A 72,089-nucleotide genomic window follows, 5' to 3' on the forward strand; every position below is an offset into this window, starting at 1 on the left:
TGTATTTAGGTCAAGTTGTTGTGTATAATCCTTTTAGTATTGCTGATTGACAGTGTGTTTTTCTTTCTATAAAATTGTTCATGGAATAAGCAAATGAGGAGAAAATTGTGAGAAAGCTTTGATTGAGAAGAATGGAGATATACACGGCAACAGTGGACAGGAAACAAACTGTGAGCAGAATGAAAGGGAATGGGCTTGAATAGAGAATTACACAGTGCTGAAATAAAAGAGACCTGTTATTGTGCTCAGAGAACATCAGTGTTGGACAGCTACGGCTGGGATAAACTCTTGGATATAACTGTGGGATAAACTCTGATTCAGTGTTGCGTTTCATAAAACATCAAACTTATTGAAAGTGAGAACCGGTCTTGATTTTGGACGCGTGAAAAGTCTTTCAGCTTTAGGATGCTGACACACAGTGAATGCCAGTGGAAGGACATACTTTGTGTTAACGAAGTACCTTCATGCAGTAAGCTATGCCACTGGGAGCAGATAAATGTGACCTATTTATTTTAGATCTTGATCAAACCCATGTGTTACTTAGAAACAAAAGTAGGGGAGGAGACTCTAATGGGAAATACAAGCAGCTGGAACATGTCCTACACAGTCCCTAAACCCATTTGAGGTTTAGGGCTAGCCTTCCGGTCTGAACTGATGCTTTCAAATGTAGGGTGGTCCTGAAAACTCATTTCCCCCGAGGACACCCCAGGACTGGGACTAATTAAATGCACATTTCACATGGAGAGTGTTTACATTCTCCATGTGAAAAAAAGGAGTTTTACGCTTGCAGCCAAAAAACCAAGGTAGAAACCTGTTTGGTCAGTCATATGAATGGATGCTGTGTGGTGGGATGCACTTGTAAAAAGAAAAATGATTCTTTTATTGAACACTTACCACAGGACTGTTTAATAATACTTTATAGTCTGTTGGACGTCGTATGTGACATGCAGCAAAGTTTCTATGAGTCAATGACCTTAAACTATCACACTTAACATTGGCGTGTGTAACAAAGTCGGTGAGCACTTATAACAATTTTATACTCACCATGTTTCTGCATGTGCTTGTTTGTACCTTACAGAGAGTTAGACAGATAGACTATGTGCACGTTAACATATGCTACTTCCGGTGCGGAAACTCCTGTTGGGAGCTTGGTTTCCGGTGTCCTATTCGCTCCTTGTTTACGGTCCAAAACAAGTTAAGCAAATGAATGAATCAAGCGGCAATTTACATTTCTATAGATGTCTTGGGCATTTACCCAATATATCTGTAAATGATGTTCATTGACTTGTCGATATTTTTCCCCGCGCCTCAGAGCAAAAAGAGAAAAGGGATTCAAATGTTATATTTCTCAGCTGTCCCTCGTTTATCGCGGGTGTTATGTTCTAAAAATAACTAGCGATAGGTGAAATCAAGTAATCAATTTTAGTTTTTGACGGTGCAAAACGTTTCGTGGACATCGTGGACATACAGCACTGCACTTCAGAGTCACACTGCTAGCGATCGAAGCAGCGATTCTGTACTGTACAGGAGAGACGTCACGGAGGAGATCGTCTGCAGCGAACAGGACGCAGGATACAATGTGATGTAAAAAAAATAAGCATGCAAACTTGCACTAAAAAATGTGAAACAGCGAGGTGAAAGGTGAACCGCGTTATAGCGAGGGACCACTGTAATTTTTAAGGTAAGTCACAACATACCCTTCGTAAATACTAATGTATAGAAACCCTCACCAGCAATCATTCATTTTTTGTGTGGCTTTTTTTCATGGTTTGTTAACATGCTGTGTAGGTGTGTACTTGACTAGCTGATCTTGACATAACGGGGAAACATCTGGTTTGACTATTCTTCACCTGTAGTTTGAATGCTGAACATTTGCCTGTTTAAATCATAAGACCAGTCACTATACAGAGATACTTCTGAATGTGGACGATGTGTCTGCTTGTGTTGAGTGATGTAAACAACTGATCGATCTAAACTCTTTAAACGTCAAAATTGATCATTAGATTTTTTTTATGACACAACAGTGGTGAGTGTTCCCACCTCCTCCTCTTTGTAACTTAACGCGATCTTTCCGTTTTGAGTTTTGGACATGATTTTGGAGTATATCTTCGCAGTACCAACTGACGGCAAAGTAAAGCTACCGGAAATGTACAACCCCACATCCGGTCTCAAACCAGGAAGTTAGCATTTTCTCGTGCACAGGGTCTATTGTGCAACAAATGCAAGCATGTCATATGCATATAAATTACTACAAAATCAGCCAGGAGAGAAGTATGTTTTCTTAGAGAAAATCATTGATTTTGAAACTTTTTTTCATTACAGTCATTACTTTTCTGTCATTCATTCTTTTTTTGTTGTTGTTGCAGTTTCAGTTTTATATTTCTGTCTTGGCTGTCTTGTTTGGGTAAGCACAAAGACATTAAATGCTTTTTGTGAGGGGCATGTGTTGCTTTGCATGGGAATATAAAGTAGCATGTGGCTGAGGGTGAGAAATGTGCTGATGATGACACCAGCAATGCCGAGAGTAAAATGGGCTTTAGTATCATTCAATCCGAGGATTATTTCCTGTCAAACAGGAGCCTGTTCTGCAGAACTGAGAAGAGAAGAGGAACAAATTTGTTCCTCTCCCTTTTCTTCGCTTTTTCACACTGCTTCCCCTCACACAAAGGATCCTCTGTGTGAGGAGATTGTGTGCAGCAGCGAGTGAGGGTGGTGTGCAGAAAGTTGGATCTGGATGGATGGGAGGGTCTGCTTTTTATGACATTGCACTGTTGGCTGAAGATGTAATTATCAATAACTAGATGGGCACTTGAAGAGCGCAGTCATCAAGCAATGCAAAAAAAGAGTAATATAGTGAATTTGATTTGCACTAAAATGTAATAAAGATTTCTTTTTGCTCATGCTCTTTCTCCCCACCAACTTTAATGGAATTCAAAAAAAGGAGTCTTAATGACAGACAGGCAAACAGTTTGCAGTAAAGGCATCTGAACAAGCAGAATTAAACCACCTACTCAGCTTTTACCTTGGATAGAGGAATAACTCAAAAGCACAAGCAAAGACATCTTGTTTCAATAGTGAATCAAAGAAACAGTCGGGGACTGTGTGCATATTGATTGCCTGTAATACAGCCCAAAAATCACCTTGGAGAAACTGCAGTTCATGATGAGTTTAAAGGCAGACATCCTCCCACATATTACATCCCACTGTATGTGGCATTAATTTACGCATAAATGATGGATGCAGCACTTTTAATTATATAAGATAAGAAACTTACAACTAAACAGCTGGAATCACTTATGTGTGTTGCAAAGCGAAAATGGTGACCAGTCGAAATATTTAGATTTAGGGCTTTCAAGAGGAAATTGTTATAATGTATTCAGCATATGTACACTGATTTAAATAAATGAATCCATACAGATTTTTAGAGTGTTTGCAACACTGACAGAGTTTTCTAAACAGCTGCAGAGTTAGTGTTCATCAGAGAAACAGAGATGTGCACTCATCGGGTTTTCCCCCGTGTTAGGCTCCCTTAATAGGTTTTATGTCTAATCGATTTTAAATGAAGGAACTGCTCTGGAATGATTCCAGGTCTTTGTTACACGCAAGCCAAGAACCAATCATACAGTTTAACTTGTGGGTATTTTTTATTTTGTTCCTTCAGCTTTTCACTTGGGGAAATTTGTGAACAGTGCCATTTGCTTTCCACACATTCTCACCCATAGGGTACCTACAACATTACTGCACCGCAGGCTTAATTTACATTACTTCACTACAACTCTCACTTGCTTCTCCGTCTTAGCTGTAAAGATTCTATTGGTAAATACGTAAAATAATTACGTTAATAAATAAGCAATTTTTGGCCTTACTAATATTCATTTTTCTGTAAGTTTTCTGAGCTGCACTTTGAGTGACACTGTGTGTTTCCAATCTGCAAATGGACGATAAAAAAACCCTTTTCCCCCCAAACTGGAAACAGATTTTGCTGTACAAAGCTAAATGCTGTCCTAGTTTATTCACCTTCACAAAGACACACAATGAGCCTGTTTTTTAAGGCACTAAAAAAAAGCCGAAATTTGTTTTTTGTCTTTTATTCACAAGGCTTATTTCACACAGGTGCCTCCCCACCCTTTTTCTTGGCTACAGTTTGGGTTGAGTCCTTGAAGTCTAGGTGGATTGTGTGACTTTTTATTGCACCTTAAATCAGTTGTGAATAAAAAAACATATGGGGCTCAAGTGCTGGCTTCTTTGCTATTCAGTAAATCACTGTGGGCGCAGTAATTTGCCCTGAATCCACCCAAACTGTTTCCCGATACTCCAAACTTTAATAATGTTTTATGCTGATTTTCCTCTCTGTTAAAGACTTTTTGACCATATTCTGGCATCCCATCTCCTTATGGCTCAACAAGGTTTTTCAAAATGTATTTTCTCTTTTGTTTCAACTCCAAATAAAAATCCATATAAATTCAATAAACTGTGTAAAAACATTTGCATTTTAATGCAAACTAAAATATTTTTAAAGAAGGTTTTTAAAATTCTTTTCAGCTTTTAATTGCATGTGAGTTTTGTACTTTTTTAAAACACATTTCAAGTGGAATAGCACATAGTTCAAGAAGTTTCAGAAATAAATATGAGTAATCAGAGGTGTGGACTCGAGTCACATGACTTGGACTCGAGTCACACTCGAGTCATTAATTTTATGACTTTAGACTTGACTTGAAAAATGTTCTAAGACTTGTGACTTGACTTGGACTTTTACACCAATGACCTGGGACTTGAATTGGACTTGAACCGGTTTACTTGAAAAGACTTGATATTTCACCCCAAATATAAAATTTAACATACATATTATATAGAGATTGAAAATGTGACGTCATTCAGGGGTAAAACCGCAAAGGATTCTGGGAACTTGTGGCAAGAGGTACTAGCGCACGCAGGCTTTCAATTAAAATCAGTTATACAGCGATAAAAAGAAACACAAGAAGCCGTTGTATTATTAACTGCAATAGCCGGTCGCATAACAGCCACGGGAAGCCGACGGGTAAAGAGATCGGTTGTTATCGGATTACGTCGCTGAAGAGAAATTGTTCGAGCCATGTTTCCGAAGTAACAAAGACGCGACGGATGGCCTGGATTGCAGCCATTCAAAGATCAAATATAACATCCCAGAACACTCCAGCTCACAGGTTAGTCTGCTCCAAGCATTTACACGAAGGTCAGTGTTTTTTAGTAGTTAATACGTCATTTTCATAACATAATTGGTGATATAGGTTACAAGCAAGTCTGGCGCTGAACAGAAATTGTCGCGCTATGCTCCTTTATTTATTGTGCATAAATAGTGAATTGTCCTGACACAATATTGTGTTTCGCTTCTGTTATTATGGTACATTGACAAAAACATATACTTTTATTCACAGGGTAAAACAGTTGTTTTGTATCACTAATTGCCCAGTACGATTACAGCATACAATATTGTTGTCACTGCTACATTTCTGTAACGCGTACCAGAAATTATTTCCACTGCTAATTAATTACCCTTGAGCTCAAAGGTCCTATTAATAAACGGTTAACGAATGTGTATTTATGAAGACGATTTGTGAGACTGGTAAACTTATGATACGTACGATGGTCTTTCGTTCTACACGGTGCATTTCAAGGTCCTGTACCCATCCGTCGGTAAACTGTACCTGGGCTTGTTGCAGTGACCTGAAGTTACTAAACTTCATGAGTGTATGCACTCACTCCAAGAACCGTATGATTATAAATATACATATAAATATGCTACGATGAGATAGCTGACTTCATCTAACTAGCAAATGTTGTCCAGGCTATGTTGGTGATGCAGTTTTTTTTTAATATGTATGATATTTTTGTCATGCGATTTTAAAGCCGGTCCTACAAGCGCATCCAAGAATAACATGCAGCTTATCTCAGAACTGTCGGTGAAAATTATTCTTGGAGCTAAGTTTAATTGAGCTGCATTTTAAAGAGGTGCAATTTCACAATTTGTGTATATTTTCTAAGTTCACTATTTTGTCATGTGTTGAGAAAAACACAGATTTAAAAATTACATGGTCTAATATTTACATTTAGCATAACTGCAACATTATTTTTTCGTTTGTTTTTTATAAAGACTCGAAAGGACTTGAAATTCAAAATTTCAGACTTGTGACTTTACTCGGACTTTTACACCAGTGACTTGAGACTCGACTCTGACTTGCCTGACATTACATGAGACTTGACTTGAGACTTGAGGATAAAGACTTGAGATTTACTTGAGACTTGCAAAATAATGACTTGGTCCCACCTCTGTGAGTAATAATAAAAAAATTAACCTCCAGCAGCAATTAAAGAAGGGTGAAGTGGCAGTAGCTACTTAAATGATGACACATGTGACTTGTGGTTTTGCTATTTGCCCAAAAGAATCATTTGAATTTACTCATTTCCCAGTCCAACTGTAAAGTCGTTCACTGTGCCAGTGTGGTCTGTAGACGCATCCCAGAAAACATAAAGAGGAATGTGTGGGCTGTGGCAACATACAGCAATTACATGTGGGTTTCAATGGCTCCCTCTTCTTTATCTTTAGGTAGCTCTTGTGTTGAATTTACAGCTTTCCATTTAAAATGCTTAAATGAGTATTGTGCCTTATACTGCATTTTAACACCGATCATGCAACTGGTGGCGTTTTATCAGAAACACTGTGTTCTCTGACATCCCTTGAATGAATAAATTTGATTACAACACAGTGTTTGACTATTATAGTTCAAACAAACTATAGTTGGGTACACATATCTAAATTATTATTAAGAGGGAAAACAATCCAACCTACATGGCCTTGTGTGAAAAATCATGAATTCTTTACAAGGTTGAGGTCACACCAAAGCCTGAAAACTGCCAGACCTGCTGAATGAAGAAATCAATTAACTAGAAACTGTCTGAAAATCTGAAGCAGACTAAGAGACCTCAAAAAGCAACACAACATGAAATGGTGATGAACTTTCCCAGGAGTGGCCAGCCTATCAAAATTACTCTAAGAGCGCATCAACGACTCATCAAGAAGGTCACAGAAGAAGCCAGAACAACATCTAAAGAACTGCAGGCCTCACTTGTCTCAGGTAAGGTCAGAGTTCATGACTCCACCATAAGAAAGAGACTGGGCAAAAATGGCATCCATGAAGTGCCAAGTTCCAAGACTAAAACCAGTGCTTGGCAAAAGGAACATAAAAGCTCGTCTCAGTCTTGCCAGAAAACATCTTGATGGTCTTCAAGACTTTTGGCAATAACACAGCATTTCAGAAAAGGATCATACCAACAGTAAATTATGGTGGTGTAGTGTGATGGTCTGGGCCTGTTTTGCTGGCTTAGGATCAGGATGGCTTGCTGTGATAAATGGAACCATGAATTCTGCCATCTACCAAAACATTCTGAAGGAGAATGTCCGGCCATCTGTTTTTAACCTCAAGCTGAAGCGCTCTTCAGTTCTGCAGCAGGACAATGATCCAAAATACACCAGCAAGTCCACCTCTGAATGCCATAGTCAAAGTCCTGACCTCAGCCCAACTGAGATGCTGTGGCATGAACTTAAAAAGGTGGTTAATGCTCAAAAACTATCTAATGTGGTCGAATTTCAACAATTCGGCAAAGATGAGTGGATCAGAATTCTTCCACAGCGCTGTAAAAGACTCATTGCCAGTTATTGCAAACATTTCATTGCAATTATTGCTGCTATGGGTGTTTAAGAGGCCAATTTTGTGTTTACTTGTGTTATCTTTGTCTAGCATATAAATTTGTTTGATGTTCTGAAATATTTAAGTGTGACAACATACAAAGAAATAGGAATCAGTAAGGGGGCAAACATCGCTGTATATACTGTTGTCAGTTTGAGTTACTGGGGAAGGGCAGAAACAGCATGAGATAACGATTTAAATGACACGCTGTTCAACTGAAATCTTCTAAGTCTCAGTGTGTGTTGCTCACTGTGTTATGGTTACCCACATTCATTAGCTTTTCTCAAATGCAGATCAAATGAATCCTGTAAAAGTTTCCAATTATGCCTCTGTGTGTATTCAGACGATGCAATTTCTTTTGCGAGGAATGACTCGCGCTTGTTGTTCTGAGTCATGTCCTGCTAACATACCTTTGGTGTTTATTCTGCATAAGTTGCAGTGTGTGTCAAAACCTTGTGCTACAAACGCCCTTTCACACATTTTTCTTGTGAATTTTTTACAACTGATGATGTCTTTAGGAAAAGACTATTTGTTTCCATTACAAATCTTGAACAGGCTGGCATTTTAATTGATACTTTTTCAGGGTTGCTGACAAAGTGCTCTCAGAATACAGGCAACATATGTAAACAGGCTCATACTCAAAGTGATACATGATTGGAAATTTAGGGTTCGCTATCTTGCTCAGGGACAAAAGAACCAGGAATTTAACCACCAACCTTTTGAGCCCCAACCACACTAAACCAACGATCCAGCTTCACCATCTCATTGAAAAAAAAACCCTAGGATTTGACAAATGTTTGTAATAGAGCTCCAAATTTCCAGTAAATCTTTTATTAATAGAAGTCATCACATGTGCTTTCCATAGCTATCCATATTGACACAATGATTTAATTCCATCAGCTCAATTAAAAGTTTTAAATGTTGTTGCCGACAGCCAAAATTCAGCGATGACCAACCACGCTCGACTTTATGATTTACACTTGTGAGCTGACATAAGTGCTGCGTTTCCACAAGTGTTGTTACTGTTGTGACTCTCCCACAGGCCTTTGCCCTCCAACCACATGGACCCCCCCTCCCCCCCCCCCCCCCCCCCCCACACACACACACACACATAGCCCCAAACGCTAACAGTGAGATCTTGGCAGCCAAGTACAAGGACAAGGCCAGCCTCCAGATGGAGACATGAGAAAAAAGAGAACACAAAGCAAAACAGAAACAAATGTTGGTTTGTGATAGTGATAACAAACTATATCCTCATTAGACAGAGAAATCTTAGGTGTGTGATTCTGTACATAATGATGGAGATTTATGTTATGTAGCGGTGAATATGAAAATTTGGTGGGATCTCAAGACAGACGGATCTCAAAGAGAACAGATTCATTGAATTAGGACTGCTTCAAAGACAATTTGAAGGGCTCATTTCAGTGTTTCTTTTGATAAAGTATAATACATTTTAGGTAACAAAAAAAGAAGAAATTTACAATATGACATTACAGCATCTACCCAGACACCAGTCACAGACATCAATAACAGGCTAGGTGATATAAATGTCAAGTTATGTTTCAGTGGCTTTTGAGTTCTTGATCTTCACTGAGATTTGAAGAATCATTCAAACCTTATGAGTTTCTTAACTGCTGCATTGTGGTTTGTGTGTGTCAGGTCCAAAACAGCAAATGGATGACATGTCCCAACACACAGCCAGAGTTCTGTTATGCTTCTGCCTAAGTCACCCTGGCTGTCTTTCAGTCATAGTGCACAGATGGCGCACAGAAGAGCCAGAAGAGCCAAGTGATGGTGTGGATCCATCCCATCTCAGGATTTGTTGACTGAGAATATCCATGACAAAACATGAAGAGAAAAAGGCTCTTTTTGTTTCTCGCTGATCTGATATGGAGAGGATGACTGTGAAACACCAGATGTGTGGCGTCAAAGCTCCTCTGTTCACGTCTGTATCTACATATTAGCTTTCCCGTCCCACCCAAACCTTTTAAAGTCCAAGTTTTTGGCTTCTTTGTTCCATTACCAAGATTGAGCAGCCTGTTATTCTCGTGTAAACTTCTTCTATTGTCTAATCGTGTAGATAATGAGGAACATGTGTTTGGCGATGGCTAATGTGAAAATGTCAAACCCATGCTGTTCAGCTTTGACCTTTTCCTGTCTAGTGTCATGAGGAGGATTACATAAGAAAGTCCCAGGGGGTCCTGACAGACACTCTTCCGATGCCTTATCCTATCCTGCCTGTCGATGCCTTATTTTGGCCAGGACCCAAAAAACTGCTATCTGTTGCCATGACTTCTTGTTAATAAATAGCAGACTATGAATCTGGATTAGGAAAGGAAGGAAGGAAGGAAGGAAGGAAGGAAGGAAGGAAGGAAGGAAGGAAGGAAGGAGATTTTCCAACCTGGCTAAAGGTTGGGAGTCCACAAATGGCCAGCTGTGAATGTGCTCATGGCCCAGAGACCTGGCTCTGACACAACAGACCCAGAGAAACAGACAATCTGCACAGGACACCTAAGCCTGTAAATTATACAGGTGCATCTGTATTTGCGTAATCTTAAGCAAAAAATGTTTTATGCTTTTCTCTATAATCTATTGCTACTGTGAGATCACATCAACCTTTATCTGTTGATAAACTGTTGATAAAAATACATTTTTTTGGCACTGAATATAAGTTTGGAATTCTGATCTGCTTTCTGCATCTTCTTTAGGACAAGCAGGGGAAAACATGCATCTTGAAAACAAATTTACCATCTTTACAAGATTGAAGAAGGACCCTGTAGATGAGCAGAGCTTCCACATGTTGACTGCTGTGCTTCAGCATCTGGCAAAAAATGTAGAAAACAAACAAACAAAAAGGATTTATGAAAGATCAATATATCTCACATTTAGCAGGCATGTGCATGTCTGATAATTACAAAAACAGAAAAGGTTTATACTGAAAGCCTACAATCCTTGCAAGCATATTCAAATAAAATTATGTTGGGTTTCCAGATGCTTGAAGCTTTTTAATCCATGCACATTTTAAATATATTTGAATACATCTGGGAGCTAAACCATGTAACACATTTTGCTGACTGTATTGGTTTTGTGCACAATGCCAAAGCTGACACCAATTCCTCTTTTATTTTTCTGTCAACACGACTCAATGGGAACATTGTAACAAAAAGTCATTTCTTTCAAACATGTGTACCAGATTATCATGCTGTCACAAATAGTCAGTTGATGGGAGGTTAGGGCTTTTGTACTTATACAGTTTAGTCAATAACAGTAAGTCGTTAAAAAATTGCACTGCCTTTGATGTCCTTTCCAGTGTCTAATCTATACGATACCGCTGATTGTATCACTGTTTTAAGCGCAAAATGTGCCTCACACTGTGATGGTGTATGAACCAAAGTTCACTTTTTCACTGTCCCCGTGGCAGTCTTATGTAACCTCTTTTTGGAGGGTCCAGTCTAAGCTTGGAGATTTTGATTACTGCCATATACACCAGAAGCACAGTGTACCCTACTGTCATCTCTACTGAATGTGAAGGACTGACAGATGGGCCAGAATCAGAAAGAAAGCAATAAACAATTTGGGATGTCCCATCTGTTATAATTCTGGTGCTAGAGCAGTCCAGAGAAGCATCAGTACCATATTCCTCCATTCCTGAGGCTTGACCATGTTTCAAAGACATTCAGAACACCTGAAAAACATCTAAAAGGGACCACACTGGTCATCTCTGCCACATTTTACCTCCCTAGAGCTGTTCCGAATGCTCTGCAGTATTGCTGTCTCAGCCTTGGCCAGAACATCAGAAGAGACTGAGAGAAACAAGCTCAAACAATTTACAGTAAGGGGTGGAAGAGTGGGTATTAGCCGACTTTGTCTTACCTTCTTAGTAACAGATGTTTAGTGCCAAAGGGGAAAGAGAGGCAGGGAGGATGTCTTTATAGATAAAAGAAACTAAGAGGTTTAAAATAAAAGGATCCCTCACAGGGACATTTTCTGTGTGCATCACTTTTTTCTGGCCATTCAAGTGGTTTTCACATCCCTGCATGTGCATGTATGGGCAGACAGATGCCTTCTGTCCTTTCATAAAGTTCATAGTTGTGCATGACTTCATCTCTTAGCTTATATTTAATTGAAGCGTAATAGATAGACAATTATCCCTTGGATGCACAACATACCAATATCTACACTCTTCCACGAGTGGGGTCAAAATTGACCCCAAATAAAATCAATGCATTTTGCAATAAACTCGGTTGTTATTCTTGAAAATCTTTCAAACGAAGAGCTGTAATATTTTCATATTCCAGGTATTCCTCATAAAACATGTTTGTGACATGAGGCCACTTGCATTTTTATTTATTTTTTCATTAATTTTAAGAAATTGCAGTTTTTGTATCACTTGTATCACTTTTGTATGCTTGCTCAACATATATTGCAGAAGCTGTGTCTTCCCTCTGAAAGGCACGAGTTGTTCATCCACTGTAACACAATCAGTGAGGATGAATTTCTGCCTGCCGTTGACCAGGAACAGGCCCCATATGTAGCGGAAAGCTGCCATGTTGTTTGTTTTCAGTCGGCAGGCTCTGGTCCTCTTGTCATCAAAGTGCAAGAAATGGCGAATATCTTCAAATCTACGAATTGACATAGTGGCCTTGTACAATGGGTTATGCAGAGGACTCCCAAAAAACACATAGACTCGTACATCCCAGTTCTTCTCACTTCCTGCAAGAATGGTCAATCAAATGAAGGCCAGGAGCTTATGTTTGATTACATTTTTCCACTCTTTTCCCCTGTCTGTGGCTACTCTTTGTGCCTCCATGTTTGTGCATGTCAGCATCTCTTCTATTATATTATCAGACATGAACATCTTCCATGCATCTCTTGGGGAGACAGTACTAAACCCAGGTGCAAGCCCTGGCCAACTATTCAGAATATTGTGGCTTGGTGTTTTAGCCTGGCTGGGAGGTAACTCTGCCCAGTAAGAGCAGTAAGAGGAGCTCATTCTGTTAGACACAATATCCATTTCCTCTTCAGAGGACTCATCAGAGGACTCCTCTGTACCAGACTGGCATTGTTCAGTGGCAGGACAATAGTCATCTCTATATCTGAGATGTCAGATTCTGAGTCAGTTCCTTCAATGGGCTCTTCATCCCATCCATCCTGGATATTTGTAGGGCAAGGTCCACAAGGATCCTGGCTGGCCTCATAGCAGCTATGTTAGATATTAAAAAAAAAAAAAACATCAGAAAGGAAAATGTTTGAAATGCACAGGAAACTATAAATCATGTATGTTGCTGTGTAAAAATTAATTCCTGATTCATCAGATTTGTAAGTGGGACAGTCAGAGCTGCTAAGAATTAAAGGTTCATAGCAGATTCCATAGGAACTGTTTGTGGAAGAGCGGGGTAGTGATACAAAAACTGCAATTTTTTTTTAATTAATGAAAAAATAAATAGAAATGCAAATGGCCTCATGTTACAAACATATATTATGAGGAATACTTTTCATTTTAAAGATTTTTTTTTTCTCTGTCCCGTTTGGCTCTTTTGCCATCAGAATTGTTGTCTAAAGGCAAAGAAAGATGCCCAACGGATTTACTTTACCAAATTGACCATCCCAGCCTTGCCGTAATGGTCCATTTGATTCACCTTTTATTGTTTATTTTATTTTCACTTACTGAATACGGGACAGACTTGACTGGGGGAAAGAAGGGGAGAAAGAAAGAGGGAAAGAGAAACAGCTGAGAAGAGGGACGGGGGAGAAGGGCAAAAGACAAAAACCAACAGAATGAGCAGGAAAAAAAAATGCATATATCAATCACCTGGATCACCTGCTGAGAAAGAAAAAAGAAAACAAGCAGAAGAGAACAAGAGTAATAGAATAAACAACATCACAATGATATATGGGAATATGACAGTAAATACTAAATATTAAACATTATTGTGCAGCACATAAGATCAACAGAACACAGTGTGCTTTGAGGTAGGAGCCAAAAAGGGTGTAGTTTGTGGGTGTGATCACCCGTGTGTACACCTGTGAGCATGGACGCACTTGTTTTTTTTAAAAGGTTCCTTCATGTAATGATCTGCTAGAGGGTGTGGGGGCGTCCTCCAGGGCATGAAGCAGGTATGGAGGAGATCAAAACTCCAGACATCCAGAGGCCCCCAGAACACAAGAGACCAAGGAAGACCAACAGAGGGGCAGCCGTGCCACTGTCCCAGTAAGAGCTGAGGAGAGTCCCAGATGAGGGCTCACTCAGCAGCCGCAGAGCAGAAGCCAGGGGGAGTTGCAGTGACGTGCCCGTGAGCTCCGCCGGCAGCCAGCCGTGCCTGAGTGACCGAGCCCCAGGCCAAGAGGCTGGGGGCACCCCACCTCCGAAGTGGCCCGAGCGAGCCCAAGGCTCCAGGCCCCGATAAGCGGCCGCCAAGGAGTGAGCCGGTGTGTACCTGGACGCCCATCCCCGGACACAAAGAACCACCAACGCACCGATGTCTGAGGGAGTCCGCCACTGGCAGGGGAAGTGGTGGTAGGGGGAGATAGGCCTCCAAACCTTGGAGGGCCTGAGATGTCCCCAGAGAAGTGGCGTCTGACACCCAACCTGACATATAGACACAGACATACAGGCACACACATATACAAACATCCATTCTCACCCTCATGTTCTCATATGCACTTACTCCACACTCAACCAACGTGGAGACAGACATAAAGAGACGCTGTACACACGATCACACTCCCCAAGCTTACTCTATTAACCGGGTCTAGGTACCCTTGCCCCTGGAGGGGGGAACTGCACCCAGATCCAGGTGGTGTTACCCTTTTCCCTGCGGTGGGGGGAGGCAGACTGCCCCCATTTTAAAGATTTTTAAAGAAAAACAACCTGTGGGGTCAAAACCCACGGGTGCATCTAAAGGTTAAGAGCACCGGATAATAAAAACGGGAAGAAGCCACAAAAATTCAGAGTTAATGAACCAAAAGCAAATCCTCAGACAAAGCATGTGATCCAAAAGAGTTTTTACATTTTACAGTTATGTTTTTACTAACTGGTGTGACTGTTACTGTGATCCATACTACACCACAAAGATCATTAAAATTTCCCTGCTATCGAATACACAGAACCTTCTGGATAATCACAAGCAGGTTAATTGTCTAAAGTTTTGCTCTGTCCTTTTTTCTCCTGAGAGAAAAGAGTTTTTTGTTGCTTTTTTTTTTTATAAAAAGTGGCAAAGGGGGGCTGATTTACAGCTTCTACATGGTGATGGGCTGAGGGGAGAAGGAGTGGTCTCAAACATGCTGGGCTACAATAAAAGGCACTTGTTTGGACCTCCGAGGACCCCAAACTTTCCAGTAGCACCACAGGCGGCTGCTGAACAAACGGAAAAAAAGGAGGGGATAGCTGATTAGTAAAAATTGAAAGAGAAGAAAAAGCGCTCAGCTTTCTTTAAATATTTACATTATAGATAAATTACATTTTTAACTTTTTGCTAAAGGAACACTTTTTGCAAAAACTAAAAAGTGAGAGAGAAAATGATGAGGCTGCTGTGCATCACTATAGTCTGCTTGATCCTGGCTGGCAGTGCGTACAGTGAAGAGACGATCTTAACAGGTAAGATTTAAAATGATGTGAAATAGTTTAACATGCCCAAGTGTCTGTATGTATGTGTGATCTTTTATAAATGCATGATGTTGCATCAATCGTGTGCATGCGGGGGGATGAGCTGTGCAAGAAGCCTGAGCAAAGTGGTACCCCATCAAAAGCTTGTCTTATAACGGTGTCGTTGTAGCAGCAGGTAACAAACACATCTCTGGAGTAACGCTCACACAGACACAGTGTAACTCAGCATTACACTCACTGATGTGCTGCACACAGACCACCCCAGCACGAACAGGCTGGTGAATAAATTACCCTTGCCATTCATAGGGGCTTCCTACCCACTCTGCTGAATGAGTAATACCACTGGTTGTCCTCCTAAAATAGGTCACAAGTGCTGCAGTGGATTAAATTGGGCTGGTAGTGCTTGTCCCCCTTTTTGTGGATGTAAATGCGGACTTTAATGTGATTTATGGTGTTGATTTTTTTTTTTAACTTTCTGACACTATTTGTTCCAGACACAAAATGAAAACTTAGAGAAATCTTTCCAAGGAGCCCCTGCACTCCATCATAACACTGTTGTAATTTCAAATTCACAGCTTCCTACAGAATGACACCATGAGATGAAGTTGCTCCCAATAAAACACAGCTAGATCTAGTGCTGCAGAGAAAGAAAAAAGGGAATTGCTGGAGATGCCCTCATGTTATATGTATTGACTGATATTTAATGTGCTTTCAGCAGCTCTGCAAGCTGACTCAGTATGTCAAATTAGGAACGTCTCAGCTGTCTCTCTTCCAGGAGCAGAGGAAACGGCTTATTTGTTGGGACAAAAATTTCATTCTATGAGGAGAGCTTGTATTTTTTATTTATATGATGTCATTGCCTGAAGTATGTAAAAGCATTTGCTCAGCCCAGGCCAGCTGCGTTGTTCCGTACAGTATATTTTTTGGCCACATGAGCTGTGTATTCTCCCTCAGTTCGAGGGGCGTTGCCTGTCCTTATACCTACTGACTCACTCTGCCACTGGGAGCTTTTGGAAATCAGCCCATGGTAGCAGGCAGCCTGACAGGAGCGGAGTTAAGATTAATGACCCACAGCCAAATGTATAGAGCCCCATGCTGAACAGCGGCCAAATGACTCTGTCTTTTCCTGTGAAGTAATAGTCTGTTAAGTCTAATGCTTACTGTGGTTGTTGGTTACTGAAGCCTGGCCTGGTTGCTACTGTGGTAGAGTGGGGAAAGGGGCTTGGCTGCAAATGAGGCCTGGGGTGAGGAGAAGATGTGTTTAGGGTAGGAGATGAGATGTTCGCAGAGGCACGTTTTTGGTGGTATTGATCCTGTATTATTAAGCTCAACAGAAATTTAACAAATCACTCTGATGGAAATCTATGGTGCGCTTGTACCGAGGATGTGCGCACACACGTTTTTTGTGTTTGCACTTGTTTTGCATGACAGAATACAGGAAAGAGCTTATTGGCATACGTGTGTAGGAGTTGGCCTGCTGTGTTTATCCCAGCTGCACTTGTTAATTCTTTCTCCATATTGACACAAGTGGGCCAGCAACATAAGAGAGCGACACTTTGGGATGTTGTAAAGCATTGCTCGCTCTGCTAGAGGGTGTGGCATTTTGTGCACAAGGAGATATAAACATGCAGACTGTTGCTCTGCAGAGTTTCATCCTTTCAAAGAGATTTTTAATGTTGATTGTTTAGTAACTTCATGCAGGAAAGGCTCAGGGGTTACACAGTATACAGTATAGTAAGAGCATAACATGATGCATGGGGCACAGAGTGGACCTGGATCACTGTAAAGATCATTTCCACTTCAGTGTTGCAAAGAAGCAGATGGTTCCAATCACTTGCTAAAACCACCTTTTACACAGTGAGACTGAACTGTGCTTGGTAATAAAATGGCAGTAGGTCTTGGCTGCAGCTGCTAAGCTTCTTTTTATTGCCCTACACATGTGTTCATTTATGTTTTGGGGTTTTTGGGGGTTTTTTTGTTTTGTTTTTTCAACTGCTGCACAGTTGACGAAAGTGTCAGTCATAATGGTTCCCTATTATTTGACCACCAATAATTATGACAATTTGGAACCACCTTGGGCCTCAGAGGGTTGCAGACGGTTGGAGAATGGCAAAGAAAAGAAAGGCTTCCCTCTCTTCCCAGAAGGATTACTACCCGCAGTAGGCTGTTGCTTTATATGTGCAGCATGTCTCGCATGCCAGGGCCACAGTCTCCTTTGGGATGTCTGTCTAGTGGTAACTGCAGGAGCAGGAGAAATTCAGGAGTTGCTTTAACATGCATCTGTCTCTCTGGGATTGTAACTGTCAAGGGTGTAGAACAAATAAAAAGACAAATTTATTTACTGTGCCTTCGTTTAACATCATCCCAAGCAGTTCATACTTCAGCATTCACTGAATTGGCTCCGTCCTCCTCAGGGTTACAGCTCACACAGAGGCTCTTGATTTAACATTCGAACAGTGTTCTCACGAGACACTACAATGAAGCCCTTTACTCTGTTTTCTAATAATTTCAGACATCACTGTTGGCTGTAATTACATCTGGTGAGTCTGTGTTGATGTCAGCACTGCCCTTACCTCTGCCAGTTCAGTCATCCTGGATGCCTCAGGTTTCAATTCTACTTTATGCACAGCGTTACCCATGCAGAGTGTTTACGAGGCACAGCGAAGCTGTGAGTCATTTCTCTCTGACAAAACGGGCAAAGACGACTCTTGTCCAGACACTGGCAATTAGCAGCGGCAGAAGTGTTTTTCCCAGCTCATAAAATACCTGGCGTCTCGGTGACCACTCAAGAGGCAAGTGAGGCAATGGGTGTGGTGATTTGGTAATAGAGGTAGTCACTGGCATGTGCAGCCTCATGAAAGAAATGAGAACATAGAGTTTAGAGTGGCATAAGGTGAGACTGAAGGGTAGATTAGGTCTGTCAGCACTGCCTTTGCTAATTAATTCTAATGATCTGAGAACCACTGAAAGAACTCCAGACACACTTCTACTGTGTGAACCGGGACAGTTTCGGCAGGCGTTTGACGAGAGGTTCATTCAGTGTCACTCCACTGTGAGTGTGTGTGTTCTGAGGGAAGGTTGTGGTTTGAGCAGAGTCAAAGCCACTGTCTACTTTTATTTCCTGTAATAGCCATGTGGGAAATGTTTCCCGCTGAAGAGCCAGCGACACAGTATTCCAGTCATGCTCAGGTGTGGCTGCTCAAAGTGAAAGGCCTTCAACATGAAAGCTGCATCCTCAGTCAGAAATCAGAAGCTGACTGCAGACTTACATGCAGATCGTCCATACTGAGTGAGTGAGAAAAGACACAGAGTAGCGCCTATACTTTTTAATGAGTACCTGAAACTTAAAGAACAAGACGGGTTATTTATGAATATAATAAAAAAGTCTTCTGCGGTGCTTCTTGCCTTACCTCACTTATGTTTACACGTTAGATTGTTAAAAGGTTAAACTGCGGTGTGTTTATAGGTTGAGGATAGGGGCAGGGGGTGTCAGCGGTGCTGTCTACATGCATTTATCTAGTGCTTGTTATTGTCTGGCACAGACAGCCCCCACTCTCTTTCCTGGCTGGGGTCTTAACTAAGCAAGCCCTGTGAGGTCTAAAGATAGAGGATGGGAACCGGTGGTGAGACACAGATGACCTGTCATTTTGAGTTAAAGGCTGACCTAGCTTGGACAGGAAAGATAGAGAGGGAGTGCACAGAGGAAATAAGTAAAAGAAATAATGATGACAGCTAGATTCTGTATTTTGTCAACAATATTTTCTGCTCTCTTTTCCCATTATTTATGTGCCTGACACACTTAACACAAATCAGATGTAGTGGATGAAAGAAAAGCACTTCATTTTGTGGGTTAATGCTGAGGAACCAACGGCTTATAAGTGCAAGTACTGACAACAGCAGGAAGGATTATTGGCTTTCAGGGCTGAGGACTGGCCGGTGCCCAATATTACATTTAATAAACCAAACAGACTCCAGACTCTTCACTGGCTTTGTGTGATGTAATGCTTCAGATGTCACACTGTGTATTGTATATTACAATAATACAAACATTATAGACATGCCAAAATACGTAGCTGTTTCATTAACAAGGCAAACAAAAAAAAGGCAACAAGGAGAAGTTTAAAAAAGTGTTTCTACAATTTTTTCCCCCCTTTTTTGCATTGAAAATCATTACATAAAAATGTTATACAAAGGGTTTTTGGTTTTGGTTTTTTTATCCAAGTATCATAATTCTAAACAAGAGCAGAAAGGTTATATCATATTTCTTCTTTTCTAGTCAAGGTTTCTGCTGAACTAGGTGGCAACATCACCCTGCCTTGCAGGATCTTGTCCTCAGACACGGTGTCCTTTGGCAACAACGGACACCGGATAAAATGGACAAAGGTGGAAGATGATGAAGCTCTGAACGAGGATGTGCTGGTTAAAATGGGACCACACATAAGGGCCTATGAGAGCTTTGAGGGCCGTGTCTTCTTGCAGAACCTCGACAGTGAAGATGCCTCTTTAATAATGACTGAAGTCTCCATGGACGACAAGGGAAAATATCACTGTGACATCGACAACGGGATTGAAGATTCACTGCAAGAGGTTATCTTGGAGGTGCATGCTGGTCTGATGACTGGTAAATCCTGTTTTATTTTGTTTTGTTATTTTGTTTTGTTACTATTTCCATACTTACACTTTTTTGAAATTCATTTAATAATATATTCAATTTCATAAAAATAAAAAAATGGTATACGCTTGTTACCATGCAACATCACGAACGTATCCCCCCCTGAACGGGATTGTACTATATACATATATATGTATATTCAAGAGAGAAAAACCAAGAGAGACAACATTTGCTTTCTTCCTCATATTTTCATCTGATCTACTTCGTTCAGGTGTCGTGTTCCCATACTACCCTCCTTTGGGCCGATACAACCTGAACTTCAACAATGCCGTGCAAGCCTGTGAGGACCAGGAAGCTGTGATTGCCTCACATGAACAGCTGCTTGCTGCGTGGAAAGGCGGTTTGGATTGGTGCAACGCTGGATGGTTAAGTGACGGCACAGTGCAGTATCCTATCACCAAACCCAGACATCCTTGTGGTGGCTCCAACAATGAGCCTGGCCTCAGAACCTATGGACGCCAAGAGAAGATTAGGCAATTTGATGTGTTCTGCTATACTACTGCACTCAAAGGTCAGTTAATAAAAATGTCTTTGTACATGAAACGCAGTGACCACAAAGACTAGTACATTTATATAGTAGCACATCTGCTTGAATTATTCTGTCTTGTTTGCCTTATCTGCTGTCAGGTCATTTCTATTGGCTGGTCCAGCCTGAAAGGCTGACCTTCGATGAGGCTGTGGAGGCATGCAGAGATGACGGTGCAGAGATTGCCAAGGTGGGCCACATGTTTGCTGCCTGGAAGCTTGAAGGCTATGATCGCTGTGATGCCGGCTGGCTGGCTGATGGAAGTGTCCGGTACCCCATCTCCAGGCCGCGGAAGAACTGCAGCCCCACAGAAGAAGCAGTGCGCTTTGTTGGGTTTCCCGACAAGACAGTGAAGTCTTATGGCGTGTATTGCTACAAGCCTGATCAGTGATGGGTTAGATAGGTCTAAATAAGCCATGACCACCAAAGAGCAGCAAAAGCCACAACCAGTAAAATAAACAATGAAGCAGATAAGCTTTTGATCTAATCTAGCATGAACCCAGTACCTTTCTAAAGCTGTGATAACCCTAAAAATACATATATATACATACATGCATACATCTTATACCCTCCTAAGAATTAAAAAAATGACCTGTAGCTATTATGTTTTGCATTTTCCTATAGGTGGCTTTCATTGGTTTTACACAGAGTATTAAGTAAAGGTCTATTTTGTCAAAATGTGACTGATGAAACAGAGACAGAGAAGTAAATGGTTAGCATAATCTGACTACAGTTTGTGTCCTGCAAAACATGATTGGATTTGTGAAGTTCCAAATGTAGTGCAAATATGCACACGTGCAGTTGACATGTGCTGCTTTAAAGTCTGCAAGAACAGAAAAGCGTGACATTTTATTTTTATCGAGTTCGGCATTTGGGAATTACGTTAAATTTATTACAAACTGCTATGGGTACTTGTTACCCTGCACAAAGTGATCATTTGCATGTTGTTTGCTTTTAGCTTCTGAAACTAAAAAATTAAAAAAAAGCTTTTCAGACAGAATAGTTGTGATCAAAATATTTGCAAAGAAAATGAAGGTAAACGTTTTGGTCTACAGCTCTTTTTGCTGTGAAAGCTTCAATTACCACAATTTCCAGTTACAGTCGGAAAGACCACTATAATCTAATGCAATGTATTCTTTTGTCCTAACAAAAGGTTTTTACTTTTTAATGATGGGTTACTGATAGTTTTTTGTTTGTTTGTTTGTTTGTTTTTTTACATGTGCATAATGTGCTTTTCAAGAAAAACTACAGATTAAGTTTCTAACACTAGTAGGATTTTAGCGGAGAAGTTAAACTGAAGATGTGATTTGTCCCAACACACGAGTGGCATTTCCTAGAAGAAATCTAATGTTACAGCAGTTAATATATGACTATTAAATGTGTGGTTGCACATGACCACTGATGGAGTTGCACATCTTCATATTGTGGCTATGAGCTGCTATGAGCTGCAAAATTTCAATTCATATTTTGATGATCAATCACACTCACAGATGGTAATTAGAGGTGCAACAAAACTTTTCTAGAGATACAGAGATATGGCACTCACTGTAGAACACATGCAATAATGTGGTGATGCATTGTTTGTAATAATAAAACTCAAGTTGTCAAGGAAAAAACATTTTGTATCTTAGCACCTTGTACCTTTTCAAATGAAGCTGTTTGAAATAAAGAACACAACTCTTAAATCCATTTTGAATCATATATTCCTTTTTTAAAAATTGCATTCCTTCTTATTTTACTGGAGCAAAATCATGCAGCATGTGGAGTTGTTGAAGTTTAAGCAGGGACCTAAATGGGATTGTTTAAGTTGCCAAATTGGAGGCCATGAATTTGGCGTAAAGCCATGTCAACTGAAAGGACTTAAGATTAGACTCTCCCCACATTCATTTATTCTTTGCCATTTTTATCTTCAGTGCCAGGCTGCCAACCCACCACTAAGTCAGACAAAGGGAACAGTAGCACAGTCTTTAAGAGGCTTGTGGGAATCTCTGGGAACAGGGTCAGATTTAGGTGGATACAGCAGGGAAATGCTAGACAAATGTAAATGTGTGCGATCCATCTTAGGTAACTTTTTTTGGATAATGCAGCTAAAAGCAACAGCAGATATTTTTGAGGAATAAACTGTGTACATAAACTATAGATTTTTGCACTTGTATTATACAAAAGACTATATGCATGTATTTAAACAGCTGGCATCAAGTGAGCTGTTCTTTGGGCCTCTGTGTGTTTAGGCAGCCAGTCAAATCAATGAGCAGTCTGTTGACTTCAACCAGTCCAGTGCAGTGCACTAGTCTAGCTACATTCCAGATGCTTGACAGAATTCCAGATATGCATGTATGGAAAATAAAAAAAACCCCAAACATCATGGCATTAAGTGAATGGTACACTTTATTCTAAGGTGCCTGCTAAGCTGAAGAAGTCAGTAAGAGCTTGGGAGCATTTCATTTCCAAAATAAATCTAGAACTTCTGTTAAATCCCAGTGAAACTCAGGCCTAGGGGTTTTTGAGACATCTGCACTTCGTGAGGCAGGATTTCAGGTCTGACTCGATGCGGAGCATCCAGGAGCAGCCATTAATCACAAGTCACGTCTCCTCTAACGACAGAGTTGGCACTCACAGAGAAAAACGCAGCTTAGCTTGCACACAGATTACAATGACCAACCTGATGTTGTTACTCAGGTAATGGTGCTTTGTGTTATTAGTAAGCAACAATGTGAACTCCAAGTGACTGCTGCATAAACAGGCACTGTGGGAGTAGTAGTGAAAGGTAATGTAGTCAAAAAGCTTCTGATTTTCCACACAGGGAATTCATGTGGATCCTTTATGCACCAGCATGTAGACTCAAGATGTTTTTCAAGAAGACCACTTTTACTCATGCTATTCACTAAAAAGAAAAGAGAAAAGCAGTGGGGTATCCTTATGCAGGTTCACAGTACTGAAGCATCAGCCTTTTCTGCATGGCATCACTTTTCCCTAATCCAGTTTTAGTTTGCTACAATTCACATTCACATTGCCACTTCCTATCTTCTCCCCTGGATGTACCAACTGTCTACCAACGGGCTTGCAGAGCATGTCTGATAGGTTTTTCTACAAGTGTGTGATGTATGTTTAAGACACCGCAATACTTTGAAAAATTGGATACTGGTATGATTTTCCACACAGTGCGATTCACATGAAGTTTAAATTCATCATTATATGCTTAGTGTCCATGAGTTGTGTGGGTGCTAAAAAAAATGAAACGTGATAGCAGAAAAAATCTTCGGTTCATGAGTAAGGCTGATAGCACTACCTGCTGGGGAAATCACTGTAGTGCACACTGCATCCTAAATTAGCTTTAGTGCAAGAAGACCCATGTTTTAAATTTTGTTCAACTTCATTACCTGGCTTCTGCAATTTTGCAGCACATTTCCTATATAATAAAAACTCTAATCATAATAAAGAAAAGTGTAATAAGACTGCTACACTATCAAAACATTACAAGAAGGACAAACTCTGGACTAATTAGATCTGAATAAGATCTGCAAAAAATCTGGTCAACAAATTTAATTTTGTAAGTAAATAATCTTTATTTTATTTCATTGGTGATTTAAAGCAGGAAAAACAACAGCTAAAAAACAGTTTTTTTTTTAATTCACAAACGTACCAACCATTCACATTGTAAAGTAATCTTTAAAAAAAGAAACACTTATAAATATAAAATCATATTATGTGCACATCAAGGCTAAAACACACAGACAAATACTCAGACAACAAAACAACATTTCTCCTTAAAAAAAAATTCACGTCTGTTAATGTTACAGAACAAAATCGATGCAGATTATTGCTGATGTGTGTCTCTGAGTTCTTTGGTCCACTGTTGCCATTAAAGTTGAAAAAAAAAACAAAAACAAAGAAGAAGAAAGAAAAAGAAGAAGGCATGTAAATGGATCATATTGCTGAGTAATTACTTTTAGATTGTTAGCATGCAAATGTTGCCGGCGTCCTGGTGAACAAACAATAAAAACATTTAAAAAGAATCCCCGTGAGGCCCAAGTGACAGAATCATATTTCATCAGTAAAACAAGTAAAGCAATCAAGAGCAGCTTGAAAATAAATTATACGCATCTCTGCCTAAACAGCTGTTACGTTCAAGTCTTTCTGAGTGATTCACAAAATACATTCTCTCAATGACTGATCTTAATTGACCACAATAACAGAAACAATTTTTTTAGAAATCATACCAAAAGAGAAAAAAAAAAGACTTACATATAAGCTACCCCACAACAGATGACAGCAAGAGTCTTTGGTGTGTGATTATGCACAGCATTAGTTATATAAGTTATTGTAAACATGCTGTTGTGACTAATTAAAGGCTATGCAATGAACATATTTGAGCAGAAAATAGAGGCTTCTTGAGCTACACTTTCCTTTTGAAGTAGACGATAGTCATCAATTTCCATCTGTTGATAAAGGCTTTGTCGATAGGCACTTAGAGAGCAATCTTTCATATTGAACTGTCTCCTACAAAAGAAAATGTCAGTTACATTTTTTAAAATCTATCTATAGAAATCTATTTATAAACATTTAGTCTGACATATATCTGATGACAGCAGGAGAGAATGAAAGGTGATAATTTGATACTAAAAGCTGCCATCACAAAGAAGCTGATAACCAAGCAATCAGTGAAAAACTTTCCCCAGACTTGTGATATTTTAATCTAGAATGTGAATAACTACTATACAGGAAACCTGTCAAACCATGTCAGGGTATAATTTGCCCCTTTATAGAATGAGCTATAAATTCTGGGAAAAGATCTGTATGTAAGAAAGTTTATAGCTCTTTGTATGCAACGTAATGTTTAACTCATGCGATATGAGTTCTTTGCAAGCGCAATAAAAAGGAAGCCCAAATTAAAACAGCACAATATTAATGTTTACATGAGCAGTATAATCTCTTTCTTTCTATTAGAAAATGAACACTTGCATAGATTTTAAATAGCCCAGTTGATTTTAAAATTGACTAGACAACCATCATGAAAAAGGGTGATTTTAGTGTTTTTTTTAAGTATGATAAGAGTAGTTTTTGCTTTTCCAGTAGCCAGCTGAAACTTTTTTTAATCCACATTGGCATTATTATAAAATAGTGCCCCTTGATAAGAAAAAGTCTTGTATCTACATGTCTATAAAAGGCACTTTGTAAGATTCCATTGACAAAAACTGCAGGTTGTTGTTTTTTTTCTTTGATAAGTTTTCTCATGTGCTTTTTTTTTTTTTTTGTTCTTTTCAAACAAGCATCTGGCACGTGCTCTCGTCTCAGGTGTGCCGTGTTATTTCCACTTATGTTCTATTTTGTGTCTCCTTCCTGGTCGGAGCTGATGACGAAAGTGGAAGGACTCATCTTGCCAGTTATTGAAGTTGTGGATGCTGTAGAGACTATTGTGCTGATGCCTTCTGATAAAGGTCCTCTGATAGCTTGAGGCTGTTGGGGGGGGAAAAATCCCATTTTAGCTCTCAAACTATAATTATTTGTCAAAATCTTACACATTGGATTAATGCTGAGTAGCAAACTCAGTAAATAGGTTTATATCTTATTAAATGCACAAAAATATATGTTGTTCTCTGTGCTTCAATATTACAATGAAGGTTAAATTTTGTTGTTGGCTGATCAGGAAAATATATTTTAGCCAATGAAAACTCGAAACGAAAAGTATTTATTTAGAACATAACCACAGCTGTTTTAAAGCAAATTATGAATTAATTAAGCATTAACTCTTTCACCCATAAAGATAACGTTGGACAACAAGAAAACATTTAATGACAAATTTTGAAAATTCAAAAACCATGCACTTCAGAAATAAGGGTTGCTCCTAATAGGCATCTGAGGGCAGTTAAATGCCAATGTATTAAGAAAATATGATAAATATTCAGGGCTGGGACAAAATGCAAAAAAGTAACAACTTATAAATAAATGCAAGCATAAAAATGTTAAATGAATAAATAACATACTAAATGTTATATTTTTTTTTTCAGTTTTGGCACTTTTGGCACTCCATACATATCAGAGTAATGTCTATCTATTGAGAGCAACAGTGTGCACTTACGGTTCATGCAGCTGATTTTCGGGATATCCCATCGTCCATTCCCACGACAACGGATAGTTGGGACATGTCTCTGAATAAAGCCTATACGGCACTGGTACCTCACCAGCGAGTTGATCTCATACCGTTCACGTGTCTTCCCAAAGGAACGTGCATTCTCTACCACAGGAGGCTGACTACAGGCCACTGTAAACCAGACGAGACAAAGGCATTTGATAAGGAATTTTACAGGAACTATGGGTTTTCATTTTTACCTTAAGAAATTTTTAAAAAGTGGATTTTTTGTTTGTTTGTTTTTTACCTGTGCCCTTCTTGCAGGTGAAAGTGAGGTGGTAGTTGCAAGGAACATCATTCCACTGACCATCCTCATGCCATATCATCACCACACAGTCCTCGCCAGCAGAGAAGAAGCTGTCAGGCTGGTTGGGCCTCCAGTTTTCATATTGCTAAAATAAGAGCAGGCAAGAGTAAAACATTACTGTTATTAAACTACATTCTAAGCCTAACAGCTTTGCTTTTTTATTAGTAAAATAGACACTATTTACAGACATTATCTATAGACACTCCTGTTGAAGGGTCACTGCAGCAGTAGCTCTTCATATTTGATTTGGCAGATTTTTATACCAAATTTCCTTCCTGACACAAGCCAAAAGGGAATAGTGTCTCCTCCCAAGATCGAACTGAGCATTTTTTGCTTGTTAGGGCAATGTGTATACCAATAGGCACTTGTACGGTAAAGGTTACCAAATCACTACAAATATTGTGCCTGCTACATATCTCGCTAGAAAAAAGTGAAGCCAAAATCCTTTTGTTTTTCCTTTTCCTTTTCATAATTGCAATTCTAATTACTGTCCACAAGAGGGAGAAAGTGTATCTTTATGTAGGCCAATTCTGAGCAAACCAGACTCAAAGGGCAAAAATGAAAGGTTTATAAAATGGGCTCATAAACTTTGTCCAGAGAGGAGCCATCTGCATTATCCTGCTGTAAATGTCACAGTAACCTACTATTTACACAAAAAATAAGAGTAGCTTGGATTTTATAGTCAGTGCAGTCTACACCCCTGATTCAGTATCGCATACTTGGCATGACTGGTATTCCGTGTAACAACTAATGTGTCTTTCACACAACAGAGTTTTGGGATAACGGACAACCATTAGTATGTGATGTCTTTTCATCATTAGCTGACATGTCAAGCGTTACGATTGTACATCTCCAGGAACAAAATTCCACAACAGCACATGTACGTTCATACATTAATACAGCATACACACAGCTGCAGTGCTGCGAGGCATTCGAGCTGGCATCGGTGCTACCTGCAGTCTTTCAGCACATTCTAGGTTCAAAAGCTTTCTTCAAAGCTGTGACAGACCCCCACCCCCCTCACCCCACCAATCATGCCTTGAGGCTCCGCTGCTCTCTCATTATGGTTAACAAACATGCTCTGACTTCCTGCTCAGCTTGCTTCAGGTTAACAAATGGCTGACCCATCAACTCCTCAGCAGGTCTGCATCCTCCTCAGAACATTCAAACAAACTTTGATCACCCACACCTAAACACACATCCGAAGATTTTCCAGCCTATGTGTTTCAATTCTCTATAGTAATTATTTAATCACTGGTCTTTTCTTTTGCCGTTGTAAATAGTTCACAGTTATTTAAAATCAGTCTTATTTATTACATTTAAGTCCACTAGAGGTGACCACCCACACAGACCCCCTGGGCACCCTCAATCCAGTGTATTTTTTTTTTTTTTTACTCATTCTACAGCTGAGCACAGGTGCTGTCCATCTGTGTGTCTGCCTGCTTTGGTGGCCTTTTTCCCTGGGTGGTTGCCTGTTGGTTGGGCCTGCTCATGAGTGTGGGGGATAAAGAAGAAACATACCTGTCTACGCCTGACAAAGTCCCCTCTCCGCTGTGTCACTCACACCTTCATCACCCCTCATTCTTTCAGCAGTGAAACAGCCTCCAGGCCTGTGCTTATCTTTTAACCCCCCCCAGGCTGGCTCAATGCTTCCTGCCTTTCTCTGGGTCTGGAAGGGCATCTTTGAAGCAAGAACGTCAGTGTGTGCAAATCTTAAGCACACTATATATTGTATTTAGTTTCTTTTCTGTTTAGTGGACAGCAGCTAGAAGGACTATAGCAAATATTAACTCTAACTTTTAATTAATTAATTTATTTTTGCTTTGTGGAAGCTATTTGTTTTTCTACACAGAGCTCATACTCATTAAAAGGAGTTAAAATGAAATACACCATGTTCTCCATCAGATTTATTACCACAGCGGTCACCGGGGTGTAGTGACATGAGGCGGAGGAGAATGCGTCATGAGAACAGCAATGCGACTCCCAGAAAGGAAAGACCCTCCCTAAATGACTAAATCTGTCAACAGCATTGCGCATATTTACACTGCTCCGGTGCCATGTTTGTTGAGTCGATAATATGTAAGAAAGCATCCTGTCTTACCATAGGGCAACCATCGGTCCAGCGGAAGTCGTTGTCATACATCTTATCATTCAGGCCGATCCACTGGTAGTCCTGTCCAAGACCTGCCAAGTAAAACACAACCAGTTACATTCCTCAGTTGGCCTATTTCCATTTTAGGACTGGTAAGTCAGAGAAAGCAGGAGAAAGCCCAAGATAACGTGGATGTTTTCATTGCTCGAACCCTTATCTTGCATAGTCTCTACCCAAACACGTATTTGTTCTTGAGTTGGCTTTATGAGAGAAAATTTCCCATTAATTAGGTTTTTTTTTTTATTAAGTATCATCTTTATCACATTAATCTAAAGTATTGTTAATTATTTACACCTGTCGTGAACTTACGGTTGACATATTGTTGCTCCTCGTGGGACAGGATGCTTGTGAGATGAGCCCCGTTGATGCGGCACTCTCTCTCTGCTGTGTCCCAGTTTTTCCTCTGAGGGAAGTACTTGTAGCAGTGGCCTTGAAACTTATGCCAGCCGTAGTCACATGTTTCTGTATCTGATAGAAGACAGAGTGACAGAGAATGAGGTATACAGAAAACAGAAAGAGATGTGCAACAAATCAACAGACATGAAATAAACTGAGGAATAGACTTTAGCTCTTAATTCAATCCATGTATCAGTCTCACAAACTAACATTTATGGCATTATCTAATCTAGGCCTTACACAGGAGCAAACTGATCCATCAGACCTTGTGTTGGTGTATGTGATTCTGCATAAATCAGAAATGTGATAAACTAATGTATTAGTTCAGCCATAAACAGATCAGATTTATTTCAAACTCTGAAGCTTTACTCTGTTAATGGCATGTATTTCTAAACGTATACACTTTAGTATAGAGTCCGTTTATCCGTCCCCTCTCCTTAATTCAGCCTTGGAAGTCTAATACACAAAAACATAGGTATAATCTTTCTTTAAGTTCTACATCAAGTTTTTTTTTTTTTTTTTTGGCAAAACTTAGTCAGACAGCAGCTGTGTCTGAGTAAAATATCTGGGTGGGATTCACTGTTGAGTGACTAACAAAATTTAGGGTGTAGACACTGGTCAAGAGACATCACCCAAGGCACATATTGCCCTGGTTTCAGCACACTTGGTGTAAATATATGGTTCAACTGGTAACAGTAAAATAATTTTTTCTTAAATATTCCAGAACTCCCTTGTCCAGATAAACTTTTTTAAGCAAGAACTCAGAGACTTCATTGTATTTTCTAGTCCAGTAAAGTTGTCTTAGATGGAAATATAGTGATTTGAGATCTAGCATGCATTTACTCTGACTGGATTCAACTTGATGACAACAGGCCATATCTTTAAATACTAAGAAACTGAAATCTTTGGGAATTCAAGGGGTTTTGAAGTATGTTAGCTACAATGAGACACCAAAAAGAGACAGTAAAAAAAAAGCTGTGGTGATGAAATAAAGATGTTGTTGATTAGTCAGCTGACGCCTGAGGACGAGACGTCGATCAGCTGCATGCAAACAGTATGATTATATTTAATGTGGCGTGTCTAAACATTTTTGTGGTTCACTCAACTGAGTAATATGTTAAATGTCTAAATACATAGTCAAATATAAGAGGCTATAATGTTAACATTTTGTTTCTCTCTTATATGTGCTTAGCACTAGCTCAATTTGGATAATTGAGACCAGCCCAGAAATAACTGATGAGTTTTATTAATGGGAAAAATAATAATAAGAAAGAATCTAGAGAGAAAAATTGTTAAATTAATTTCAAACTTACCCTCTTCACAAAACAGCCCAGCATAGCTCGGGAGACACACACATGTGAAAGAAGCCAAGCCATCGACACAAGTGCCTCCATTGCGGCAAGGGTTTGATTCACACTCATCAATATCTTCATAAGAAACAGACATAATCAATAGGAGCAGATGAGCAAAACAACTTGTAGTCCCAGAAATATTATGTTCTTTTAGCAGTGCTTCATGTGAACTTTGCAAGAATTGTCCTACCTATTTCACATTGATGACCACTGAAACCAGGAGCACAGTGACAGGTATAGGTGCTGCCAATCCTCAAGCAAGAGCCTCCATTTAGACAAACATCCTCTGTGCATGAGTCAATTCCTGATGGCAAAGTAAAATAAAAGTCGAATTAAACAGAAGTTTATTGGAGTATTCATTTTTTTTGCTCTATTTCAGTGCCAACTTAGAAGGAAACTTACCAGAAATCTCCATAGTCTCGCCAACAACAGTGTGTCCCAGATCAAATCCTCTATTAGGCGGTGTGGTTGTTTCCTCCTCTTTTATTGATGGTTTTCCTTCAATAACTGATGGTGGTGCAGTCATGTCACTGCCCTGTTTCTGGTCTTGCTCAGAAAAGGTTGATGGTGTGGTTGATGCAATTGTACCTAGCTGATTTTGCACCTGGGCTGGTGATACTGTCTTGAATTGAGTGCTGGTTGGTATTTCAGTGTAAGGAGAGACACCTATGTCACCTTTCCCAAACGTGACATCAACACCTTCCTTCTTTGAAGCTTCTGTAGCATTTACCTTAAATACTTTCTTGATTTCATCTGGAGATAGAGCCTGTTCTATACTGATGATCTTTGGTGCCTTTGTAGTCATCAGTTCATCAAATACATCATCAAAGCTGGGGGATGAAATCCCAGAACTTACAGAGCCACTTTCAGCCTTATCATTAGGGACAGAAGGTGACTCATCATCACCCAGCTTAACAACACTTGCTGTAGTCATGCTGTTTTCTTGGAGGGTAGAGACTGATTTTCCACTGATTGTGGTTGATGCCGTAACCATGATAGCTTCTGCTATTACCTTTGAGTCAGGTGTTTGAGCAACAGATGGTGGTGTAGAAATTAACACTGTATCATTTTCTAGTGTTTGGTTGTACAGGGGATCTGCTGCCACCACATAAGGATTTAGTGCTTCATAATCTGGTTGTGGATCAGTTAGACTGAGGTGAGTCGTTGCACCACTTGAGACCTGATCAACAGCTGGTTCAACTGTCCCATCTGCTACCGAAACACGGTCGTCTTCAGAAACAAAAGCAGGTGCAACTGTTGATACTGCAGTCTGGCTTGTGACATGATTAGCAAATACAGGGCGAGTTGTGGTCAGTGATATATCATGAGAATGACCAGGGTTGGGGCGGTGTGTAAGTGTAATTTCTGACTTGGCTTGTTCAAATAATTCCATGGGAGTTGTCAGTGGTTGTAGAGGAGAAAGAGTTGAGTCCAACTGAATGACAACATCTGGCTGTGATGGTGTTGAGGGGACATTTGAAGTGGGTATTGTGGTGATCATTACTGTTGTCTCTGAGATAGCTGTGCTTGTTATAGCTGCATTTTGTGACTCCTTTGGTTCTGACTCAAAGGAAGTTGATGTATTCAATGACTCAATAGATCTGGTCACAGCAGGGGGCTGTGTTGCATGGGCTGCAGTGCTGAAGACCTCATGGGATGTCTGACCTGAGGTTTCTTCAAAAGATTCTGACTCATCTGTTTGGGAGCTTGCCGGCTGAGTGGATAAAGTGCTAGTAATCATAGTCTTCTTAACGGTCGACAAACTAGGAGTGACAGAGTCAGACCCAAAGGTGCTCAATCCCATTTCACTTGAACCTGCTGTAGAAATAATAATACTTGTTCCTGTTGATATAAACCTCTCTTCACTCTTCACTGGCGTCTTGGCATAACGTGAACTGTCTTCATCGGTTGAGGTGTCTCTCTCAGTCGATACTACAGCTGGCTTCTCAGTGGTAGAAGCAAGAATGGTAAGGGCAGGTTCTGTTATCATTTTGGGTGACTGGTCAGTAATTTCTGAAGTGAAAACCAACCCTTCAGTCTCAGTGGTAGAAACTGAGGACACACCTGAGGATGGAGTCCTTTTTGTTTCAAATGAAAATGAATAAGTTGCTTCACCTGAGATCTCTAGTGATGCGTCTACAGCGCTTGACACTGCAGGAGATCTTGTGTCAGTAGCTATAGTTTCTTCTTCTTCTTCACTTGGAGGTTTTGGAGTTGTAGATTCTACTCCAACAGGCTCCGCTCCTGTCCCCATATGAGATGAAGTTATAATAGCATGAGGAGATGTTTTCTGGATGTCACTGTCTGAACTACTTGAAATTTCCCCTTTCAATGTTGTGACTGTTAATGCAGTCTGGGCAGTTACAACCATAGCAGTGCTTAACTTCTCACTAGACAACACTGGGCTCACTGTGGCTGGCACATTTTTCTCAGAAGAGATGCCAGTGTGGGGAGTAGGCATGATCTCAGACCTGGCTTGCTCAGTACTAAACAGTGAAGAGGGTGTAGATGTTTTTTCAGTCATCCAACTTTCCAAAGATGATGCTGAAGGTTTCTCTGAGCTTTCTTGTGCAAAGTCATCAGAGTCACCTGAAGAGTCGTCATCAGATGTTTTACTGGTGAATTTCATTGTTCCAGGTTTAGTGGAGACTGGTGCGACAGTGACTGAAGGTTTAGTTGTTTGTGTGAAAACGGATGAACTTAAGGTTTTATCAGTTATGCCGTGACTTGTAGCTGTTAGAATTACGGGTGATGCTGTCGTATATTTTTCTTTTTTAACTGTGGTGACCACATAATCTTCACTAGTCACTAAAGTGACAGAGGTAGAGTCTGCTGTTTCCATTAACATTTGAGAAGAAAAAGATGAGGAAGTGGAAATCTCAGTAGTGTCTCCTTGGAATTGATCAGAAATTGGTTTGGTAGTCTCAAATGAGAAAACTTTGTGTGTTGTTGTAACATCATAGATTTCTCCAGAGCTTGACTGAGTGGACACGGAAGTATCTTGTGTGGCCTGCGCCAACCTTGTGACATTTACTTCACTTGATGTTTCTTCCGAAGAAACGTCTTTCACAGGTGACGATTCTGAAGTGAACAAGTATTCAGAAGATGTTGAGGCTGATGATGTATCACTGGCTGAGGTTGGTGTAGGACTCAAAAATGTGTCACCCACAGTCCCTGAACCCTCTGGTTCTTCTGTAACTTCCAGCTTTTGAGTTATTGTAATTGCTGTGACACCCCCAGCTTCCTCTGTCAGAATAGTTGGATAAAATGAAGAAGAGGGAACCACAGACATCGTATCTGCATCAGTGATTGTATCATCTTTGGTAATAAGCTCTGTACTGTAGCTGTCTTCTCTCATACTATCTGTAACTCCAGAGAACAGTTTATCTTCCTGTTGTGTATCCTCGATGAATATGATAGATGTGCTGGTTGATGTTTTGGATGCATCCAGAACTATGGTCGGTGTTTGTTCAGTTAGTCGAGTCTTGGCTTGGCTCCTGTCGGGAGTAATAATCTCAACTTGTTGATCTGTAACGCTGTGATATATAACAGTGGGAACTGGGGCAGATGTTGATGTAAATTCATCTTGTTTATGCTCACTGCTCAAGCTTTCTGTGCTGAAATCAACAACAGTGTGATTATATATTAAGGCATCAGTTGTATGGGAGGGCAGGGCTGTAGAGGGGGATTCTGTTGTGTGTTCAGCCACAGCAACCTCATCTTTCTCAGTGCTTGAAAGGGGATGATCTGTTGCTGGAGTAATTTTACTTTCCTGTGAGAAAACCCTGTTATCAGAGGTTGCTGTTGCTGTAGCAAAACCCTTGGTTTCACCTGCTGTTTCTGAAAATGTGGCAGTCTCCATCACTGAAGGCTTTAGGGTGAACTTCACAGTGGTTTGGTTGCCAGAACTCTCTACCTCTGTCAAAGTAAAATCTGGTTTTGGTGTTGATTTTTTACTTGTGATTGCATATTCTGTTGATGTGTACGACTTCTCTGTGGTGTAGAGAGAAGCTGCAGGTGCAGTAGATTTTGGAACATCAGCTGTTCCACTTTCATTAAGTCTTTTTGCTGTGCTTGTTGGTTTCTCTGTGCTGAAAATGGAATGGCCTGTACTCTCTGTGCTAGTAACAGATGTACTTTCATGAGTTGCTCCTATTATTCTTGGTTTGGTTGTGGGTAGAACTGATAATCCTGTGTCTTTTACTGTAATAAGCACGTCAGTGGTATGGCCACCTGGGTCACTATCTTCTGGAAACACTGAATTTATAACCGCTGAGGAAATTGTACTATCCAAAACTCCAGAACTCTCCCTTTCAGGTACTCTTGTGGAGGATGACCCACTTGAGTCATCGCCTGACCACTCATCTTGATCGGTGACTCCACTGCCCTGATCAGAAGTGTAAATCTCAGGGCTCATCATGCTTGGAGATTGAGTTGGTGATATAAATTCTTTGGTGACCTGTGTACTAGACTGAGGTGAAAATGCAACACTGACCATGTCAGATGTGCTCTGAGTCTCATCTGTTTCTGTCTCATCTGTTTGCACTTTAAATTCCTTGTATGGTTTTGTAGCAGTTTCAATTAATATCCCTTCACCAGATCCATCTTGACTTGATTCCAAATCAAAGTCTTGAGGGAAGCTGCCAGAGTTGTCCATGTCATTGTAGGCAGAGGTCATCATTGGGGTAATACTGGGTATTGCCATTGGCCGAAATGTTTTGAGTGTATAGGGACTAGATGTAGCAGTTGTAAATTCTCTATCACTTGAATGCTCTTCCCCAGTGAATACAGGTGTGTTTGATGGACTAAATGTTGTTACTGCTAGGGTTGCTGATTCCACAGAGGGCTGTTCAGGTGCTGTTTCATCTGTGTATGTTGATGTGTAATCTCCTGAGAAGTCTGGGTCGGGAAAATGACCTGCTTCTGACTCAAACTGAGTAGTGGCAGAAAACAGAGGAGCATCTGTAGACTGCCCGGTCATGAACTCATGAGGTGAAATCATTGTACTGTGAGTCAAAGTTTTCAGGTTTTCAACTGTTGCTGTAAAGGATGTGTGTGTTCTTTGAGAGTCACTGAAAGTAGTTGATGGTGCTGATGTTGATGTCGTGGTCATGAAATCAAAAGAAACAGTGTTCCTTGTTGTTACCATCTCTATTGTTTCAGTTGAAGTTGTATCTGAGAAAGAAGATAACGTAAACATGTCTACAGTTTGGTCAGTTAATGTAAAGGGTTCAGGAGATAACACTGTGTTGTCAGTTAAGGGGTAAAGCAAGGTTTTCTCTGGGTGACTAATTAATGGAATCTCAAGTTCTGCGACTGGACTTGATGTTGGGGCCATTGTGCTGAGCGATGAAAAAGATGGAGGAACTGCATTGACAAAGGCCGGTATATGGGTTATCTCATCATGCGAACTCCACTCTTCAGTAAAGGAGTTAGTTTCATCTCTTGCAGTTGTGGTATAGTATTTGTCTGTTCCAGAAGACATCGCATCTGTATCAACATGTTGTGTTACTGCAAGTGATAGTGGTATTGACTCCACAGTGCTGGATACAGATGGAGATACGTCACTGAAAACAGAGCTTGCATTCAATATAGCTGTGGTGTCATCACTTGAACGTTCTACATCCATTGGAGTTGTGTCCAAATAGGTCATTGTCTTATCAGTCAAAGGAGAAACAGAAGTCTTTTCTGTCTGATCTGAGAGAGCACTGGCGTAAACATCAGCTGGAGTTGCTGTTGACTTCTCCGTGGTGAACAATGAGGAAGCTGTGGGAAGTGCAGTGAGATTTATGATCATTCCAGGCGTCTGATCTCCTGAGCCCTCTTCTGTTGATGTCAAAAAAGAACTTTCCTCTGGTGTTAATGAATATTCATCGAACTTGCTTGTGGTGACAGATTTTTGCGTACCAGATGACACTGATATTGGCTTCTGAGTACTGAAGACAGATGAGGATGAAGTAAAAGCACCTTTTGAAGTATCACTTGAAAGCACTGTTGTTGTTATGATGCTTGAGACTTCAGGGAAAACAGTAGTGCTGTCTCCGGAAAAATCTGTATCTGTGGCACTCGGGAAGGATGTAGTTTCTGACTTCATTGTTGACGGACTGACAGAAGCAAACGAGTCCATTACGGTAGGTTGACTGCTTTCACTTTCAACCTCAACATCTGGAACACTGGTAAGGGATGGTACTTTAGTCTCATCTGTATCAACATGTTGTGTTACTGCAAGTGATAGTGGTATTGACTCCACAGTGCTGGATACAGATGGAGATACGTCACTGAAAACAGAGCTTGCATTCAATATATCTGTGGTGTCATCACTTGAACGTTCTACATCCATTGGAGTTGTGTCCAAATAGGTCATTGTCTTATCAGTCAAAGGAGAAACAGAAGTCTTTTCTGTCTGATCTGAGAGAGCACTGGAGTAAACGTCAGCTGGAGTTGCTGTTGACTTCTCCGTGGTGAACAATGAGGAAGCTGTGGGAAGTGCAGTGAGATTTCTGATCATTTCAGGCGTCTGATCTCCTGAGCCCTCTTCAGTTGATGTCAAAAAAGAACTTTCCTCTGGTGTTAATGAATATTCATCGAACTTGCTTGTGGTGACAGATTTTTGCGTACCAGATGACACTGATATTGGCTTCTGAGTACTGAAGACAGATGAGGATGAAGTAAAAGCACCTTTTGAAGTATCACTTGAAAGCACTGTTGTTGTTATGATGCTTGAGACTTCAGGGAAAACAGTAGTGCTGTCTCCAGAAAAATCTGTATCTGTGGCACTCGGGACGGATGTAGTTTCTGACTTCATTGTTGATGGACTGACAGAAGCAAACGAGTCCATTACGGTAGGTTGACTGCTTTCACTTTCAACCTCAACATCTGGAACACTGGTAAGGGATGGTACTTTAGTCTCATCTGTATCAACATGTTGTGTTACTGCAAGTGATAGTGGTATTGACTCCACAGTGCTAGATACAGATGGAGATACGTCACTGAAAACAGAGCTTGCATTCAATATATCTGTGGTGTCATCACTTGAACGTTCTACATCCATTGGAGTTGTGTCCAAATAGGTCATTGTCTTATCAGTCAAAGGAGAAACAGAAGTCTTTTCTGTCTGATCTGAGAGAGCACTGGAGTAAACGTCAGCTGGAGTTGCTGTTGACTTCTCCGTGGTGAACAATGAGGAAGCTGTGGGAAGTGCAGTGAGATTTATGATCATTTCAGGCGTCTGATCTCCTGAGCCCTCTTCTGTTGATGTCAAAAAAGAACTTTCCTCTGGTGTTAATGAATATTCATCGAACTTGCTTGTGGTCACAGATTTTTGCGTACCAGATGACACTGATATTGGCTTCTGAGTACTGAAGACAGATGAGGATGAAGTAAAAGCACCTTTTGAAGTATCACTTGAAAGCACTGTTGTTGTTATGATGCTTGAGACTTCAGGGAAAACAGTAGTGCTGTCTCCAGAAAAATCTGTATCTGTGGCACTCGGGACGGATGTAGTTTCTGACTTCATTGTTGATGGACTGACAGAAGCAAACGAGTCCATTACGGTAGGTTGACTGCTTTCACTTTCAACCTCAACATCTGGAACACTGGTAAGGGATGGTACTTTAGTCTCATCTGTATCAACATGTTGTGTTACTGCAAGTGATAGTGGCATTGACTCCACAGTGCTGGATACAGATGGAGATACGTCACTGAAAACAGAGCTTGCATTCAATATATCTGTGGTGTCATCACTTGAACGTTCTACATCCATTGGAGTTGTGTCCAAATAGGTCATTGTCTTATCAGTCAAAGGAGAAACAGAAGTCTTTTCTGTCTGATCTGAGAGAGCGCTGGAGTAAACGTCAGCTGGAGTTGCTGTTGACTTCTCCGTGGTGAACAATGAGGAAGCTGTGGGAAGTGCAGTGAGATTTCTGATCATTTCAGGCGTCTGATCTCCTGAGCCCTCTTCTGTTGATGTCAAAAAAGAACTTTCCTCTGGTGTTAATGAATATTCATCGAACTTGCTGGTGGTGACAGATTTTTCCGTACCAGATGACACTGATATTGGCTTCTGAGTACTGAAGACAGATGAGGATGAAGTAAAAGCACCTTTTGAAGTATCACTTGAAAGCACTGTTGTTGTTATGATGCTTGAGACTTCAGGGAAAACAGTGGTGCTGTCTCCAGAAAAATCTGTATCTGTGGCACTCGGGACGGATGTAGTTTCTGGCTTCATTGTTGACGGACTGACAGAAGCAAACGAGTCCATTACGGTAGGTTGACTGCTTTCACTTTCAACCTCAACATCTGGAACACTGGTAAGGGATGGTAATTTAGTCTCATCTGTATCAACATGTTGTGTTACTGCAAGTGATAGTGGCATTGACTCCACAGTGCTGGATACAGATGGAGATACGTCACTGAAAACAGAGCTTGCATTCAATATATCTGTGGTGTCATCACTTGAACGTTCTACATCCATTGGAGTTGTGTCCAAATAGGTCATTGTCTTATCAGTCAAAGGAGAAACAGAAGTCTTTTCTGTCTGATCTGAGAGAGCACTGGAGTAAACGTTAGCTGGAGTTGCTGTTGACTTCTCCGTGGTGAACAATGAGGAAGCTGTGGGAAGTGCAGTGAGATTTATGATCATTTCAGGCGTCTGATCTCCTGAGCCCTCTTCTGTTGATGTCAAAAAAGAACTTTCCTCTGGTGTTAATGAATATTCATCGAACTTGCTTGTGGTGACAGATTTTTGCGTACCAGATGACACTGATATTGGCTTCTGAGTACTGAAGACAGATGAGGATGAAGTAAAAGCACCTTTTGAAGTATCACTTGAAAGCACTGTTGTTGTTATGATGCTTGAGACTTCAGGGAAAACAGTAGTGCTGTCTCCAGAAAAATCTGTATCTGTGGCACTCGGGACGGATGTAGTTTCTGACTTCATTGTTGATGGACTGACAGAAGCAAACGAGTCCATTACGGTAGGTTGACTGCTTTCACTTTCAACCTCAACATCTGGAACACTGGTAAGGGATGGTACTTTAGTCTCATCTGTATCAACATGTTGTGTTACTGCAAGTGATAGTGGCATTGACTCCACAGTGCTGGATACAGATGGAGATACGTCACTGAAAACAGAGCTTGCATTCAATATATCTGTGGTGTCATCACTTGAACGTTCTACATCCATTGGAGTTGTGTCCAAATAGGTCATTGTCTTATCAGTCAAAGGAGAAACAGAAGTCTTTTCTGTCTGATCTGAGAGAGCGCTGGAGTAAACGTCAGCTGGAGTTGCTGTTGACTTCTCCGTGGTGAACAATGAGGAAGCTGTGGGAAGTGCAGTGAGATTTCTGATCATTTCAGGCGTCTGATCTCCTGAGCCCTCTTCTGTTGATGTCAAAAAAGAACTTTCCTCTGGTGTTAATGAATATTCATCGAACTTGCTGGTGGTGACAGATTTTTCCGTACCAGATGACACTGATATTGGCTTCTGAGTACTGAAGACAGATGAGGATGAAGTAAAAGCACCTTTTGAAGTATCACTTGAAAGCACTGTTGTTGTTATGATGCTTGAGACTTCAGGGAAAACAGTAGTGCTGTCTCCAGAAAAATCTGTATCTGTGGAACTCGGGAAGGATGTAGTTTCTGACTTCATTGTTGATGGACTGAAAGAAGCAAACGAGTCCATTACGGTAGGTTGACTGCTTTCACTTTCAACCTCAACATCTGGAACACTGGTAAGGGATGGTACTTTAGTCTCATCTGTATCAACATGTTGTGTTACTGCAAGTGATAGTGGTATTGACTCCACAATGCTGGATACAGATGGAGATATGTCACTGAAAACAGAGCTTGCATTCAATATATCTGTGGTGTCATCACTTGAACGTTCTACATCCATTGGAGTTGTGTCCGAATAGGTCATTGTCTTATCAGTCAAAGGAGAAACAGAAGTCTTTTCTGTCTGATCTGAGAGAGCACTGGAGTAAACGTCAGCTGGAGTTGCTGTTGACTTCTCCGTGGTGACCAATGAGGAAGCTGTGGGAAGTGCAGTGAGATTTCTGATCATTTCAGGCGTCTGATCTCCTGAGCCCTCTTCTGTTGATGTCAAAAAAGAACTTTCCTCTGGTGTTAATGAATATTCATCGAACTTGCTTGTGGTCACAGATTTTTGCGTACCAGATGACACTGATATTGGCTTCTGAGTACTGAAGACAGATGAGGATGAAGTAAAAGCACCTTTTGAAGTATCACTTGAAAGCAGTGTTGTTGTTATGATGCTTGAGACTTCAGCGAAAACAGTAGTGCTGTCTCCAGAAAAATCTGTATCTGTGGCACTCGGGAAGGATGTAGTTTCTGACTTCATTGTTGACGGACTGACAGAAGCAAACGAGTCCATTACGGTAGGTTGACTGCTTTCACTTTCAACCTCAACATCTGGAACACTGGTAAGGGATGGTACTTTAGTCTCATCTGTATCAACATGTTGTGTTACTGCAAGTGATAGTGGCATTGACTCCACAGTGCTGGATACAGATGGAGATACGTCACTGAAAACAGAGCTTGCATTCAATATATCTGTGGTGTCATCACTTGAACGTTCTACATCCATTGGAGTTGTGTCCAAATAGGTCATTGTCTTATCAGTCAAAGGAGAAACAGAAGTCTTTTCTGTCTGATCTGAGAGAGCACTGGAGTAAACGTCAGCTGGAGTTGCTGTTGACTTCTCCGTGGTGAACAATGAGGAAGCTGTGGGAAGTGCAGTGAGATTTATGATCATTTCAGGCGTCTGATCTCCTGAGCCCTCTTCTGTTGATGTCAAAAAAGAACTTTCCTCTGGTGTTAATGAATATTCATCGAACTTGCTTGTGGTGACAGATTTTTGCGTACCAGATGACACTGATATTGGCTTCTGAGTACTGAAGACAGATGAGGATGAAGTAAAAGCACCTTTTGAAGTATCACTTGAAAGCACTGTTGTTGTTATGATGCTTGAGACTTCAGGGAAAACAGTAGTGCTGTCTCCAGAAAAATCTGTATCTGTGGCACTCGGGACGGATGTAGTTTCTGACTTCATTGTTGATGGACTGACAGAAGCAAACGAGTCCATTACGGTAGGTTGACTGCTTTCACTTTCAACCTCAACATCTGGAACACTGGTAAGGGATGGTACTTTAGTCTCATCTGTATCAACATGTTGTGTTACTGCAAGTGATAGTGGCATTGACTCCACAGTGCTGGATACAGATGGAGATACGTCACTGAAAACAGAGCTTGCATTCAATATATCTGTGGTGTCATCACTTGAACGTTCTACATCCATTGGAGTTGTGTCCAAATAGGTCATTGTCTTATCAGTCAAAGGAGAAACAGAAGTCTTTTCTGTCTGATCTGAGAGAGCGCTGGAGTAAACGTCAGCTGGAGTTGCTGTTGACTTCTCCGTGGTGAACAATGAGGAAGCTGTGGGAAGTGCAGTGAGATTTCTGATCATTTCAGGCGTCTGATCTCCTGAGCCCTCTTCTGTTGATGTCAAAAAAGAACTTTCCTCTGGTGTTAATGAATATTCATCGAACTTGCTGGTGGTGACAGATTTTTCCGTACCAGATGACACTGATATTGGCTTCTGAGTACTGAAGACAGATGAGGATGAAGTAAAAGCACCTTTTGAAGTATCACTTGAAAGCACTGTTGTTGTTATGATGCTTGAGACTTCAGGGAAAACAGTAGTGCTGTCTCCGGAAAAATCTGTATCTGTGGCACTCGGGAAGGATGTAGTTTCTGACTTCATTGTTGACGGACTGACAGAAGCAAACGAGTCCATTACGGTAGGTTGACTGCTTTCACTTTCAACCTCAACATCTGGAACACTGGTAAGGGATGGTACTTTAGTCTCATCTGTATCAACATGTTGTGTTACTGCAAGTGATAGTGGTATTGACTCCACAATGCTGGATACAGATGGAGATATGTCACTGAAAACAGAGCTTGCATTCAATATATCTGTGGTGTCATCACTTGAACGTTCTACATCCATTGGAGTTGTGTCCGAATAGGTCATTGTCTTATCAGTCAAAGGAGAAACAGAAGTCTTTTCTGTCTGATCTGAGAGAGCACTGGAGTAAACGTCAGCTGGAGTTGCTGTTGACTTCTCCGTGGTGAACAATGAGGAAGCTGTGGGAAGTGCAGTGAGATTTCTGATCATTTCAGGCGTCTGATCTCCTGAGCCCTCTTCTGTTGATGTCAAAAAAGAACTTTCCTCTGGTGTTAATGAATATTCATCGAACTTGCTTGTGGTGACAGATTTTTGCGTACCAGATGACACTGATATTGGCTTCTGAGTACTGAAGACAGATGAGGATGAAGTAAAAGCACCTTTTGAAGTATCACTTGAAAGCACTGTTGTTGTTATGATGCTTGAGACTTCAGGGAAAACAGTAGTGCTGTCTCCAGAAAAATCTGTATCTGTGGCACTCGGGACGGATGTAGTTTCTGACTTCATTGTTGATGGACTGACAGAAGCAAACGAGTCCATTACGGTAGGTTGACTGCTTTCACTTTCAACCTCAACATCTGGAACACTGGTAAGGGATGGTACTTTAGTCTCATCTGTATCAACATGTTGTGTTACTGCAAGTGATAGTGGCATTGACTCCACAGTGCTGGATACAGATGGAGATACGTCACTGAAAACAGAGCTTGCATTCAATATATCTGTGGTGTCATCACTTGAACGTTCTACATCCATTGGAGTTGTGTCCAAATAGGTCATTGTCTTATCAGTCAAAGGAGAAACAGAAGTCTTTTCTGTCTGATCTGAGAGAGCGCTGGAGTAAACGTCAGCTGGAGTTGCTGTTGACTTCTCCGTGGTGAACAATGAGGAAGCTGTGGGAAGTGCAGTGAGATTTCTGATCATTTCAGGCGTCTGATCTCCTGAGCCCTCTTCTGTTGATGTCAAAAAAGAACTTTCCTCTGGTGTTAATGAATATTCATCGAACTTGCTGGTGGTGACAGATTTTTCCGTACCAGATGACACTGATATTGGCTTCTGAGTACTGAAGACAGATGAGGATGAAGTAAAAGCACCTTTTGAAGTATCACTTGAAAGCACTGTTGTTGTTATGATGCTTGAGACTTCAGGGAAAACAGTAGTGCTGTCTCCAGAAAAATCTGTATCTGTGGAACTCGGGAAGGATGTAGTTTCTGACTTCATTGTTGATGGACTGAAAGAAGCAAACGAGTCCATTACGGTAGGTTGACTGCTTTCACTTTCAACCTCAACATCTGGAACACTGGTAAGGGATGGTACTTTAGTCTCATCTGTATCAACATGTTGTGTTACTGCAAGTGATAGTGGTATTGACTCCACAATGCTGGATACAGATGGAGATATGTCACTGAAAACAGAGCTTGCATTCAATATATCTGTGGTGTCATCACTTGAACGTTCTACATCCATTGGAGTTGTGTCCGAATAGGTCATTGTCTTATCAGTCAAAGGAGAAACAGAAGTCTTTTCTGTCTGATCTGAGAGAGCACTGGAGTAAACGTCAGCTGGAGTTGCTGTTGACTTCTCCGTGGTGACCAATGAGGAAGCTGTGGGAAGTGCAGTGAGATTTCTGATCATTTCAGGCGTCTGATCTCCTGAGCCCTCTTCTGTTGATATCAAAAAAGAACTTTCCTCTGGTGTTAATGAATATTCATCGAACTTGCTTGTGGTCACAGATTTTTGCGTACCAGATGACACTGATATTGGCTTCTGAGTACTGAAGACAGATGAGGATGAAGTAAAAGCACCTTTTGAAGTATCACTTGAAAGCACTGTTGTTGTTATGATGCTTGAGACTTCAGGGAAAACAGTAGTGCTGTCTCCAGAAAAATCTGTATCTGTGGAACTCGGGAAGGATGTAGTTTCTGACTTCATTGTTGATGGACTGAAAGAAGCAAACGAGTCCATTACGGTAGGTTGACTGCTTTCACTTTCAACCTCAACATCTGGAACACTGGTAAGGGATGGTACTTTAGTCTCATCTGTATCAACATGTTGTGTTACTGCAAGTGATAGTGGTATTGACTCCACAATGCTGGATACAGATGGAGATATGTCACTGAAAACAGAGCTTGCATTCAATATATCTGTGGTGTCATCACTTGAACGTTCTACATCCATTGGAGTTGTGTCCGAATAGGTCATTGTCTTATCAGTCAAAGGAGAAACAGAAGTCTTTTCTGTCTGATCTGAGAGAGCACTGGAGTAAACGTCAGCTGGAGTTGCTGTTGACTTCTCCGTGGTGACCAATGAGGAAGCTGTGGGAAGTGCAGTGAGATTTCTGATCATTTCAGGCGTCTGATCTCCTGAGCCCTCTTCTGTTGATGTCAAAAAAGAACTTTCCTCTGGTGTTAATGAATATTCATCGAACTTGCTTGTGGTCACAGATTTTTGCGTACCAGATGACACTGATATTGGCTTCTGAGTACTGAAGACAGATGAGGATGAAGTAAAAGCACCGTTTGAAGTATCACTTGAAAGCAGTGTTGTTGTTATGATGCTTGAGACTTCAGCGAAAACAGTAGTGCTGTCTCCAGAAAAATCTGTATCTGTGGCACTCGGGAAGGATGTAGTTTCTGACTTCATTGTTGACGGACTGACAGAAGCAAACGAGTCCATTACGGTAGGTTGACTGCTTTCACTTTCAACCTCAACATCTGGAACACTGGTAAGGGATGGTACTTTAGTCTCATCTGTATCAACATGTTGTGTTACTGCAAGTGATAGTGGTATTGACTCCACAGTGCTGGATACAGATGGAGATACGTCACTGAAAACAGAGCTTGCATTCAATATATCTGTGGTGTCATCACTTGAACGTTCTACATCCATTGGAGTTGTGTCCAAATAGGTCATTGTCTTATCAGTCAAAGGAGAAACAGAAGTCTTTTCTGTCTGATCTGAGAGAGCACTGGAGTAAACGTCAGCTGGAGTTGCTGTTGACTTCTCCGTGGTGAACAATGAGGAAGCTGTGGGAAGTGCAGTGAGATTTCTGATCATTTCAGGCGTCTGATCTCCTGAGCCCTCTTCTGTTGATGTCAAAAAAGAACTTTCCTCTGGTGTTAATGAATATTCATCGAACTTGCTTGTGGTGACAGATTTTTGCGTACCAGATGACACTGATATTGGCTTCTGAGTACTGAAGACAGATGAGGATGAAGTAAAAGCACCTTTTGAAGTATCACTTGAAAGCACTGTTGTTGTTATGATGCTTGAGACTTCAGGGAAAACAGTAGTGCTGTCTCCAGAAAAATCTGTATCTGTGGCACTCGGGAAGGATGTAGTTTCTGACTTCATTGTTGACGGACTGACAGAAGCAAACGAGTCCATTACGGTAGGTTGACTGCTTTCACTTTCAACCTCAACATCTGGAACACTGGTAAGGGATGGTACTTTAGTCTCATCTGTATCAACATGTTGTGTTACTGCAAGTGATAGTGGTATTGACTCCACAGTGCTGGATACAGATGGAGATACGTCACTGAAAACAGAGCTTGCATTCAATATATCTGTGGTGTCATCACTTGAACGTTCTACATCCATTGGAGTTGTGTCCGAATAGGTCATGGTCTTATCAGTCAAAGGAGAAACAGAAGTCTTTTCTGTCTGATCTGAGAGAGCGCTGGAGTAAACGTCAGCTGGAGTTGCTGTTGACTTCTCCGTGGTGAACAATGAGGAAGCTGTGGGAAGTGCAGTGAGATTTCTGATCATTTCAGGCGTCTGATCTCCTGAGCCCTCTTCTGTTGATGTCAAAAAAGAACTTTCCTCTGGTGTTAATGAATATTCATCGAACTTGCTGGTGGTGACAGATTTTTCCGTACCAGATGACACTGATATTGGCTTCTGAGTACTGAAGACAGATGAGGATGAAGTAAAAGCACCTTTTGAAGTATCACTTGAAAGCACTGTTGTTGTTATGATGCTTGAGACTTCAGGGAAAACAGTAGTGCTGTCTCCAGAAAAATCTGTATCTGTGGAACTCGGGAAGGATGTAGTTTCTGACTTCATTGTTGATGGACTGAAAGAAGCAAACGAGTCCATTACGGTAGGTTGACTGCTTTCACTTTCAACCTCAACATCTGGAACACTGGTAAGGGATGGTACTTTAGTCTCATCTGTATCAACATGTTGTGTTACTGCAAGTGATAGTGGTATTGACTCCACAATGCTGGATACAGATGGAGATATGTCACTGAAAACAGAGCTTGCATTCAATATATCTGTGGTGTCATCACTTGAACGTTCTACATCCATTGGAGTTGTGTCCGAATAGGTCATTGTCTTATCAGTCAAAGGAGAAACAGAAGTCTTTTCTGTCTGATCTGAGAGAGCACTGGAGTAAACGTCAGCTGGAGTTGCTGTTGACTTCTCCGTGGTGACCAATGAGGAAGCTGTGGGAAGTGCAGTGAGATTTCTGATCATTTCAGGCGTCTGATCTCCTGAGCCCTCTTCTGTTGATGTCAAAAAAGAACTTTCCTCTGGTGTTAATGAATATTCATCGAACTTGCTTGTGGTGACAGATTTTTGCGTACCAGATGACACTGATATTGGCTTCTGAGTACTGAAGACAGATGAGGATGAAGTAAAAGCACCGTTTGAAGTATCACTTGAAAGCACTGTTGTTGTTATGATGCTTGAGACTTCAGCGAAAACAGTAGTGCTGTCTCCAGAAAAATCTGTATCTGTGGCACTCGGGAAAGATGTAGTTTCTGACTTCATTGTTGACGGACTGACAGAAGCAAACGAGTCCATTACGGTAGGTTGACTGCTTTCACTTTCAACCTCAACATCTGGAACACTGGTAAGGGATGGTACTTTAGTCTCATCTGTATCAACATGTTGTGTTACTGCAAGTGATAGTGGTATTGACTCCACAGTGCTGGATACAGATGGAGATACGTCACTGAAAACAGAGCTTGCATTCAATATATCTGTGGTGTCATCACTTGAACGTTCTACATCCATTGGAGTTGTGTCCAAATAGGTCATTGTCTTATCAGTCAAAGGAGAAACAGAAGTCTTTTCTGTCTGATCTGAGAGAGCACTGGAGTAAACGTCAGCTGGAGTTGCTGTTGACTTCTCCGTGGTGAACAATGAGGAAGCTGTGGGAAGTGCAGTGAGATTTCTGATCATTTCAGGCGTCTGATCCCCTGAGCCCTCTTCAGTTGATGTCAAAAAAGAACTTTCCTCTGGTGTTAATGAATATTCATCGAACTTGCTTGTGGTGACAGATTTTTGCGTACCAGATGACACTGATATTGGCTTCTGAGTACTGAAGACAGATGAGGATGAAGTAAAAGCACCTTTTGAACTATCACTTGAAAGCACTGTTGTTGTTATGATGCTTGAGACTTCAGGGAAAACAGTAGTGCTGTCTCCAGAAAAATCTCTATCTGTGGAACTCGGGAAGGATGTAGTTTCTGACTTCATTGTTGATGGACTGAAAGAAGCAAACGAGTCCATTACGGTAGGTTGACTGCTTTCACTTTCAACCTCAACATCTGGAACACTGGTAAGGGATGGTACTTTAGTCTCATCTGTATCAACATGTTGTGTTACTGCAAGTGATAGTGGTATTGACTCCACAGTGCTGGATACAGATGGAGATATGTCACTGAAAACAGAGCTTGCATTCAATATATCTGTGGTGTCATCACTTGAACGTTCTACATCCATTGGAGTTGTGTCCGAATAGGTCATTGTCTTATCAGTCAAAGGAGAAACAGAAGTCTTTTCTGTCTGATCTGAGAGAGCACTGGAGTAAACGTCAGCTGGAGTTGCTGTTGACTTCTCCGTGGTGAACAATGACGAAGCTGTGGGAAGTGCAGTGAGATTTCTGATCATTTCAGGCGTCTGATCTCCTGAGCCCTCTTCTGTTGATGTCAAAAAAGAACTTTCCTCTGGTGTTAATGAATATTCATCGAACTTGCTGGTGGTGACAGATTTTTCCGTACCAGATGACACTGATATTGGCTTCTGAGTACTGAAGACAGATGAGGATGAAGTAAAAGCACCTTTTGAAGTATCACTTGAAAGCACTGTTGTTGTTATGATGCTTGAGACTTCAGGGAAAACAGTAGTGCTGTCTCCAGAAAAATCTGTATCTGTGGAACTCGGGAAGGATGTAGTTTCTGACTTCATTGTTGATGGACTGAAAGAAGCAAACGAGTCCATTACGGTAGGTTGACTGCTTTCACTTTCAACCTCAACATCTGGAACACTGGTAAGGGATGGTACTTTAGTCTCATCTGTATCAACATGTTGTGTTACTGCAAGTGATAGTGGTATTGACTCCACAGTGCTGGATACAGATGGAGATACGTCACTGAAAACAGAGCTTGCATTCAATATATCTGTGGTGTCATCACTTGAACGTTCTACATCCATTGGAGTTGTGTCCGAATAGGTCATTGTCTTATCAGTCAAAGGAGAAACAGAAGTCTTTTCTGTCTGATCTGAGAGAGCACTGGAGTAAACGTCAGCTGGAGTTGCTGTTGACTTCTCCGTGGTGACAAATGAGGAAGCTGTGGGAAGTGCAGTGAGATTTCTGATCATTTCAGGCGTCTGATCTCCTGAGCCCTCTTCTGTTGATGTCAAAAAAGAACTTTCCTCTGGTGTTAATGAATATTCATCGAACTTGCTTGTGGTGACAGATTTTTGCGTACCAGATGACACTGATATTGGCTTCTGAGTACTGAAGACAGATGAGGATGAAGTAAAAGCACCGTTTGAAGTATCACTTGAAAGCAGTGTTGTTGTTATGATGCTTGAGACTTCAGGGAAAACAGTAGTGCTGTCTCCAGAAAAATCTGTATCTGTGGCACTCGGGAAGGATGTAGTTTCTGACTTCATTGTTGACGGACTGACAGAAGCAAACGAGTCCATTACGGTAGGTTGACTGCTTTCACTTTCAACCTCAACATCTGGAACACTGGTAAGGGATGGTACTTTAGTCTCATCTGTATCAACATGTTGTGTTACTGCAAGTGATAGTGGTATTGACTCCACAGTGCTGGATACAGATGGAGATACGTCACTGAAAACAGAGCTTGCATTCAATATATCTGTGGTGTCATCACTTGAACGTTCTACATCCATTGGAGTTGTGTCCAAATAGGTCATTGTCTTATCAGTCAAAGGAGAAACAGAAGTCTTTTCTGTCTGATCTGAGAGAGCACTGGAGTAAACGTCAGCTGGAGTTGCTGTTGACTTCTCCGTGGTGAACAATGAGGAAGCTGTGGGAAGTGCAGTGAGATTTCTGATCATTTCAGGCGTCTGATCTCCTGAGCCCTCTTCTGTTGATGTCAAAAAAGAACTTTCCTCTGGTGTTAATGAATATTCATCGAACTTGCTTGTGGTGACAGATTTTTGCGTACCAGATGACACTGATATTGGCTTCTGAGTACTGAAGACAGATGAGGATGAAGTAAAAGCACCTTTTGAAGTATCACTTGAAAGCACTGTTGTTGTTTTGATGCTTGAGACTTCAGGGAAAACAGTAGTGCTGTCTCCAGAAAAATCTGTATCTGTGGCACTCGGGAAGGATGTAGTTTCTGACTTCATTGTTGATGGACTGAAAGAAGCAAACGAGTCCATTACGGTAGGTTGACTGCTTTCACTTTCAACCTCAACATCTGGAACACTGGTAAGGGATGGTACTTTAGTCTCATCTGTATCAACATGTTGTGTTACTGCAAGTGATAGTGGTATTGACTCCACAGTGCTGGATACAGATGGAGATACGTCACTGAAAACAGAGCTTGCATTCAATATATCTGTGGTGTCATCACTTGAACGTTCTACATCCATTGGAGTTGTGTCCAAATAGGTCATTGTCTTATCAGTCAAAGGAGAAACAGAAGTCTTTTCTGTCTGATCTGAGAGAGCACTGGAGTAAACGTCAGCTGGAGTTGCTGTTGACTTCTCCGTGGTGAACAATGAGGAAGCTGTGGGAAGTGCAGTGAGATTTCTGATCATTTCAGGCGTCTGATCTCCTGAGCCCTCTTCTGTTGATGTCAAAAAAGAACTTCCCTCTGGTGTTAATGAATATTCATCGAACTTGCTTGTGGTGACAGATTTTTGCGTACCAGATGACACTGATATTGGCTTCTGAGTACTGAAGACAGATGAGGATGAAGTAAAAGCACCTTTTGAAGTATCACTTGAAAGCACTGTTGTTGTTATGATGCTTGAGACTTCAGGGAAAACAGTAGTGCTGTCTCCGGAAAAATCTGTATCTGTGGCACTCGGGAAGGATGTAGTTTCTGACTTCATTGTTGACGGACTGACAGAAGCAAACGAGTCCATTACGGTAGGTTGACTGCTTTCACTTTCAACCTCAACATCTGGAACACTGGTAAGGGATGGTACTTTAGTCTCATCTGTATCAACATGTTGTGTTACTGCAAGTGATAGTGGTATTGACTCCACAGTGCTGGATACAGATGGAGATACGTCACTGAAAACAGAGCTTGCATTCAATATATCTGTGGTGTCATCACTTGAACGTTCTACATCCATTGGAGTTGTGTCCAAATAGGTCATTGTCTTATCAGTCAAAGGAGAAACAGAAGTCTTTTCTGTCTGATCTGAGAGAGCACTGGAGTAAACGTCAGCTGGAGTTGCTGTTGACTTCTCCGTGGTGAACAATGAGGAAGCTGTGGGAAGTGCAGTGAGATTTATGATCATTTCAGGCGTCTGATCTCCTGAGCCCTCTTCTGTTGATGTCAAAAAAGAACTTTCCTCTGGTGTTAATGAATATTCATCGAACTTGCTTGTGATCACAGATTTTTGCGTACCAGATGACACTGATATTGGCTTCTGAGTACTGAAGACAGATGAGGATGAAGTAAAAGCACCTTTTGAAGTATCACTTGAAAGCACTGTTGTTGTTATGATGCTTGAGACTTCAGGGAAAACAGTAGTGCTGTCTCCAGAAAAATCTGTATCTGTGGCACTCGGGAAGGATGTAGTTTCTGACTTCATTGTTGACGGACTGACAGAAGCAAACGAGTCCATTACGGTAGTTTGACTGCTTTCACTTTCAACCTCAACATCTGGAACACTGGTAAGGGATGGTACTTTAGTCTCATCTGTATCAACATGTTGTGTTACTGCAAGTGATAGTGGTATTGACTCCACAGTGCTGGATACAGATGGAGATACGTCACTGAAAACAGAGCTTGCATTCAATATATCTGTGGTGTCATCACTTGAACGTTCTACATCCATTGGAGTTGTGTCCGAATAGGTCATTGTCTTATCAGTCAAAGGAGAAACAGAAGTCTTTTCTGTCTGATCTGAGAGAGCACTGGAGTAAACGTCAGCTGGAGTTGCTGTTGACTTCTCCGTGGTGAACTTTGCGGAAGCTGTGGGAAGTGCAGTGAGATTTATGATCAGTTCAGGCGTCTGATCTCCTGAGTCCTCTTCTGTTGATGTCAAAAAAGAACTTTCCTCTGGTGTTAATAAATATTCATCGAACTTGCTTGTGGTGACAGATTTTTGCGTACCAGATGACACTGATATTGGCTTCTGAGTACTGAAGACAGATGAGGATGAAGTAAAAGCACCTTTTGAAGTATCACTTGAAAGCAGTGTTGTTGTTATGATGCTTGAGACTTCAGCGAAAACAGTAGTGCTGTCTCCAGAAAAATCTGTATCTGTGGCACTCGGGAAGGATGTAGTTTCTGACTTCATTGTTGACGGACTGACAGAAGCAAACGAGTCCATTACGGTAGGTTGACTGCTTTCACTTTCAACCTCAACATCTGGAACACTGGTAAGGGATGGTACTTTAGTCTCATCTGTATCAACATGTTGTGTTACTGCAAGTGATAGTGGTATTGACTCCACAGTGCTGGATACAGATGGAGATACGTCACTGAAAACAGAGCTTGCATTCAATATATCTGTGGTGTCATCACTTGAACGTTCTACATCCATTGGAGTTGTGTCCGAATAGGTCATTGTCTTATCAGTCAAAGGAGAAACAGAAGTCTTTTCTGTCTGATCTGAGAGAGCACTGGAGTAAACGTCAGCTGGAGTTGCTGTTGACTTCTCCGTGGTGAACAATGAGGAAGCTGTGGGAAGTGCAGTGAGATTTCTGATCATTTCAGGCGTCTGATCTCCTGAGCCCTCTTCTGTTGATGTCAAAAAAGAACTTTCCTCTGGTGTTAATGAATATTCATCGAACTTGCTTGTGGTGACAGATTTTTCCGTACCAGATGACACTGATATTGGCTTCTGAGTACTGAAGACAGATGAGGATGAAGTAAAAGCACCTTTTGAAGTATCACTTGAAAGCACTGTTGTTGTTATGATGCTTGAGACTTCAGGGAAAACAGTAGTGCTGTCTCCAGAAAAATCTGTATCTGTGGCACTCGGGAAGGATGTAGTTTCTGACTTCATTGTTGATGGACTGAAAGAAGCAAACGAGTCCATTACGGTAGGTTGACTGCTTTCACTTTCAACCTCAACATCTGGAACACTGGTAAGGGATGGTACTTTAGTCTCATCTGTATCAACATGTTGTGTTACTGCAAGTGATAGTGGTATTGACTCCACAGTGCTGGATACAGATGGAGATACGTCACTGAAAACAGAGCTTGCATTCAATATATCTGTGGTGTCATCACTTGAACGTTCTACATCCATTGGAGTTGTGTCCGAATAGGTCATTGTCTTATCAGTCAAAGGAGAAACAGAATTCTTTTCTGTCTGATCTGAGAGAGCACTGGAGTAAACGTCAGCTGGAGTTGCTGTTGACTGCTCCGTGGTGATCTTTGCGGAAGCTGTGGGAAGTGCAGTGAGATTTCTGATCATTTCAGGCGTCTGATCCCCTGAACCCTCTTCTGTTGATGTCAGAAAAGAACTTTCCTCTGGTGTTAATGAATATTCATCGAACTTGCTTGTGGTGACAGATTTTTCCGTACCAGATGACACTGATATTGGCTTCTGAGTACTGAAGACAGATGAGGATGAAGTAAAAGCACCTTTTGAAGTATCACTTGAAAGCACTGTTGTTGTTATGATGCTTGAGACTTCAGGGAAAACAGTAGTGCTGTCTCCAGAAAAATCTGTATCTGTGGCACTCAGGAAGGATGTAGTTTCTGACTTCATTGTTGACGGACTGAATATTTCAGTAGAATCAGTCGTTGCAATGGATCCATAAGACTGAGTAGTGGTTGGCTCATTTTTTTTCTTCTCTTCATGCGGAGTGGCAGGTGTGGAAGTTTGTTCTAACACACTAGTGCCAGGACTAGGTGTTTGATGAGTGCATCCTGATTGTACTATATTTGAAGTTACTTTACTTTCCATTTGGGCTTTAGCTTCTGTATGTGTAAAGGTTAAACATGAAGATAATGCTAAGGTAGAGATATGTGGATGTGGGCTGGTTGTAAACATATTTACAGTTTGGACTACTGAACCCTCCTCCTGCGTTATAGATACCGCATCAGTTCCAACTCTCTCTGTAGAGGAAGTTAAACGTATTGGGCTGACTCTAATCCCTCCTTGACTTGTGATTTTATCCTCCGGAGTTTCAATCGGTGCTTCAGATTTTGAAGATTCAGTACCTCCTGCAGCTGGTGTGACCTCAGCCTTGGCTATCTGCTTAAGAGAGGGTGCACTACTAAATACTGAAGAAGTTGTTGTGCTTAAGGTAAATCCTTCTGTGGTCTGGATCTCTTTCCTCCCCTCTACATCTTGAGTGGGGCCTCTTGATGATGTTGCTGTTTCCCTATCAGCGTCAGCGGTGGAAGGACTGTACACAGTCTCTAACACAGACTCTGTGCTGTCTTTAACAGCTGGACTGGGAGATGTGCTCTCTGTTTCCGCTATGATTTCATCTTTATCTTTGTCTGTGTAAAATCTGGTTGGAGAAGTAGTTGGAGATTCATCCTCAGTCTTCTGTCTCTGAGTCAGATTTGAGTCACTTTTCCCATGGGCAGGAGTTCTTCCTGTTTCATGTGTCCCTTTTTGTACAGACATAGTGCTGAAAGCAGGGGTTTTCACATTAGCCTTTGATGTTTGGGTTTCTTTAACTGCTTTGGTTCTCTGTGGCTCAGTTGGTGTTACTGCAGGAAGAAGGTCAGTAGTATCTGTGGAAGCCGAGCCAGCCACAGTTATTTGTGGAGTTTCCAGTGGAATCTTGTCTTCTACTGTTGTGGCAATAACAGAGGTTAAGTCTTTGTGTTTTTGGCCTTTTGTGGTCAGATCATCCCCTAATTGAGGAGGCATTGATTCAACGGTTGGCCCTCTGTCAGGCTCAGAGACAACCATATATGGGGTTTCTGTAAAAGCCAGAGGTTCTGTAGGTTCCTGTGTAGATTTAGTGAAGCTACCATCAGAGAAATCAGTCAAAATCTGGGTACCTTTGGCCTCTTTTTCTTCCACGCTTTGAGGCTCCAATGTGATCTCTTGTTTACCATTAATAAAGCTGATACCTGGGGTGATGGTTATGGTAGCTTGTGGGAAACGTTCTGGGTCTCTGCTTTGTATGATTGTCTCACCAACACCTACAGAGGGAGTGGGATGGTCCAGCAAAACTGGTGTGGCAAGAGACTGAGCATTCTGTGATTCTGAAGCCTGGTTAGCTGTAAAGAAAATAAAGGAAAATTAGCACATGAATATTTAGTTTATGCATTAAAAAAAATACCCAAGGAACAATGTTAACATATGAAAAGGCAGCAAAATTACACCATTCCTAACTTCCTATTTCTTCATTCAACATTGCTGTAATTCACATGCTAGCATCACAAAGCTATCGTGTATAGCACAGTGCTGTATAGTACATATGGTACAACTGTTAATCTGAATATGACTGTGTTGTGGAAGTGTTCAAATTATCATGTTCACTCCTTGTATATAACAAAAAAAGGAAATTCCTTGAAGTAATTCAGATCTTAGCTGTCTAAGTCTAACACAGAAGCAGCATTCTGTTTCCACTGCAGCAATGTTATCATCAGCCGCCTACACTAGAATAGAATAGAATAGAATTCAACTTTATTGTCATTGCACATGCACAGGTACAGGGCAACGAAATGCAGTTTGCATCCATCCAGAAGTGCTTTAGTGATATAGATATATTACAATATATATTAGCAATAATATAGATATGTGAGTATATTACACTATGTTGCCAAATGGGTTTATTTATTCCTATAAATAAACAAGATTTGTCTGGCTGGAAGTAGTCCACATACTGTTTAAAAGGTAGTGGCTTTAGACTGCTGCAAAAAATATGTTCATCCAAAGCGCTTTACTTAGGAAACAGTGAACAAAAAAATGAACTTTACTGAAAATGGACCTGATAACTGAGGCACAGCATGGCCTGTCCTCTCTGGAAATCATCTGTTTAGCCTCATTACAAGAGTGAACATTTCCACTTTTACTTTGCAAGCAAAGAAAAGAAAGGAAAAGCCCGTTGATACTAAGCCATAGAATTATGAATTTAACAAAGATGATAACATATACAGTGCTGGCTGTAGAAAGAAAAGCTGTGATTAATCTTAAAATTAACAGTGTTGCTATGCTCCTTACCCATGTTTGCATCTGTTCATAAACAAATTGAATAACCTCTACCTCCTTCTCTCTCTCTGTTTCTGCCACTTGTTCTCTCTCTCTCTCTCTCTCTCTCTCTCTCTCTCTCTCTCTCTCTCTCTCACTCTCTCTCTCACTCTCTCTCTCTCTCTCACTCCTTTCCCACAAATGACGATTAACAAAAATTACTGGTTGCAACAATAACACCTGCAGTAGCTCAGCTTTGCAAAAAGACACCTGTTAGAAATCCAGGTAAGGCCTGGGAACTAGGCAATATTCCCACTTGTCGGATCCACACACATTCAGAAACTATCCGTCTCTCACACACAACAACACACACACAGTCCTTCTCTGGTCTTCATCACCTGTCAGCATTATGTAGCTGTCCAACTTTCAAAGAAGCACAAGTTCAGCTTGCATTCAAGATTAGTTACAAATTAGGTAAATACTTCAATGAACTGGACAAACTGGGATTTACCTAAAAACTCTCCTATTTTGTTCTTGTTCTACTCCCAACCAGTATTTAAAGATTTGGGTTGAGGGAAATTAGAGTTAAATGTGTAACAACTGCTGGAATTGTTTTTTAAAAGCAATCATTTTTTAACAATCACATTTTTTAGTTTAAACATTTTGAAGTCGTTTTACATATTGAGTTTTAATAACTCATAATGGGCATGAATGTCATGATAATTGATTTTCTTTTCTTTTCTTTTTTGTCTTTAATGACTTTTAAAAACAAGAATTGGGTGCACAAGTTTTAATTTAGTTTGGATTTTCTCTATTCCACACAGTATCAAAAGTGTACACACAGGCTCAAATATATACTCTCACTTAAATACCTATGGCCATTTAACTTGTCTTTAGCTGACTTCTCTTTAACTGACTAGGGCTGTTAGTTTATCTGCCAGCACAAAAAAGATTTTTGATGGCACTCACTGGATTGACCACTAATCAGAACAATGGGAAGGTTCAAGGAATTCATTCAAGTTCTAAACTGTAGATTAGCACAAGTTGGGAAGATCTCTTGGAGCTATTTATAAGCAACTGCAGATTTAAAGACCATCAGTTATTCGTATGTGTCACTTTACCAGGTCTGGAAGAAGAACCAAACTGTCGCCCTCAGATGAGAGGAAATTGGATGTTCAGGAACAACCTAGGAGCCACAGAGGCTTAATCCTGTCATGAAACTCCTGGAAGAGCAGTGTCACAGTCCACAGTGAAGTAATTTTTACATCACCATTGACTGAGATGGTGCCGACCAAGAAAGAAGCTTATGCTTCTAAATTGACATCCTTAACCTCAACAGAAATTTGCAGCTGTCTACATGAACAAGCTTTTCCAGAGAAAGTCTTTGTCTTGTCTGACCATAAAACCTAACAGCAATTACAAGAGTTATGTTTGGAGGAATAAAGGTGAGGCTTTAGCACAGAACACTGTACAAGCTGCTAAGTATGGTGGTGGTGATAGCATCATGCTCTGGAACTGTTTTGCTTCCAGTGGTACTGGTTGATTGCACAAAGTTAATGAAATTATCAAGGAGGTCTACCTCCAAATTTTTCAACTTCATCTCAAATCAACAGCTAGACAGTTGAAACTTTTGGGTTTTCCAAGAGGACAATCCCAAACACACATCAAAACTGGTTTTGGAATGTATAAAGCAGGCTAACATTAAGCTTCTGGAATGGCCTTCCCAAAGCGCAAACCTCAACCCTATTGAAAATTTGCAGATGACACTTAAAAGCCACTTAAAGGCCATTTAAACCAACAACTTTAAATTAACTCTACCAATGCTGCCAAGAGGACAGTTCAAACATCAAGCCAGAATTATGCCAAAATACCAAAAGTGTCTAGTCAAGGTGCAACTTTCTAGGAGGCTTTAAACCAAACACTAGTGGGGAAGTATGCATAGGTTTGAAACAGTATGCATCAGAAAAATCTAAAGTAAATTCAAATTCATTGTTCAATGATTGTATGCTGTGCAATCATTCAACCCTAACAAAAGAACGGGTCAAAGAAATCATTAAAAGCCCCCAACTTCAGTGCAATCCATATCCATGAATAACTTATGTAGACTACAACTAGGTCAAGATGAGACGCAGGACAAAAGGTTACAGCAGAAAATACTGCATGGAAACTTGGTGGACAGGTAGAGCATGAGCGAGTGTGGGACTGGCCTTAATGGAGATTACGATCCTTGTCTGCTTCTAGTTTTGTATATGCATGATAAGGGAGTGCTGTCAACAAAGCTAGCACAGCAATGTTGAAACACAGCAACTCACACCCAGCCCTTATTAATTTGTTTCAAATAAGTCTTAGAATTTTGTAAGGTTACCTGGTGGAAGTGGACAGGCAAGTGATATTAGCTGTTAGCACTAGCTAACAAATGCTAACAACTAACATGTGAGCTCAGTGGTGCAAATAACAATATGACAGGGATTTCCAGTGAATTTAATTACCTGAATTTAACAATTACCATACAATACCAGGTCTCCATAGCACTATATCTATATCAAAGTGAAGTGTAGATAACTTAACCTGCACCACCTTGTGGTACTGAGGCATATTCATATTCATAGACTCTAGGTATTAGAGTTTCCACTATTTTCTGATTGTCTCTTAGTGTTATAAGTTTGATAGCTCTCACCAATGGAGATGTTGTCAAAGCTAAGTATTTCTGTGCACAACACAGTTATACAGGAGTGTAATTCCAACAAGGTAAAATAGGTGAGGGTTGTTAGAGTTTACTGCATAAATGTATGTGAGAGGGTTAAAAGTACAAACCTTGCACAAAATAGCATTAATAAGTATAATTAAAGTGCAATCCTCTTATCAAGGACTTTACAAAAATGCAATTAAGCCCACTTCTAAAAATGTTAAGTACTCTTATAAAGATTTGTTTAGCAAGCTTTCGTGGACTGGATGTTAAATAGATGTTTAATTACTGTAAGAATGTACTGTTGGTGGTTTTGTGACATCTGTGGTTGCCACGCCTCAGAGTACCAATATTTCAACAAGTCATAATATGCCATATAAACACTAAGCACTAAACAATGAATTTAACTGTCAGCAATTAATCAGAAACACATGTGCACAGTTCACAATAACTCTGACAGATTTTGAGGTGCTCTAAACAACAATTCATTGATATTATTGTGCACTTTGTTACCATGCATCCAGACGGCACACTCTTCCCAGTGCCACAATATTTTCCAAAAGCTTTTCCCACACAAACTGGGAGGGCAGAAAAGAGAGTGTCTCAGCTGAGCTACATCACATGATGTAGCAGTAAAAGTAGCTATAATCACCCACTTTGGTCAGGCAGCCTCCAGCTGTCCTGACAGAGAATGGAGACTGTGAGTTAGAAATGACATCATCTTTTGAGGTGGTGTCCAGTCTGCACTGAAGAAAGGCATCTGTGGTTACTCAGGTAGACTGCCAACACACCTCTGCTATTGCCAGGCTGGCTGTCAGCAAGCTAGTACGTGCACACACGAGGAGAGAAATACTGCAGCTGCATAGTTATTTGCAGTACAAATACAGAAGTACAGACAGAGTTTGTATTTCTTTCACAGAGAGGGCTCTCTTACACAAGCAATGTCATGTGCATTCTTGGCATCTAAACCAACAACACTGGATATACACAGTGCTTATGGCCACATTAGCACTTTCATTGTGTATAATTTGGAAAGCAGATCATTGCTCTCTCAGGTGGGCTTAGAACCTACCACAAAGTTATTCTCAGTTTCTGCAAAATGACCAGTTCATTCACTTGTATGCTTTCCAATTTAGCAGATCCCTACCCTTCAACACAGACTGCTCTCCAGGGACAAGAAATGAGTCACCATAACAATATTTGAAGCTCAGATGCAAAATTCATGGAGCAAAAAACGGTGCAGCTGCTGTTTGCATGTGAGATCATCCAATGTTGGCCCAATGAAGCCAGTATAGAGGAACACAGAAGTGCCACTGATGATTGCTTAATGAGTTCCCTGGCTGTAACTGACTCATACAACCAAATCACTGCTTGCTAAAAGATTTCACAACTAAGTGTAAGGATCAGATTTAAAGACTTCTTCATAAAGCTTTCATGTCTGCTTTGTGGCTTCTGATGTCCCCTGTGGTGAACAGCTCACAGCTCCTTACTATCATTCAGTCTGACTTTTGGAGCTTTATTAAAATAATAGACCATCATTTATCTTTAGAAATTTAGTTCTCTTGTGCTCGTGGTTGGGAAGTTATGCAAACAAGACCACCACTGAAAGCAACATTTAGTGATTTTCACGTTTTACTGTGACAAAATATATTTAAATTATTCCAACAATTTAAAACATAGTTTCAGTCTCAAACATTTGAATTATGCACAAAACCAGGTTATTTTATCTCACTATTAAATATAAACAGCTATAACAATAGAATTTACTGTTTTGGGAAATAATCCCATCAAAAACTGCAGTGAATCATTTATGATCAGCTTGTCCAAAGGCTTGGGCTTTAACTCACAGATGGCGCTGGTCACACTCTCTAAATGTCTCTCTTTGCTTCATATTATTATTATCTTTCTCTTCCTGTGTTTTTTTTTTTTGTCAAAATCATCCTGAAATTACAGTGGGGCAAAAAAGTATTTAGTCAGCCACCGATTGTGCAAGTTCCCCCACTTAAAATGATGACAGAGGTCAGTAATTTGCACCAGAGGTACACTTCAACTGTGAGAGACAGAATGTGAAAAAAAAATCCATGAATCCACATGGTAGGATTTGTAAAGAATTTATTCGTAAATCAGGGTGGAAAATAAGTATTTGGTCACCTCAAACAAGGAAAATCTCTGGCTCTCACAGACCTGTAACGTCTTCTGTAAGAAGCTTTTCTGTCCCCCACTCGTTACCTGTATGAATGGCACCTGTTTGAACTCATCATCTGTATAAAAGACACCTGTCCACAGCCTCAAACAGTCAGACTCCAAACTCCGCCATGGCCAAGACCAAAGAGCTTTCGAAGGACACCAGGAAAAGTATTGTAGACCTGCACCAGACTGGGAAGAGTGAATCTACAATAGGCAAGCAGCTTGGTGTGAAAAAATCAACTGTGGGAGCAATCATCAGAAAATGGAAGACATACAAGACCACTGATAATCTCCCTCGATCTGGGGCTCCACGCAAGATCTCATCCCGTGGGGTCAAAATGATCATGAGAACGTTGAGCAAAGATCCCAGTACCACACGGGGGGACCTGGTGAATGACCTGCAGAGAGCTGGGACCAAAGTAACAAAGGTCACCATCAGTAACACACTAGAACGGCAGGGAATCAAATCCCGCAGTGTCAGACGTGTTCCGCTGCTGAAGCCAGTGCATGTCCAGGCCCGTCTGAAGTTTGCCAGAGAGCACATGGATGATACAGCAGAGGATTGGGAGAATGTCATGTGGTCAGATGAAACCAAAGTAGAACTTTTTGGTATAAACTCAACTCGTCGTGTTTGGAGGAAGAAGAATACTGAGTTGCATCCCAAGAACACCATACCTACTGTGAAGCATGGGGGTGGAAACATCATGCTATGGGGCTGTTTTTCTGCCAAGGGGACAGGACGACTGATCCGTGTTAAGGACAGAATGAATGGGGCCATGTATCGTGAGATTTTGAGCCAAAACCTCCTTCCATCAGTGAGAACTTTGAAGATGAAACGAGGCTGGGTCTTCCAACATGACAATGATCCAAAACACACCGCCCGGGCAACAAAGGAGTGGCTCCGTAAGAAGCATTTGAAAGTCCTGGAGTGGCCTAGCCAGTCTCCAGACCTCAACCCCATAGAAAATCTGTGGCGGGAGTTGAAAGTCCGTGTTGCTCGGCAACAGCCCCAAAACATCACTGCTCTCGAGAAGATCTGCATGGAGGAATGGGCCAAAATACCAGCTACTGTGTGTGCAAACCTGGTAAAGACCTATAGTAAACGTTTTACCTCTGTTATTGCCAACAAAGGTTATGTTACAAAGTATTGAGTTGTATTTTTGTTATTGACCAAATACTTATTTTCCACCCTGATTTACGAATAAATTCTTTACAAATCCTACCATGTGAATTCATGGATTTTTTTTTCACATTCTGTCTCTCGCAGTTGAAGTGTACCTCTGGTGCAAATTACTGACCTCTGTCATCATTTTAAGTGGGGGAACTTGCACAATCGGTGGCTGACTAAATACTTTTTTGCCCCACTGTATCTGGTTCCCTCAGGCAAAGCATGCCATTCAGCAGCAGTCACTGATAACACATAAACATGTGGTAGGGGTATCCCTCTTACTAAATGACTGAAGACTTACAACCAGTAATTTGAAACACCACAGAACCATGAGTACTCCCTCACTGTAACTAATTATGTTTGAGTCTATGCAAAGACCGTAGTTATATATTATCAAAATTCAGAGATCAAGTCCATTGAACCATAACTTAACCACTACTGTTAACGACCTTAATGGCTCGTACAAATAAGGACAGTAGATTTTAAGCCACCCATTCACCTGATGTAAACAAAATGCTAAAGAAGAAACCCTTTACAGTTGGCTTTGCTATATTCACATATCCGTTTTCTGCATTCTCTCCATAATTTTGTCTTTACAGACCCAAGAGGAACAACCAATTTGCAGCTACTCTACATCAGCAACATTACAATAAATGGGCCTAAAACACAGCAATGTGAACAAAGTGCAAAACTACACTTGTAACATCAGCCTTTCTTTTCATTTGTCACTCCTTTAATCTCACAACAAAACAGAGAAAAAAAACTGCACTGAACAGAAAAATTTCACAAGAAAGCTGAAATATTATGGTATTGTTGGAGCGTCTTACCTGATGCAGTCTGAATCTGCGTAGTGGTGGTCTGGTTATCTGTGATCACTGCAGCTGGATGGGCTGTTGTACTGGCCACCGTTGAAGTCGTTGGAGCAGATATAAAGAACTCTGTACCAAACTCTGCTGCTGTTTCGTCCTCCATCAAGGTGCTACCAATTCGCTCTGTCACCTGAGTGGAAGACTCATCAAAGACATGGACAGCTGCTGAAGATTTCACTTCCTCAGTTAACATTACACTGTCGATCAGGATGATTGTGCCTGGTGAAACTTCAGGTGTTGGTGGTGTCTCAACACTGCTGGCAGTATTTGGTGTCACTGTGGTGGTTACCTTCACCTCACTGACACGATGGGTGTTATTTAAAGGTGGAATGGCTGTGATTGTATCATCAATTCTATTGGTGTCTGAAGGGCTGGCTGAGCCATCTGGTTGGGATGCCCTAGTAGGTGGCTGACCCTCTAAACCTATTATAGGATAAATGTCATCGTAGCTCAAATTATCGTCTGTTGCTATATCACTGATTGAAGGTGATGGTGTTAATTGTGAGGAGCTAAGCATTTCCTCATGGCTAACTTCAGATGATTTGGTCGGAGTGTCAGTGAGATCAGAGATCGATGTGATGTTCCTAGGATCTATGACAGTTTCCTCTGTCTCCCCTTCAGCAAACATGAGCTCGTTGCGGAGAGAAGCATCTGGTATAGGGACGTCAGGCTGAATCGTGCTGACCTGAATTACTGATTGATCATCTGACTCATCATCAGACACTGTGGCATCAGTGCTTTCCACCGTGATCTTAGTTTCTGTGGCTGTGCCACCATGGGCAGCAGCAGTTTCCACAAAGGTTACATTTTGATCATCAGTGCGAGAATCTGGCGCAGCTGTTACATCATCATCGTCCTCATGGTCGTCTTTGATAGTGGGTGCAACTGTTGTGATTAACTCTTCCTCATGGCCTGCTGGGGTGGGGCGAGGTGGAGCCATGCTGGTTGAGAACATAGATGGAGGATCTGTAGAAGAATCTGGAGAAACGTCTGCCTCTGATGTTTTTTCAGATGTCGTAGTTGTCAGAATGGTGCTACTCTCCAGTAAAGGGATGGAGGTACTAGGACTGATGATGTTGGTGGTCATTTCTACCACAGATACATCCACAAAGGAAGTCTGGCTGAATACCATTCTCCTTCCTATACAACATACATAAGCACATGATCACAAAGTCAGAATGAATTTACGTATCAAACAGAGCTTTTGGTTGGCTAAAGTGACATTTCTATCACATTACTGATCTGGATAGCCAAGATTCATTGTTTCATTGTCAGCATTTCACAAACACCATATTGATGTACATTAAGAAGCCAAGATTACAAACAGTAATGTGATTCAGCAGGTCAATTTTAAGTCACCCTTAATAAGTTTGCGAGATAAGTCTAATGAGTCTGTTGCAGTCAATTCGCGATAGCAGCAAAAATAAGTGGCCACCCAATATTTAAATACCAAGTTTCCTAGAAACTTCCCTGTCAAAGGCTTCCTCTCTCATATCTAGCTTTAACAGTTATTCATTAAACTTCTTCAAATAAATTGTTGAAACCACAGTAACAAAGTTTTACTGTGCATTATAGGGCATGGAATCAGTGGGATTACCTCAATTTTATTTGAACAGCCAAGTGCACTTTAAATGTTTCTATGAGCGTGCTCTGTGGGAAAGGGCAACCATGTGTTTAACAGATGAATTAAACACCATATAAATCATAAGTAATCTAGTGTTGTGGTTTGGTCAAGAGCTACCCTGGCTTTTTTATTCGTGTATTCAACCCACCCGATTATCTGAAGAGCAGCCCTTGACTTGATCACTTGATTACAGTGATGGTGTTTAAAGTTTACTATTACAATTATTAAGACGTTCTTTTAACACTGGTTCTCCCCTGTCTTCCCAAGATCACTTTCATCAAAAGTTATCTCATTTACTCATAAACACCAGTGAAGCCGTTTTAGAAAGCTTTCCTCTGGGGTGCAGGCAGAATCTGTAAAGGCAGCTGTTGACCATTACGTAGCAGACCCCTTTCCTCATGAAACTATCTCTGATGTAAGGTGTGACATATGTTTTTCCCTTACAGGAAAAACTGTGCTTGCTCTCAGTGCATTATGTCACCAACGAGTTTGAGCTGTTCCCTTTATTCAGACCTTTGTTTTCTTTAGGCCACTCCAAAAATCAATCAGAGACTAATTTTCCAATTTTCCCACTGCACTACCTCTTCTCTCTTCGTCTTTTTGTCTAATCTAAGTAGAGTCGATTTACACAATATTCCTTTTATTAAGATATGATCAGGCGTGGGAATTCAGGAAATGATGGAGTGAATCCTGCCAAATGAGAGTACTTGAAAAGCACTTACGCTGGGAGTGTAAATACAACACGAGTGAGAGGGCTGACATGAAATACACAGAGCAGAAGCTGAAGGTGGCCCATTTGCGTGAACTCTGCAGGGACTTATCAACACGAGAGTTAGCATGGCCCAGGGGCAGTAAATGGCCAGGCAGTGGGCGGCTTATCTGTCCAACTTCTCATTTGTAAAGATGGAAAGGCCAGGTCAGAGGTCAGCAAGGATGACTGAATTTAGAAGTCCAGCAGTAGCTTTGTCCATTATCCAAACGTCTGCTCTGATAAGTACAAGTGAGAATGACAGACAGCAAACTGACAGAGGAAATGAGAGGTGAAAGATGGAAAGGTGGTAGATAGCGAGGCTAAAAAGGCTGACAGATGTGGCATTAGTTGCTTTTGGTGTTTCTCTAAATGGCAACTATCACCTGTCATTTTCTGTTGTTTTAAGAAAACCGATTAGTTAAGAACACTCACATTTTAAGGGATTAAATCTAATTCTGCCTACTTCCAGTCAACCATGAAACGTCACTATTTATAAAGATCTACAGCTATAATTCCTTTCCCTCTCATGGTCAGTAATTATCACAGTGTGCAGCAAGAGTTGGCGAAAAAAAATTTTTTTTTAAAAATCCTCATGATCTTATTTAGTGTTTAGGTTGATTCTTTGTTATAATGTGCAATTAATTTGACTTTATATATTACCAAGATTGATATCTTTAAATATTCAAAATTGCACTCAAGTGCATTAACTTGTTTTTGTTTGATTCACAATAACATTGAGGTTGTACGAGGGTAAAGCTTAAGAAACCTTGATTAGCCCAGCTGGAAGCAATAAAGAGTCAAACAGATATAAACTGTTCTCATTCTCTTAAGCAAACTTTTGGTCATTATTCCTCAATCAAGAAAAAAAAGTCAGTCTTTTGCTTTCAAAGAAAACAGAGTTTACCACTATGAATTCACTTTTCTCTTGGCTCGCTTTTTTGCCTCAGAAATGGGCGGGAGACAAACTTTGAGACAGTGAGGTCAACGGGATGCTGTAGTCTGGCACATGACATGCCGTGCTCAGAAGAAAATCCTCCCTCAGCGTTGCTCATGTTGCTGTTACTGAAACTATGCAATCGCAAGGCGTGAAACAGACGCAAACTAAGAGGGAGGAAAGAGAGGCTTTCAGATATGTTAAAAAGGTCAATGTGATTCAGATATGGAAAAGTGTAATGTGGTGCAAAGACACAGAAAATCAAAGGGTGGAGAAGCAGGAGTGAATGTAGGAGATGAGATCATAGCTCCTTACAGTCAAGCATGGTTTTGTTAGGGAGTGGTCTGTGTCTTTGGTCACTTTCTGTCTCTTCTAACATATACGTCGCATATGTAGGTAACACTTTGTTCCATTACAAACTCCAAATGCAATAAGGAGTAACAACAGGAATCTTGGAGTGAGTTTTTACCTTTAAAGCAGTAAGCCCCAAACTTTCTAGTTGGTTCTGGGAAGCCAGTCTGATTTCTGTAGCGATACATGGTCCTCACGCCGAGTTGGCCTCCGCCACACTTAGTTCTGGGGACTGCGACAGGATGCCGTACGCTGCCATCGGAGAGCCAGCCGTAGTCACATCTGTCCAGCCCCTGTCTCCAAGCAGCATGCAGCTGTCCGGGACTTGCCAGGACAGCTTTCCTCTTTTTACACTCTTCACTGGCTTCTTCAAAAGTCATCTTATGGGTCACGGGAGCATAAAAGACTTGACCTGATAAAAAATAATGAGAAACAGTGGCAAATGTAGATGCACATAGGCGAAATAGCAACAAATCATCTGTGGTCACAGCAACACAAAAAGAGGGTTTATTACCTAGTAGATCAGAAGTAATTTCTCCTTTAAAATGTATTTATTATTTTTAGATTGAAAACATACTGAAATAGCCTATACTTTAGATTTTTACTCCATTCTGACCTTTCAGAAAAGACCAACACAGCTGACATCAGTCACAGCTGTGCAGGGCAGAGACCCAAAACATCTCCCACCAATCATATTTAGGACAACAGTAGTTCTTTCATTATATTATTCTGAGGTGGGATAGCAATGCTGAAAATGTGCCTGGCCTGTCCATAAATATGTTTGTATTGCAGGACATTAGGTTTCCCCAAAGTGGGTAGAGCAAACACCTGCTGTTTCCTTCCTTCATGTTCATGTCAGAATCTCTGCAGAATGACCAGTGTGAACGTTTGTCTATGCTCACAGGATTATATAAATGAAAAGGGTACTAAAAGCCAAGATCTTAACTAAAACCAAACAACATTAAGAGACGATGGCAGACTGCCTATATGTTTTCAGTTAGTTTTGGGCGTAACGTTTCAAATATCCCTTGATGGTTTCATCCCATTGATTTACCATGGCATTGAGATTAGGAGATGTCGTTCACACAGGAATGTTTTCCCTTTTAAAAACAGATAACATACGTTATATCCTCAAAAAACCTATTTGATTTCAGTATTTTACACGGTGGTTTTACTGGACCCTTCCTGCTCTTTAGATATCATATTGATGACTGCTATAAGCATAAATGGAGTTCACATTTTGTTTAGCTATATTATAAGATCCCTGGAATTACATAACTATAGAAAAAAAGCAGTCAGTGTCTTGCAGCTCACTCATTAATTTTCATGGTTAATTTATGGCCAAGTTATTACACTTAACAACCTCGAACACATCAAACCACATCCGCCAAGCATGTCTGTTCCTAGATCATAAATGGTCAGAAAACTGAGACAATATTACAATATAATGGAAATGAATATTCAGGTTGTTGTGGGGTGCCAAAACTTTCCTTGTTCAGTTCCAGAGGAAGACCGCTGTAACATGTCAGTCATCTCTATCGATTTTGTCCTTTCATTTCTCGTCCATCTCTATTCTCTAATGCACACAATAATGATGAGGGGTGTGTATATGCATATGTGTATATGTCCTCAGCGGATGGGTTCACGTTTATGACTCGAAGACTGTGACAAATATATTTGAACATATATTGTGTTGACTAAGATGACTGCGCAGTACAAATCCTAAGGTAGCTGATAAAGCACTTTAGTAAATAACAGGAATAACAGGATGGACAGAGAAAAAAGACAAACTAAGACTTCCCATAAACTGGGCCAAAGACCTTTAATAACCCCATTATCACATTTTTGTTGGTGTCTCATTCAAAAACCACTGTAGAAAATATGTTTCAAGTCCCACTTATAAGGAAACTGGAAAAAGGTCACCCACATTCACCAGCTTTTATATTTAAACAAGAACAAAAGTGTGTTTCCAAACTGTAAAAATTAAATGTACTTAAGCACGGATGATGATTTGAAGGCTTCTTAAGTTCAGACTAAACATGGGTCAGTGCTACGGAAGGACAATCCACTACTTACCATCCAGTTTGCCTACATAACAGTACACATCGTAGGTCTCTGTAGGTTTTCTGGTTCCATACGACCTGACACCAGGTTTATTAGGAAGGTTGCCATGACAGCCCTCTCTTGGCCTTGTAATTGGGTATCTGTATAAAAAAAGAGAAACAAAGAGCCATTTTAAAGTCTTTGTCTTTCACATCACTCCAGAATTCAGTCGGACATATAGAGCATACGTGATTAAACAGCAGTGTTGTTGTCTCTGGGACAGGCAACTGAAATGCAGCTAACCTCACTGTCTGGTCAGCAATCCAACCGGCATCGCATTGATCAAAGCCGTCCTCATAGGCTGCTTTCAGTTGCTCATAGGTTGCAATGTTTGCTCCAACGTTTTCACAAGTTTGTACAGCTTTCTGGTAGTCCAAAGTGTACCTGCTGATGCTTGATCGGTAGTGAAAGACAACACCTAACGATAAGCAGTGAAAAATGAAAATGAAAATTAAAAACTCAGGCATAGAGTGATCTGGAAGTCATTAGTTTAACTTCAGCGCTGTAAATTATGGCAAACGTCCTATAAAGCACCCTCTATGTGTGATATAACTAGGTCACTCAGCTTCTTCGGAAAGAAGGATCTCTGCAATAAATGGAGGAGCGACACAAAATGCAGTTCACCACAAACAAACGAGAGAACTCCATATGATGCCATGGCCCTGAAATCCCCATATTTGTGGACAGTAAATAGACGCAAAAGATATGATTGATAGTCATAATTAACATTGCAGAGAGTTGGAAAAGAGGTTATGCAGATTGTAAACCAGTGAAAACCAAAACTATCTGAGTGTCCCCCCCCACCCATGTTTTCTACATGAGTTATATCTCCCAGCGTACTTCTCAAATGAGAGCATGTAGAATGCACATGACACTAGGTAAGGATTGATGACCCCACCCTCCACCTCACCACATCCCCTACCAGCATAAGGGCGCTATCATTTTTAGGATGCTGAAGAATACTGCCTCCCACAGACATACTAACGCTTCCTGTGTGCCCGTAAAATGAAATAAAAAATCTATACTGACACGGTGGCACCCAATATTACAGCAATGCACTGTGTTTGAATGGATAATGAACTGATAATCACTGGAACTAAGGCACTGCTGTGGCTGATATGGAAAATTACCAAAAAAAAGGTCATCTGACTCTTTTTCAAGAGAGCGTCACCTCTAAAATAAAAGCTGTGGTTACTCTGCATGACTAACGGTTAGCTGCTGCTATCAATGTAAGCAAAAGGACGCCCATAACTTTCCCATCCTGTTTACATTTCTGTCAGCACTTGTGTGGCATTTCACTATTATTAAGTTTTGCAGCATCCCACCTCTACAATTTTAAAGTTTTTGTCTAATTCCACCATAATAGAGGAAGGATACTGGGAATCTCTTACCGCTGACATCAAGGTTAACAGTATCCTGGGTGTCTTCAATCCCGAACATGACCTCGCAACGATAAGTGCCAGCGTCACTGGCACGCAGCTTCACAATTGTGAGCGAGGCGTCACCGACAACTTCAGGGTGGCTGGGTACTGATACACGGTTCCTGTAGCTTGAGCCTAGCTTGATGATCCCATTTTGTGCCACCAGCACCGTGGACTCTGTTCGTCCCTGTATTTTGCTCCATTTGATCCGCAAGTAATCCTTGTTGTAAACGACTGTTCCACTGGGACTGATGACTGGTGCTGAGGTTGGGATTGTGGAAAAGTAGCAGGGAAGATTTACCTTCCCTGAGAGGGACCCTATGACTGGTTGGATGACTGATAATGCATTTGAGGCTGAAAGGCAAAAGGCCAGAGTTAGATGGAGTGCAAGTTCATTTAATGTTTCTATTTTAATGGCAACCTTCTTTATTGTTTTATTTTATTCAAAATGCACATATCTCCTCTTCAATTTTCACTCTTATCCTAACAGATCGAACCAGACAGTATGAAATGCACAAGTCATTTGCACTGATAGGGTGTGACCACTGCACCAAGCCTTTAAAAAAGCATCCATTATGACTTGACTCTTGGAAAGTTAAACCTCAACTTTAAAATGATGGGTGTGGGAACATATTCAACACAAGGGCAGTGTATGTGCAGCATGTCTGCATCAAGTTATAGATAATCAGGGAAAGAGGGAAAGTCATCATGGTTGTATTATTTCATGAAAGTTTGCTGCTAAGCTCTGTGCATGTTCCTGCTTTTTTTAAAAAAGGATAAACTAAATAAGCAAACCCACAAAAACAGAAGTATGTCAGTGAACAGTATTATGTGTATTCTGCATGTCAGATAAAGTTCTAAATGCAAATGGCAATAAGATGATTACAGTTATTTTGGATGGGGTAGAAAAGCATTCACAGGGAATAATGGGAGGAATGCTCCGTGCGGACAGGCCAAGAGGTGTGAGTCTGTGTGCTTCAACAGAGGGTCTTATTAGGATGTGGGATGAAACCAGCTGTTCAGCTTCCAGACTGGAAGCAGAGTCTAATTGAAAGGTGTCCATCCCATACCCAGAGACAGAGACAAAGCTATGTGGACAAGTAGTATGCAGGTCCTAGATTGTAACCCTCAATTCCTCTTGACCTACCGCTAAGTAGAGTCTTGCAGGTTTCACACAGCAAAGACTGGAAGAAACTTATCAAACATGCTAAACAGTTGCTCTGGAGCTATAAGAAGAGTAGAGAAATACAAAGGGGAAAAAGGGCAGAGGCGGGGAGAAGAATGGAGGGAGGGATGTGGGTGGGGAGTGACTAAAAAAAAGAAAAACAGAGAAAATCCAAAACTTAGGCATGGAGCCAGGGAGCAGGAGAAAGAGGAGTGACTAAAAAACAAGGGAGGAGAACTAACCCATTCAAAGCTTACCTGTTGCAGCTGCAGCTTCACAGAGGCAATATAACCACAGGACATGCTTTATATTCAGTATCATCTGTTGGAAAGAAGAAGAAAAAAGGAAAGGGAGTGCAGCTTAGGAAGCAAGAAATTTAAAGTTTAAATGTTAATTGCATCCACATTTGGCTTATGGAG

The 72,089-nt window shown here is 40.9% G+C and overlaps 3 protein-coding genes across 3 annotated transcripts; 1 reads left to right on the top strand and 2 right to left on the bottom strand.

The window, feature by feature from the left end:
• The first annotated feature begins 15,046 nt into the window (after positions 1–15,046).
• On the top strand, positions 15,047–22,217 carry LOC146696868 (hyaluronan and proteoglycan link protein 1-like). Its single transcript, XM_085475199.1, has 4 exons — positions 15,047–15,321; positions 19,607–19,951; positions 20,214–20,513; positions 20,630–22,217. Exons 1-4 carry the CDS (start codon positions 15,243–15,245, stop codon positions 20,917–20,919), a joined length of 1,014 nt encoding a protein of 337 aa, XP_085331325.1. The 5' UTR covers positions 15,047–15,242; the 3' UTR covers positions 20,920–22,217.
• Positions 22,218–24,136: 1,919 nt separating this feature from the next.
• LOC146696869 (uncharacterized) lies at positions 24,137–36,486 on the bottom strand. The gene is made up of 8 exons (XM_085475200.1): positions 31,268–36,486; positions 31,056–31,169; positions 30,827–30,940; positions 29,427–29,585; positions 29,067–29,149; positions 26,906–27,050; positions 26,608–26,790; positions 24,137–25,985 (listed from the first exon to the last, which is right to left on the bottom strand). The coding sequence occupies exons 1-8, from the start codon at positions 36,348–36,350 to the stop codon at positions 25,834–25,836; spliced, it is 6,033 nt and encodes a 2,010-aa protein (XP_085331326.1). The 5' UTR covers positions 36,351–36,486; the 3' UTR covers positions 24,137–25,833.
• Positions 36,487–59,758: 23,272 nt separating this feature from the next.
• On the bottom strand, positions 59,759–71,991 carry LOC146696870 (uncharacterized). Its single transcript, XM_085474227.1, has 7 exons — positions 71,928–71,991; positions 70,476–70,859; positions 69,328–69,502; positions 69,058–69,185; positions 67,100–67,393; positions 63,280–64,461; positions 59,759–59,778 (listed from the first exon to the last, which is right to left on the bottom strand). The coding sequence occupies exons 1-7, from the start codon at positions 71,989–71,991 to the stop codon at positions 59,759–59,761; spliced, it is 2,247 nt and encodes a 748-aa protein (XP_085330353.1).
• Between the last annotated feature and the right edge of the window lie 98 nt (positions 71,992–72,089).

The sequence above is a fragment of the Copadichromis virginalis genome, linkage group LG12, assembly GCF_057382275.1.
Source record: "Copadichromis virginalis isolate Kocher_CV1m ecotype Utaka linkage group LG12, C_Virginalis_male_GT1.1, whole genome shotgun sequence".
Classification (NCBI taxonomy): Eukaryota; Metazoa; Chordata; class Actinopteri; order Cichliformes; family Cichlidae; genus Copadichromis; species Copadichromis virginalis.

Bases quoted from the DNA above. Each gene is read 5' to 3' on its own strand.
- LOC146696869 (XM_085475200.1), bottom strand. From the start codon at position 36,350: ATGTCTTCTGGAACAGACAAATACTATACCACAACTGCAAGAGATGAA. The intron at 29,586-30,826 runs GTAAGTTTGAAA...GTCTTCTATCAG, and splicing joins TGGGCTGTTTTGTGAAGAGG to ATACAGAAACATGTGACTAC. The intron at 26,791-26,905 runs GTAAAAAACAAA...TCTGGTTTACAG, and splicing joins CACCTGCAAGAAGGGCACAG to TGGCCTGTAGTCAGCCTCCT.
- LOC146696868 (XM_085475199.1), top strand. From the start codon at position 15,243: ATGATGAGGCTGCTGTGCATCACTATAGTCTGCTTGATCCTGGCTGGC. The intron at 15,322-19,606 runs GTAAGATTTAAA...CTTCTTTTCTAG, and splicing joins TGAAGAGACGATCTTAACAG to TCAAGGTTTCTGCTGAACTA. The intron at 19,952-20,213 runs GTAAATCCTGTT...TACTTCGTTCAG, and splicing joins GCATGCTGGTCTGATGACTG to GTGTCGTGTTCCCATACTAC.
- LOC146696870 (XM_085474227.1), bottom strand. From the start codon at position 71,991: ATGATACTGAATATAAAGCATGTCCTGTGGTTATATTGCCTCTGTGAA. The intron at 70,860-71,927 runs GTAAGCTTTGAA...TTTGCCTTTCAG, and splicing joins TGAAGCTGCAGCTGCAACAG to CCTCAAATGCATTATCAGTC. The intron at 59,779-63,279 runs GTAAGACGCTCC...ATTCTCTGTCAG, and splicing joins GCAGATTCAGACTGCATCAG to GACAGCTGGAGGCTGCCTGA.